The sequence below is a fragment of the Acipenser ruthenus genome, chromosome 21, assembly GCF_902713425.1.
Source record: "Acipenser ruthenus chromosome 21, fAciRut3.2 maternal haplotype, whole genome shotgun sequence".
In the NCBI taxonomy this organism is placed as follows: domain Eukaryota; kingdom Metazoa; phylum Chordata; class Actinopteri; order Acipenseriformes; family Acipenseridae; genus Acipenser; species Acipenser ruthenus.
Genome location: NC_081209.1, coordinates 1,348,834 through 1,420,285, shown reverse-complemented (window position 1 = coordinate 1,420,285; position 71,452 = coordinate 1,348,834). Strand labels below are relative to the sequence as shown.

Below are 71,452 nucleotides of genomic sequence, written 5' to 3'. Positions count from 1 at the left end.
AAATGATTATAATACAATATGAATGTGAAAATAATCAAGACAGACACAAAACAACAAATCTGGACTCGTCTTTATTTGTATGAATCTTCAGTGAGTAAATCTTTAGCCAGCTTTATTAAGCATTTTAAAAGCTGGTTGTAACTGAAGCGGCACATTCTCTTTCCTCAAGCAAAATGATGCAGCTGCTTTTAAAAGTGACATTTTGCAATATATGCCTGCAAATATAAATTGTGCTTGAATAATTGCAATTTAATTAACTGACAAATATATATATATATATATATATATATATATATATATATATATATATATATATATATATATATATATATATATATATATATTGACTGTGTGTGTGTGTGTGTTTTGGATGTTATTATTATTATTATTATTATTATTATTATTATTATTATTACAAATCAATAATTTATAGAATATCATATATGTGTTCTAATATACCTTTGTATTGGTATTATATTATATTCACACAACTTCTATACATTGTAAGACTGAAATACAGTACAGCTGATCTAAATTAAAAAGACATTTTAGTAAAATAATTTCATGATGTAGTTTGAAGTAGTTTGTAAGCGTCTAGATTTTGACAAAATCTGTACAAAAAACAAAAAAGAAACAAACAAAAAATCACTATTTGAATTTATAACCGTTTACTGTTGAGAGGTTAGTTTGACACAAAACGTTCAGCTCTGAAAGTTAACAGTTAATAGGTGATTTCCAGAAATGTGACATACCTTTCTTAGAATGACTGTGTTTCATAAGTAAATGCATTTGATATAATAGCAGCGTAAGACGTTTAGACTCATCGCTATACCTCCGGTTAATCTGGGGCTCGGCAGTTCGTGTTACCCTATGTGGTATTGACTAGATATGTTTCTATGAGCAAACAATAATAACAAGAAATGTTTAGGTTTCCTTCTTGGCTAATTGATTGATCTGTTAACCGCAGGGAGCCCCCATAGCACAGAATAAATCAATGAAAATCCAGTAGACAAAAGGCGGGCAATATGGAATTTGTGAATGGAAGACAGTGTTTGTGCATTCATTGTTAAAATAAGAGTATACTGTGACGTTCCTGGCTCTTCTACCAATCCCGGAGCGGGTAATATTTTTAAATACCCCAAAATTCAACCAATCACGTACCACGTGGCAAAGACTAGCGCAGGAAGTAGCCAATCGGGAAGAGGCATGCAAATAAGGAATTTGGTCAGGCTGGAGCTGAATGTCAACTAGTCAAAGATGGAGGCTGGAAGTGGGAGGCCATGAGGCTTGCACTGGAGGCTTGGCAAAATGTATTTATCCACCAAAAGGGGTTGAAACCCAACAACTGCTGCAAGACAAGACGGAGGGAAATGCAAGGGAGGCGGGGAAAAAAGCTGGAAATTACCTGCAGTCTGCTTTCCTTATCTTTTTACCAACTTTTTTTTTTAGCGAAGAAGGTCCCCTCCCTTGGCCAGGTACCATTCATGAAATTGGGGGTCCTGTCTCTGTTTGTGAGTAGCATCCGGGTGATTGGGAGGAAATGGCGGGAGCTCAGGGCGAAGGGGGGAGGTGTGGATAAAAAGGGGGCATTTAAACTGACGGTGGGGGTGGAGGGTTCAATTGCCAAAAGAAGAGAGCTATTTCTTTTTGGGCAGGAAAAAAATATCCCACAGCTGGTTCTAAGGAAAAGCTTACATGGTTTTATCGTTAAAGACGGAATGTCCAATCTTAATCAAAATGAAGAGAAATAACATTTGGTCTAAGTGGGGTTTTAAGGGGAAGAAAAAGAGATCAATCCGAGTAAATTTTGCGGTTAGTAGCACAGAGGTAAGAGGTGGAGGGGGTAGTGATTTATTTGGTTGTGTAGTCTGGTCTAGAATACACCATTGTAGAGGATATTATTTCACAGGTATGTGCACGGAATTTTTAAATGGGAAGAACGTTCGTAAACAAAATGATGCTGCAGTTATTCGCTGTCAATAAAATAAAATTAAAAAAAAACCTAAAAAACACAACAAACAAACAAGCAAACAGACCACAGGCAGAGCAGTTGTGTGACAAGGTAATACAATCGGTTATTGAACACACGGGGCGCATTTGGGCGTTATTTTGCGTTGTATGAAGTTTCCAGGCGAACGAAATTGGATCGGTTGTGTTTATTATTGTAGTTTATTTAATCACTGATGCTATTGCTATTTTGTATGTGTTATTTTTAAATCGATTTGAAGCGTCTCGACACATTGCACTGGTGTTGTATTAAAAACAGCTCCTGTATGCGTTCTAATTTGTCAGCTATAGTTTTGCTAAATTAATCCTTTTCGAGCTCTGTGCCCTCATTTGGTTAAGTTTTATATATTATTATTATTATTATTATTATTATTATTATTATTATTTATTTCTTAGCAGACGCACTTATCCAGGGCGACTTACAATCGTAACAATCGTGTATATATATATATATATATATATATATATATATATATATATATATATATATATATATATATATATATAGGCTGCAAACTGTTTTTCTTTTTTTTTACGGACTGAAGAAATTGAATTCATACGATACTGAAAAGTTTAATATTAAAACTTGTAAAGTTAGTTAAGTTGGAAGTGATCTATTCTCTTTGAATTATGAACCAATTGTAGAGTTTATAACAAGCACATTAGACATTATTTAAAGTTGTCATGTATAAGTATGGAAACGCAATGGGAAGCCCTTGAATTGTGATCTCTGCTGAAGTATCGTTCAGCTTGTTGGTAGATTGTTGTGCACTATTCAGATTGGTTGCCAGCTTCTGTAAAACTTGTGTTTAAATTGTAAAACTCTGCGTATCAGCACACGGGGAATGGGATTGTTCTGTGCGGCGTGGTCGTGGAACTTTGTAAAAGTTACATTGTTCCCCAGTGTTCTCTGCTGTAGAACTGTTCTTTGTATTTAAAAAAGTTCCAGCTGATAGCTGAAAATGGCAACTTGCTGTATGATTTGTAAGGAATTCGAAGCAGGCCCTGCCTAGCAGGTTTTGATGTATTGTGGTATGCGCTCTTTGCACGAATTCTGTGCTGTATTTTGCATATAGTGTGTGTTTTGTGTGTGATTACAAAGTATTTTTTTATTTTAATAATAATAATAATAATAATAATAACGAGAAGCAGAAAAGGGAGATTGTTTTAAAGGTGTTTTTTTTTTCTTCTTTGAAGTGAAAAATCCGTTTTCTTCTAAAAGTTAGTTGAACTTTATTAGGTACAGGTTGATACAAGTTTACCTCCCTTTTTAGAAACAACATACATACATGCAATAACAGTAAAATATAAGTTTTGAATAACATAGTAAAAGGTTTGTATTCAGTTTTGTAAACGAGTTAGTTCTGAGTTTCAGTTTGTTGTTTTCTGTAACACACTCTTAATTTGGGTCCTTGTCTTTGTGTGGTTTAGTCTGTGTAACACGCTGTAGTTTTTGTTTGTAGTCAAATGAAATGTGTCTGGAATCGCGTGTAAATGAAAGGATAGGTCTCAGTATAATTGGAGGAGTCACAATCACACGAATCGCAGTCCTGCGTTTTGTTTTGCTAAAGATCAGTGTTGTAGTCGTTCTGAAACATGTTGCTTTTCCCCCCAGAAATGGCGGAGGTAAAGGCTGGTCTGCAGTACACTGAAACGTGGACGTTTTTGATTGATGTCCTGCCTATGTATTATTATTATTATTATTATTATTATTAGTAGTAGTCGTAGTAGTCGTAATAGTAATAGTAGTATACAGTATTATTATATAGTATTAGTAGTAATACTTGCCACTGCTTCATGTATTATTGTATCTAAAGAGTGCAGAAAATGTAGCAGTCACTGTAGTCTTACTAATATTTCAGCTTTCTTCCTGGTTTTAAATAAATATTTCTAACCTAAATGTGTGTGTGTATATATATATATATATATATATATATATATATATATATGTATATATGTATACATAATAATCTTTAAACTCATATATATATATATATATATATATATATGAGTTTAAAGATTATTATGTATTTATGTCCAGTAGATACTGCAGTAATGTTGTTTTAATCGTGTGTGTGTGTATGCGTGTGCGTGTGTCTCATGTACAGCTGTGTTCATTCTCAGTACTTGGTGTAGCAATGCTTTTCAGAAGCAGTAGCTTCGTGTAATTCTGTTGTCCGTGGCTCTTTTTCTGTTGTACTACTGAAAACTGAGGTGAGCAGTGCAATATTAAAAGGGCATTGGCTGACAGAAAGGCGACCCCGTTTCAACAGCCCTCCCCTTTGCATTTCACAAACAATCTCAAATGATGTGTTTGCCAATGACTGTATCCACGTGTCGGAATTGCATTACATAGAAGAGGGGGTTATTTAAATAAGGGCCTTTGCAACGTGCTTATATAATCAGAAACTAATTTTAACACACTTTAAACAGGCTTGACTGTACAGCAGAGGTCAAATGTTTGTATATTTTAAAATGATTGATTTGAATATATATATATATATATATATATATATATATATATATATATATATATATATATATATATATATATATATATTCAGTGGTATTACTGAAACAAAGTGTGCGCCATCGACCTAAATTAACATGCATTTATATTCCACGCTTTAAAATAAATGAAACCTCTATTCGTCGGACACGTCATGGCGCAGGAATATATTTCCTGTCAATCTTGAGAAACACGATTTATATATGTGTGTAATTTTAATATATTAACACATTTTAAAAGATACAAACATTGTGTATATATGTGTGTGTGTGTAGAATTATAAAGGCCCTGTTTCGTTCACGTTTTTCTGTTGCAACAACAGGCTACGGCGCCAGTGCAGGCCAGGCGTCTAGAATGAAGCCTCGCGTTTCTATATATATATATATATATATATATATATATATATATATATATATATACACACACACACACACACACACACACACACACACACACACACACACACACACACACACACACACATCATACGAAAGAGCTGCTCTTTCCAAACTGCTCTCCTGGTCGGCGTTTCCTGTCGAATGTGTGGTGCAGCCATAGCCGCTCGTTTGTTCTTCAGCGTTCTCAATGGCTTTTTTGCTGTGAAAATAGAAGCAAGGCAAGTCTATCTCTCGGATTGCAAGGAACCTCTTGCAGTTTAGTGTGGTATTGATGCAGCAAACATGATGGTATTAATATCGCCATACTACCAATTCAAACAATACTTCCACTACTACGACTAATAATAATAATAATAATAATAATAATAATAATGCTAAAGGAGGTGTGTGTGGCCTTTCCGCAACATGCTGGTGTCCGGTGCTCTGACAGTGTTGCACTACTGTTCCAGATACTGAAGCAGTGCAATAGTATTGTCAAAGCATCTGCCCCAGCAAAGAACAACGTGTGCCATACACTGGAAACGAAGAAGAGGAGCAGCCACAACCACAGCTAGAAAACACACACGCGCGCGTTTGTGTTTCAGAGACAGTATATCCATTGCTGTAGCATGTTTGTGTCAAGCCCCGTGTCTCGAATGACGACATTTCTTTGTCTTATAAATGTAAACAAAAGACTGACCATGGCTGCACAAGGAATATAGATTCTTAAAGACAGACGCGATGTTGTTACTAAATGTAGAAGTTCAAGCTAAGGTCCTACAGACACCCCTCTCCTCTCCGCTCCCCGCATAAACCCAAACATAGCATTAATGAAGTAGCTGTGATTGAGCGGCATGGCGAGCATTTCCTCTGACCGCCGTTGTATATTTAGCATTTTGATTTGCTGTAAACAAATAGTAACATATCTAAACTAAATGCCTAATATGTATATGGATAGGCTGTACGCAATACAGAGACATTGACGTCACTGTTGTCTTAATTCTGCTGTTAAGATGTAGGTTGATTTTACATAGGCGTAGAACAGTGTATTTATCCATCTGTAAAGAAATACTCTTATTTACAATAGTACCGAAGTTTAAAGAGGCTTACAGTTTCGGGGTTCTCTTTCCAATGTCTTCCCTGTGCAAATTCCAAGTTTTTTTTTTTTTAAGTTATTTATATCGCAAAACATAAAGAACAGTGTGCTTCCATAGAAAGGCATGTGATGCATCAGCATGGGTTTGATAAAGGAACGTAACACGAGCGGTGTTTCTCTCGGCCGCTTTTAGCAAGATCTTAACATCAACATGCAATTTGCACAACTCCTTGTCAAAAGAATATGCGACTAGCTTATAATATTTTGTTCCAGGAAAATGCAATTCAGAAGGTCGGGAGTATGTTCGAGCTGAGTGTTACTAACAGCGAAACATTGTGCAAGTTGCATTTGAGTGTACAGGATACACGTTGCCCTATATATTTGTGGACTTTACGCGTGTGTGTTCTGATTTTTGAGACTATACGGTAAACACAATGAAGCGCATTTAGCTTGATACACCAGAGGACAATTGTAGGGGTGCTTGCAAGCATTTTGTAATTAGAAAAAAATCAACTTGATGTGGTGTCGTGTCTGTGGATTTGAGTCACGTTGTATTACTTTGGGAAGAAAAAAATCCATCCCAACACGTGTGAGTGTTTGCTGTAGATCTCCAAACCATTGCAACATACAGTCCATCAAATCACACAGGATACCGTGTACCTCATTTTTGCAGCTGTATGGGAGATGTGGGGTTGTATTTAGAAATGCGTCAGCATTTTCAATGTATATATATATCAACAGCAAATCTACTTATAGAGAGATAGATATGTATAGAAAACGTCAGTGAGGAAAAACAGCTGTCCCTTTAATTCATTCTCTGCCTTTTTAAAAATGGAAACCCGTGTGTGAGAGGGGAGGGGAGTCCATTTGTCTCGGGTCCCTGGGGGAAGGGAGCTGGGATGTTTTTGTGGAATGTAGGAGGCAGTCTCCCTGTAAGAAGGGGGAGGAGCGATCCTTGGGATAACTGTCACCCTGTGGTGGCTTTAAGTTACTGAAGCATACTTTCAACTGTTAATAATAATGCTAATATTATTATTATTAATAATAATAATAATAATAATAATAATAATAATAATAATAATAACAAAAAGGTCTAATCAGAAACGTGTGTTCTGATGCTGTTGAATAAGCACACTAGCTACTGGTTTGTGTTTCAAAGGCTGTGTTTGGTCATTCTGCACCACCCAGCCACACATAACGATTGCAAAGAGCATCCTTTTTTTATTCCAGTTCGAAGTTTGGAATCCTGCGATCAGCCTCAGACGATCTGGTTTCACGTCAGAGCACACGGCATGCCTGTTTGTTTGGGGGGGCTGCTGGTTTAAACCTCAACGCGATGCCTATCGTTTCACATGGAAACGAACGCTTTTACTTTCTAGTTGGTATTGTACACCCCCCTGTGTGTGCTTCCGCTCCATTTTCAACCAGATATAGGTCTAGCGAGATTGTGTGCGTGTGCGTGTGCGTGTGCGTGTGTGTAAAACAGAAGTGTTAAAGCGCACAATTCAAGCCCAAACCTATTGAAGTATATATAGACACATGCAATTATCGCTGTTCTGGAGAATGCATAAAACAGCTATCAAACGTTTTATTGAGAACATACGTTAATCTAATAATTAGGATAGGACACCCACTGCTCACACATCTCTCTCTGAAAACTCGTAATAATAGTAATATATTTGTGAATCGGCAACCATGCAGACAGTGAAGGGTTTTAGCTATGAATGTGCCACCATGAACACCTTTGCCACCGAGCGAGAAGCTCGCTGGCCTTGCTGTTTAAATGGTCTCATTAGTCGTGTGGAGAAGAAAGACAGAAGTCAGGACAGAGTGTTTCCTGAAAGGAGAATCTGTGTGTTTAATCCCTGGGCAGGTCAGATCTTGCCTGGCAGCAGGAATCCTCCGTTAAACGGGGAGCTTGTAAGAGCTTGCTAGATGTTCAGAGGCAAACGTTGCAGGAATGCGAAGAATTAAATAGACACAAGCCTTCCATGTTAAAACACAAGTGTAAAAGCTCCCAATTCAAGCCCAAACCTATTGAAGTATATATAGATATGAACTTCAGCAATTGCGTGAAATATAACTTGCCGAATTCCACTGCTCTTAATTCTAACTACTTCCTGTGTCTTGTATTTGATTTTACTCTTACAGGTATCCGGATTCACCTGGTTTGTAATTGCTCTTATTTGAAATCGCTCCTATCCATTTTTCGTACTCAGTACGTGCTCTTACTAGAAGTTTAAATCGCTCTTAAATGTAATTATTTTCTGTATTCTTTATTTTGCTCTTATTTGAATTTGATCTTATTTTCTACTGATATCACTGTACTTTATAACTGCTCTTATCTGGAATGTGATATTCTGCAATGTGATACTTTGTAATGTGATATTCTGCAATGTGATACTTTGTACTGTGATATTTAGTAACAACTTTAAATCTACTGAGAAATACATACATACATACATACATACATAAATAAATAAATAAATAAATAAATAAATAAATAAATAAATAATAATACACGATGGCTCAACACAGCAGGTAGCTAATGTATAGACTAATATATATATATATATATATATATATATATATATATATATATATATATATATATATATATATATTTGAAATCCATGAAAATAAAAGCACCACGTGCAGTTCTGTGATCTCGATATGAAGCCACGTGCTTGTCGGATTCTGCGGTTATTTATGGATTGGTATCCTTGCTGGGTGCGATTGTATTTTCCCTTCTTTTCCTTTGTTATTTAAAGTGTGTAACGCTAACAAAAAACAAAAACAAAACAAAACAAACAGCCCTCATCTTTGCAGTGGTGCAAATGCTTCGGGACTCTGTTGGGTTTTCTTTTCAGAAAAGTAGAACGCACAGCAAAGGTACACGCCAGAGATAAAATACAACATGCACATGTTCTTTAAAGGCTCCTGTGGGCTACAGTGTGGAGTTGTTTCTTAATTTATTTATTTATTTATTTATTTATTTAAAATCCTTGAAAAATCTTGTTAATAATGATTTTGATGCAAATGGGTGTGAGAATTTGTACCATGTTTTGAACATTTTTTTTTTAAAGGATTTTTTTTGGGGGGGGGGAGTGGGGGGGTGTTTTAACTTTGAATAATTAAAAACAGGAGAGGGCCCCACATCTGTTTTTTTCTCCAGTCTTCCAAAAGTTCAATTTAATGGGGGTCAAAGTTCACTGTTTATGCCACCGAAAACAATAGTGCCTTCTGTCTGTCTATCTGTCTATCTGTCTATCTCTATCTATCTCTCTATCTCTATCTATCTATAGATCTGTCTATTATTTTATCCATTCAGTATGACTTTGTTATCGGTTAATAATCTTAATTAAAATACAACAAGGACGTTCTTTAAAGACAAGTGAGCTGTAAAACTGAGACTTTAAATCGACTGTTTCTTTATTCAGTTGATACCGTTATTTGTCAGAATTTAATTGGAAACTATTACGATTTAAAATTGGATTCCGCAGATCCTTCTAGCGGGCAAATTAGTGTAAATGGTAGCCATTTAAGAACAACTGTGTCACATCTTGTATTTGAGAAAGAAAAAAGCTTATATGTTTTAAATTGCCACTGTATCGATTGTGATGTACGGTTAAACAGCCTATATGTTTAAAATTGCACTGTATCGATTGTGATGTAAACAGTCTATTTTGTTGCAAACTGTTGCGTCCTAAATAAATATAAATAGGTTTATGGAAACACAGTAGGCGTATAGGCTACACGGTGAGCACTTTTACAAAAGCAAACACAGATTTAAAAACAACAGCCTTCTCCAGCAAAGTAACTGTCCTTGGTTTTGAAAGGGAAACACACCAGGCATTTGGAAACAATTAAAAGCGACCTTTGCATAATTATCGCTCATTTCCAGGGCGTCGCAGTGTTTGTTGGTTTCTGTGTCTAGCGACAACATCAAAGGGCTGAAATCTCCTACACTGCCTTGTGGAAGGTGAGAATTCCTGATGGCAAGACCGTGATCAATGAGGAATGCATACATTAGCGAGGAGTCTCTGAATCAGGGGATTGTATCTCCTGTGTCACTTCCTTTAAGCCGCTGGAGCCAGGCCGGGGAAAAGGGGGGCTCCAAGTGTCAAGTCATCAATTACTTTGGGATACACAGAGCAATGAGATTCGCAGCTACAATTTAACATGGGAAGTGTCTTCAGAAACCGACCTCGGTTCATAACAATTCTGTTGGTAATGCCGGGGTTGCTGTAGGCATATATACTGTGCACCTCATCTACAGGAACATGCGCGTAAGAATGCCTGATTGTTTGAATTTGCTACCAAGTGATAGTGTTCTGCAACACGTCAGCGAAACAGGCACGTCATGTCGCTGGTAAGGCGTGCAACGTTTTGTTTGAAAGCTGCATGGATATGTCGCCCCGCAGACCGGAAAAAGACAGCATTACCTTAAAGACGAGCCCCTATCAGTATTGCTTCTGCTTGTTGTGCATATGTGGAGTAGTGCAATATTGCTTATAGGGTCTTGTCGTTAAAGGGTTTTCTTCGAGACAATGAACACAGGGATATGGATGTGTGTCGGTTTGGTATATCTAATAACGCAGCGGTTTGTTGCAGAGGAACGGCCTGGTTGTTGTTTCTGTTTAACTCTTCTGCGTCTTTGCTGCTTCCAGGTTTCAAATGCAGCCGATGGGAAGAGCAGGCCTGGGATTGAAGGATCTGCAACCAGAGGGAATCCCAGGAATCTGTTTTCATGCACAGGTGTTTGGAAGAGCATCTCCATAATGTGACACCTTCGCTTTTATTCGGTTACATGGGTAGATGTTAATGGTTGTTTGTAATCAAGCTGTATTACATGATAATTACATTTTCCACTACGTGCATGACTGTTTGTCATCTGGGGGCCTGTGCTGTGTGTGTGAAAGAGAAAAGGGTAGAAGATGTGATCATAACCCCAACAAGCCCGTTCCAGGTGAACAAATCTGGGGTTTGAACGGGGACAGGAACTGCTTTGACACACATAAGTGTAAATCAGAAATAAGTGTTAGCTTACAAATGCCTGTGTGAAATGATATAGTCAAACATGCAATCATACTGAGCTGATGCCTTTTGCGTCGTGGCGCTATGCGTCGCAATATCGTCACGATTTCGTTTTTTCACTGTGCTGTTTAATTCCCTTAACTCTTTCGTGAATGGTGGGCTCTGGTGGAGGAGGGGTTGACAGAAGCGTGACATTTCCGAGTGGGTGGTCTTTTAAGGTGGCCCTCTGATTTAGTGAATCGTGCGGACCCAGAGTTCGGAGGAAAGAACTCTTCCACTTAAGAGATCTACCATTACTGCACCAAGCAAGACAGACCGAGAACCCTATTTAAATAACAGCTAGACCAAATATCAATCTTGATAAATAGCGTCAGCAAGGTGCACAGATCATCACCACTGTAGCACATTGACAAAAAATATCACATCAGCCTATAATACCAGAATCCGATTCCACCGTGTTTGTTCGCGTGTAAGACAACACATGCGATTGCGTTATCTGGTTATGCCACAGCTCTTGATTTCTTTTAAAACTCAATTGCGTTGTGGCACCATTCACAAACCCGACTTGTTGTCTCAGGTTATTGTATCAGCGACCCTCTCCCACCCCATCCCTCGCCCCGGATAGAATGGCCTCATCCGTCTCTTAACTTGTCCGCACTACTTGTTATTTTTCTGTGGAGGACTGGATTCGCTGCCTGATACTCTTTCCCTGCTGCACTACTGTGAATCTGAGCCGAGCAGTGCAATAACGAAAGGGCGTCAGTCTGCTAACTCAATCTGCCAGTGTTCAAAGAAACAAAATACCCCTAAAACGCATTCACGTCATCGGAACCTTTCCGTGACGTCATCGGGCGTTGTTTTATGTCATTGGCTGTACAATTATTCAGCCGAACGCCGTGTGCTCAAAAGTGCGGATCCGCGAAAGAACCCCAGTCCACGGCCAAGTCCGATGGATTCGTCAAATAAGCCAGTTTCCACAATTTCATGACCAGTCCCACCCAAGTGACCACCTGCTTGACAGTGAAATTAAGGCAAATACTAAAGCGAAACGCGGTTTGTTCTGTTTTCAGTGAACTGTTTTTAAAAAATAAAATTTAAAAAATGGAACATGAGAAGAATTGGTTCGATTACCAAAATGTTATTTCAGTGCTTCTAAAATTAAAAAAGTAGAGTAAAAATCACATGTGCAGTTAAAGAAAATGGAAGCACAGAACGGTAAAGTCTGGAGTACACGGCGTTAAGAAAAGGCACCGGGGTTCAAGCAGAAACCGACGTTCTTATTGTGTGCAATTGACATGCCTCGTGTTTGTGTTGAAGCCTGACGCCTCTTTATATTAATACACTGTTTTACTGGTTGGTGTTTGTCGGGGGGGAGGGGGGAGGGGGGGGGGGGGTGGTTTAAAATTGCAATTGTATTTATATATATATATATATATATATATATATATATATATATATATATATATATATATATATATTCGACTTTGCAATCACAATAATAAAGATCTCGAATAAAATGTTTGTAAGATTTGGTTAAAAACTTCTTAGTGGTTTTTATTATTATTATTATTGTTCCATTGCTGTGTTTCTGCATATCTACACCATTGGCCCTCTTTGCAAGTACCGCTGCTTTGAAATGCAATGGCTGACCTGTGCGTGGGTGGCCGCGGATGTTGCATAAAGCCGTGTTACCATTCCCACCATAGCGATTGGTAAAGCTCCTATAGTCATTCTTTCGTGTAGACCCCTTTCTTGTGTCTCTTTTTTGGTGTGAAGGGGTCTCTGAAGTGTCAGCAATGCCAGGAATGAGCCACTTGTTTTCGGCTAGTGTCCAGTTTCCTCGAGGAGGGGTTCTGGAGGGCCGCATTGTGTGTGTGTTCTGACCCTTCATTGATCTGGTCAATGAGAGCCGTCACAGCTGCAGGAGGCGGTGGCCACTTTGAAGATTGAAGAGGTTACGACCTGGAGGCCCCCTTCACAGGCCGGGAGCTGCCGAGTCAATTCGGGAAATGGACCGCTGCCTGCCACATGCGCTCATTCACAGCCTTTGTTTATTTGAAAGAAACGCACAAGATACAAGTGGAGGGATGGTAGAGATTACTTCCACTTTGGTGAATAAGTGAATAGATGGTATAGAAACGGGATCAAAAATGACTCGCTTGTTCGGAGCTTCGGTCCTGGTATTTACTGATCTATCTCAATATTCGTTAGGAACATGTGTTTTTTTTCTTTCGTTTTTTATGTTTGGGGCAGTCGATCAAGCCACCAAACATGTAGCTTTTCAACGGCTAGTAAAGCAACATTACATCATCGCCCAAGACTGCAAAACATTCAACACTCGAGGATCGATGTTAACTTTCAGCAGCTCCCTGATAAACCCATCGTCCTCTAATGCACCATGCACTTCAACAAGCTAAACGTCTTCACACTGTGGAACCCCGGACTTCCACCGCAGCCCATCACTGATCACACCCAGACCTTATAAGGAGTTTCAAGATGTGCGCCACGGCCATGCCTCACACGTCACGTAACGGTGGAATACATCACATTCCCAGTTATTGTATTTGCCCAGACACACAGACATGCAATGAAACCACGCGTTTTAATTTGACGGTCACCGATAACGCACCTATACTGTAGACTATAGGAAGTTCATCTAGTGCAGTACACGGTGTACTACAACAGGCCGAGCTAAAGGGAAAAGGAACACTAACGTTTTAGATTTAGAAATCACTCTTTTATTTATTTTCTATAGAATATCGTTCCATCGACTGCATTTGAGTGTCTTCCCCCCCTGTGGGTAAAACCCTCACGAATCATTTATAACAAATCGCTTTATAGCAGGAGGAGAGGACCTGAGAACACTTCAAACATGCGTCATTGCGTCTTTAACCAAAACAGAACGCGATTGAATAGACTGGCATTATTTCATATCCCAACGATCCCAATAAGAAAACAAAACACAAAAACACACGAACCTTCAGGCTACAAATGTAAAGTAAAATGCATTTTAATATAAACAAATACAAATCAAAATACATGAAAACATCATTTGAAGTGCAGTTCTTAAACTTTATTATAAGAGCCGTTCATTGAAACACAGTAGTAGGATATATATATATATATATATATATATATATATATATATATATATATATATATATATATATATATATATATCTCGAGACTGAGTGATTCCACGTAGCTGCTGAACTATCTGTCAATACATAACAATAGAGAGGGTGATACTCGCATACTCTACACACAAATAAACACACCGCTAACCATTTACCGTTATCACCCAGCGTTTCCATAACTAAAATAAAAAACAGCCCTCACGTCACGGTAAACAATGTGTTTAGAAATTAAACAGAGATCTCACCCACCACATGATAAACACATGACTGATATGCTTCATGCCGCGCTGCTTAGTAAAGTCTAAAACACTCAGATCTGTTTTAAGCTGTTACATAAGATTTCTATTGAATTGTTAAACATTTGGTTGGATAGTGACCAGTAACCAGCATTGTCACTCTGAGTATACCAGCACTCTGGATGTTCACTTGTACTCTCTCAGTTTCATGCTACAACGCTGCATGTTCAGTTCCTGTGTTACAAGCAATAGGATCCCGCCTGCCACCCAAAGGAAATTGAGAGGGGGCGGTATTACTTGAAACACAAGAACCTGTATCGCGTGTTATGTGCTAGAGGTGAAAATTAGACGTAGGAATTGAAAACTCTTCAGCAAAACGAAATGGACGTGTGAGCAAGGTTGAGCGCCATGTTTAATGTATTAAATAAACGAAACGATGGCATTAATAACTGCGCATATTATTATTCACACGACACCTGTATGTTATGAAATGAAAGTTGCCATGTATACTTTAAAATCGCCCCCGGTTCATCGCATCAATGAGACGAGCAAGATTTTCATATCAGACAATGTCCAAAACCTTGATGTTTATTAAAATATAATAATAAGTAACATGCAGCGTCTTTAAAAAAAAAAAAAAAATAACATGCATCGTCTTAAAATAAAATAATAATAATTAACATGCAGCGTCTTTAAAAAATAAATAACATGCAGCGTCTTAAAAAAAAATAACATGCTGCGTCTTTAAAAAATGATATTGACAAATACAGCGTCCTTATGATTTTTGTATTATTATTATTTCAAACCGCGTTTAAATTGAAACGGTTGCATTCAAAGTACACTAAACACGAAACAGGGGTGCTTCTTCTTGAACTATAATTGATGTATTATTCTTAGACGGGAATGAATGCAGCGTCCCCTCAATGAAGGAAGAAGCCGTGCTGCAGAATGAGCTCATGTTAATAATAATAACTGTCCTGCATTTACTCACTGCTTTTAAATGAGCTGCCCGTCAAGTATGAGAAAGATATACGACTACTACATATCTACTGCTACAATAATAATAATAATAATAATAATAATAATAATAATAATAATAATAATAATAATAATAATAATACATCGCGTGTATTTTAATACATTGCGATGTGTTTGTTATTGCAAGCGTTGCTCCTGTCCTGTATCGATGGTTAATTGCACACGGTATAATCCCAGTTTGTACAATAAACAACACGCTCGTATAAAGTGCGTTGTGATTAATTTATCGATTCCCATTTTTAAAAATCCGAAAGAACATCAAGCCTTGTTTTATTGTAATTTTAAGAATGATCTCTCCAGGTCTAGCCGCATCAATTCACTGTGATATCGGGACCAAACTTCCCTGATAAAAACACACATACAGGAGATAAGAACAACACGAGCCTGGACGAGAGTGGGAGGGCTGAAAGACCATTGCGCCTCCCAGCACACCCAGCACTCCCAGCACTCCCAGTATACCAGGATTCACAAACGTGCAGAAATACATAGACCGCTTTTCGGGGTTTAAAAGATCTGTGTTAATCGAACGGGTTCCACGAGGCTGTCATTTATTTCTTGAATTTCTTACATTCGATTATCTCTTAATATAATTCCTTCAGCACTGCTGACCCATCTAAAGACACATGGTTTCAAAACAAGACCGGTGTGCCTGTACACTTTTCATGTTATCAGAAGAGATATTTAAGAATCTTAATCTGAAACTCTAGCACATCACAAAGGGGTTTCGTTCTAGAAACACGCGCGTTCCGGGCTCGTCTTGGAACCTTTTTTGTTTAGGTTCTAAGAACCACTGATATACTGAACAACAGATAGTCAATCAGACATTGTGAAAATAGAGCTCCAAACAGCACTGGGTGTATAATGGGGCGAGGGTGCCAAATTCGAGACACCTCCCTAATATTAAGAATATATTTGGTTTCACATTGGATCTGTTACATAACAATAACATCGCGAAAATAAGCTCCCAGAGAAGGCGCTGATGGATTGATATGGTTCTGTATAGAACAGACCATGAACGCTCATTTCGGCACGATTGCATGTGTTGCGATGCCACCTTGTGGACAGACAAGAGTACTGCACACAAACCTGCGGATTCCTGCGTGCACGTCCTCTTAACGCGCTCTGCTGCTCCTTGGAGTTTTTGAACTCCTCCACCTCAACCCTCAGTTGCCACCGCGCTCAATACTTTCAACACTCGCTTAGTTTTAAACCAGTTTTAAACTTCACCGCGTATCCTTTTTGACTGTTCAAAGTAGATGTATTTCTGAAAACATCCCCATCACATTTATGACAAGGCTCAGCTTCAAACAGAACTAGATTATCAAGATTAGCATAGTATCTCTATGCCCAAACAAGCACAAGGGAAAATAACACACATATAACAGAGATTGAATGCAGTTTTTATAAACAGTATTGTCATACTATATATGACCTGCAACTTCTTCCCTTTATATAAAACACATTACTTCACTAGCAGTGCTGAACAGCTTGTATATTGCATTGTTTACTGCAGGGAGAAAAAAATGAATGAGAAAAAAATCCCAGAATCAATATTGAATATACTGATTTCCATCCCATATATTATGCACTATTCGAGGAGTTACGAAATGAATGTTTTTTAAAAACGATTACAACACATTTCTGAAAGTGTTCTAGAATGGCATTGCTCCACAGCCGTCTGTTACAGAACGAGAATTGAGCTGAACGTTTCATTTTGACAGTACAGAATTGCATGTGCGGTCAGGGAGAATTCAGCGAGTTAAAAGATTAAATCAGTTTAATACTGGGACTTGGACTCTTTACAGCTAATTGATTTTACCTGTAACATCGGGTAAGAAAATAGTGAAGCATATTTGGGACTCTTGTCAGTAAACATTTCTTATTAGAAACAACTTTGATGATAAAGAAATCCATCAATTACAGTAGTTTAAACACATATGCATGTGAGAACAGATGGATATTCAGACACACTGCACTGGTCTTTGCTCGTTTACGGGTTTGCATCTCAAGTTCACAAACATCTTGTGCTTAATATGTGCCAGCCAAGGTTTTATTATTCAGATTCACAGACAAACAAGTAAACGTTTATATTACAAAAAAAAAAAAAAAAAAAGTCATAAAAGGAGTACTCGTATACCGGTAACTGTTTTAGTTAACTGAACCCCTTCATGGTGCACTTGTGCCATTACTGAGATGCTTGCTTGAGACAGGCCACCTAGTGGTCACCCAGAGCAGCTACAGATCCTGCTGTGCATCGTTTGAAAACTGCACCACTGAAGCGGAGAGGTGGACGATCCTGGAGGGATATGCCAGTCCAGGTTTTAGTTTGAACCACGTGGTAATTTAAATTGATATAGCTTTCCAGTGAAGGCAGTATCCAAAGCCACTGCTGTTTATACCTTTGCAATTAATCTCTTTACAGCAGACGACGAAAAAAAAAGCTATGGCTGCACATCAGCGTAGCCCAATAGATTCAATGTTTAAACATTTTAATATAAACGTGGTTTACCTTTTAAACAGTCATTTTTTCAATGATTTAGGATTCACATTCATCTTTATATTTAACTTCTGTATTTTCTTTCAAATTTTACATTGATTTTCACATACAGTATTCGATTAGAGAGATTTTTAATATTTTAAATTTTCTTTGAAACTTTTTCAACCTATACAGCCTTAACAATAATAAAAGAAAAAAAAAAAAATCAACGCAAAGTAAAATTCAACACAGTAACTCCCGAGCATTATAAATAACAGAAGCGTGTGCTACAGGAAGCATCACATTGATCTTTCAAAATGCAAGGGAAACACACAGGGCCCATTTTCAAAAGCCTTCATACTTGAGGACACGGTGACGAGTCCCTTCCTGGTCCGAACACACAGCAGACCAGCTCACAGTTCATCGTGTCTCAGGGGCTCAGTGCTGGGCTTGATGAACACACCCTCCATGGTCTTCCACTGACTGTTGGAATTGGGCCCCTGCATGCCATGGACCTCCTTCTGCCCTCTGATGGGGTGCCCGTACTGCTCCCCGGTGATGCTCAGGAACACGTCTGTGCCGCTGTGTTTGAAGCGCACGCCATCGTCCCGCTCCCAGTACGTCCCGCTGCACTGCACCGCCCACACGTCCAGGTCATCTCCTTCCCCGCTCTCCCCGAAGGCACTCACTTCCTGTGGGAGAAACGCATGGAAACCTCAGGGTCTGTTCAAGCCTTTACAACAGCAGCAGAGTGCAGAGCCGTCCACAATGTGCCCACGGGACAGTCTGAAAACGGGCATCCGTACCACACCTACATGTAACCCTAACACCTACATGTGATTTAACATGCAGCCCTCTTTGAATGATTTTCAACAGCAGTATGCAGTAAAAAAAAAAAAAAAAAAAAAAAAAAAAAAAATATAATAATAATAATAATAATAATAATAAAAAAGGCAGGGCCATGAAAACAGCAAATCATGGGTAACAAGACCCCCCATTTAACACCTCCTATCACTCTCTGCTGTTATATTAAGAATCCTCGCAGTGTGCCTGCCTGCTCACTCTCGTGAGGACCCTTGGAAGTGAGATGCAGGTCTCAGAGGAGCTTCCCCAGCTGAACACACATTAAACATCTTACACATGCCAGACAGGACCGTCATTCCAGTTCCTTGGCTACACTGCGTCACCATCGTGTCTCCAGTGAGCACTCAGGTAGATCCCAGTGTAAATAGATTTGCTGTGTTAAACCCCTTGCATTCAAAAACACCCATCTCTATAGCCTACGCCACTGCATGGATGTTTGCAAGGATTACCTAGCTCTTGTTTTGTCAGTGTGTGTGTGCGCGCCTTTCTCTCTGTCTGTCTGTCTGTCTGTGCCTGTGTGTGTCTGTCTGTGTGTCTTTCTCTCTGCCTGTCTGTCGGTCTGTTTGTGCCTGTGTGTCTCTCTCTGCCTGTCTGTCTGTCTGTCTGTCTGTCGGTCTGTGTGTCCCTGTGTGTCTGCGTGCGCCTTTCTCTCTGCCTGTCTGTCTGTGTGTGCCTGTGTGTGTGTGTGTCAGTCTGTGTGTCTTTCTCTCTGCCTGCCTGTCTGTCTGTCTGTCAGTCTGTGTGCTTACCTGGTTGCCTGACAGTGGTGAAACAAAGTGATGGCTGTGCAGGTTCCTCCCGGTGCTCATGTGTGTCAGTCTGATGGTCTGGCCGCATTTGATTGGCGCCCCGCGCTGGCACGCATTGTTTGGCTTCCCACGGATCCGCCAGTAGCTGTTAGCATCGTCTGCAGCCTCTACCCCGGTCACCGACTGCTGACCGCTTCCTGTGGCAAACGACAGCACTTAATAAATAGGCAGAGGAGAACTGCAGAGCAGCCAACCTATACTGCAAAGAAGGGAAGGGCTCCGTTCGAATAACAGCGCCCTGCAGTGCTGGTGAAATCAGGAGAGCTTTCCTCACACAAGCACGGAGTGCAGCTGCTTAACAAGCCTGGGATTTCAGACTCCTTCAGTGCATCTCCCTCGCTCTTCACGGCTTCCCAGTCTTGAGGCTTCAACTTACCAGTGGCAGTTTGCGCAACACGTTCACACAGGTTATTATTCAAGGCTATATTTATATACTTTACCACAACAGCAGCGGCGGCGTTCCTGTCAATAACTGCATTCCTATCAGAACCCAATACAATTCTGCTAAGCAAGCAACTCGCTGCTCTGGCGTCATTATGTGTACTAGTTATATTTATGTGTAATTCAGAAAACACACACTATGCAGCACTTAAACGATTCTAAGTATGCCACATTTACACCGACCTGAACCGTACTTCACATCGTGCGAGTGGAGTCTAACGTTGTGCCGGGTGTTCAGTAGTTTTACCACAGATCCGCAGGTCACATAATTGAACTCGTCGGAGCCCTCGCCTTGTGATAAAACACAAAGCAAAACAAATAACAGCTTCATGAAGCCGTACTCGTGTAAAACTAGGATAAAGCTCATTGCGCTAACAATGACTTTTCTCTTTATACTAAGGGAAACACGAGTCGCTTCTTCCTCTTCAAAGCCATAACCTCCAACCAATCACGTCTTGACAACTAGCGGTCCCGGAAGTGTTGGTCCACACTGTGCTTCCTGATTGGCCAAAAAGGAGTTCGGGGAAACGCGTTGTGCTGTTACTCTGATTGGTTGCCTGTTGCTCCAGGTTTCAGCAGCCATTCTCCTCCCGGCAGGTCAGCACACGCAGTTACTTCTGATTTGTCTTCGTGGTTTCCCCAGGCAGCCAATGAACTGCCGGGAATTTTAACTGGGGTATGAAGATTCTGTGCGCGTGTGTGAACAGTGCACCTGTAGCCCAGGTAAATAGGGAATTCGCGCTGATACAAGACTGCAGGTGCCATCAGCCTGATCGTGTTTTTAGATAGTGCTACACCTGGGGCAGAGAGGGACCATCCCGAACTTGAAAATGATATTGCTCGTAACAAAAACAAGTGTTATCTCTTTTACAAATAGAGCGTTATGGTCACTTTTGATATATATATTTGAAAAGGTATACGAGTAGGCTATACGGTGGCCATAATTTTGGGACACCGTTTGTTTACATCTCACCAAAGGAATTTTTATCTGCTGGACCCGAGGCTTCCTGTCACCCTGCTTCACGCGAGTCATTCTGAACCGCTCACCGCGACACGACACCTGCTGCTCCGTAGCTGAGCTACTGCATGCGTGAACACGGTTCATTCTTGGAAGTTAATACAATGATACATAATAAATAATAGCAGTTTAAAAAAAAAGTGTGTCATCTTGAAGTGATTGAGGGAGTATGTGCTGGAGCAGAGACCCCTCTCCCTCCCTCCCTCCCTCCCCATTATATTATTATTATTATTATTATTATTATTATTATTATTATTATTATTATTATTATTATTATTGCAACAAGTATATAAATGCAGTAGTTATTTCTATATATTGCGCCACTGAAAGAATGACATAAAAAATATATTTTTCTTTTTTCATCAGCTGCAATTCAAGCATCACTTGATGATGTTTAATATCACTATACACTGCTTTAAACTTCAACATACTGGACAGTACAGCAACTACACCACCAACAACAATAATAATTCTAGTTTCATAACAATTCGAACCAATGTTTTCACTCAGGAAAACCTAAAAGGCCATTTATTGTGCTGGGTTTGGTAAACAGACATGTGGGCAACTTGAGTCTTTACGGAGCACTTTTCCTGTCCTCTGTTGTGTTTGTTGCGTGCAGACGGGATCCACGGGGGGCCGCTGAGCAGGCCCGCGCTGTTTCCACAGGGAAGCTGCTTCTGCTTCTGGATCCTCCGTGCTCAGCGCGCTCCAGGTAGTCAGGCTGGCTCGGGCATGCCCACTCGGGAAGCGACGCCACGCAGCCTTGTCTGTGCGGATTGACTGGCTGCTCATTGAGGCTCAAACGCGGCTCTAGACTCTCAGTGAGGAGCGCACGTCTGCTAATTCTACTTTTGAAAGGAAGCAAACAAAAGCCAAGTTTCTGGTCAAGTTCAACTTGTTTTTTGGTTCTGCGACATAAATTCGCAAAAGCGTCGGTAATAATTCTAGTGGTCTCCGACACCCCGGGGGAGCTGGGGTGTTGTTCTTGGGTGGAAATGTCACTTTCTTTTAGTTTTCTGTTTTTCTCTTTGCTTTTGTCTTCCTTTGCCTGTAGTTCATGAGATCTCTTCTCTTGGCTGTATTCCACTTGATGCTGCTGTAAGTACACAAACACAAACACAAACATATTTTTTAATATAGTGTCAAATAGGCATGTACATGTCTTTTTGTTTGTTTGTGTGTTTCAATAACTCTGTCTTCTTAAATAGTTAAAATATAACGTTAGTTCTGAAATGAGTGAACAATAGACCCGTCAGCTTAAAGTTAATATTTATACATTGTTATATCAAAATAGAGCGAGAAAAAACTCGCATCTTACTAAATGAATTGTGTGAGTTTATTAACATCATCACTCTAAACCCAAGTGTTTAACTTTAGCACAGATTATTAAACATCCAGGTGTAACACGTTTTAAACGCGTCAATATGATGGACAGAACCAATACAATACATCAGTTACATCCATAGTTGCCGTGTGTACCATGGTCTGTTTGACATCATGATAAGAAGTGTCTGCATCTCTGTCTGTCTGTCTGTCTGCTGGTGGCTCAGTCGAATCCTGAGGTGCAGCTTTCAGGCTCTCGATTAGCTTTTGGTCCTGCGTTGGCTCAGCCTCGAGATTGTCTGTCTTTAAACGCTCACCAATAATGTCGCTGCTGAGTTTTTCTAGGATTAATACATATTTCTTTTTGTCTACTGTAGATTCCTTGTTGCCGTTTATAGACAGCTTTCTGACAGGGCACACCCCTGTGGATGACCAGTGCTCCCCAGGAGAAGAGCTGTGTGAATCTGCTTGCGCTCTGTCATTTGAAGGGGTTGGCGTGGTATTCACACGATCACCCAGCTCAAATTCGCTTCCTACAATGTCGAGGATGTTAAACTCTTCCTCTGACTTGGCGCTGTTATTCGAAGACCCGAACTTGATGTCAAACAGCAGACTCCCATCTTTCTTGGTGGTCAATACAAACTTCTGAACCAACTCCGAAACCAGGTTCAGAAGAGCGTCAAAAACGCCCACCTCTTCTAAGAATTCCCCAAGGTCGCCGTACTGAGACGAGGAAGAAGCCGGCACACAGAGAAACGGTTTGGAGTCCAGTTGGAAAGTGGATGACTCCCCTGGAAACAGACTGAATTTGGAGTTCTCCCAGCCGGAACTGTCATCACGTTTTAGATCTCCGATCATATCCTCTTTGCAATCTCTGTAACTTGCGCGGTATATAAGAGTCGAAGAAGAAACGCGACGGTCTATTCCGGACACGTTGGAGTCCATATTTTTCTCAAATGTTCCAATTTTTTTCAGGGCAAAAAAAAAAAAAGAAAGAAAAGAAAAGAAAGGAAGAAAAAGAAAAAACCTGAATCGCACGCAAAGCGAAAAATAAACGATGAATCCGCCAGCTAATGAAAAGCCGCGATATTCAGGCGCGCTTTGTGTTTTAATAGCCCTGTATTTCCCTCCATGTCATAATCGTCATAATCGAGTCATTGTGAGGTCTCTTGTTTTACATGCAGTTCAGTATTTGGCATGTGTGGTTTTTTAATTTGTTATTTTTTACAGATAGACAATAAGCCGGTATCTAAAAAGTACAATTGCAATAAAGTATTAGTGACTGTTATGTATTTATCTATCTTATAGATAAATAAGCACATTCAAAAAGAAAACAAACCACTAGGAGCGTGTCATTGTGAAGTCACTAAAGGGACGTGTAGGATCAAGCCCTCAAGCACAACATTCATTTCTGCGGATTGATCCTCTGGAAGAAATACATATTAAAAGAGTTTTCAAGTCGGTTGCAAGTTAGTAACGTTTGATAATGTTTAATAAAGACATACACCAACTATCATCCCCACCCATAACATTTAAAATATTGAAAATACTGCATTATACTGAAATAATATACTACTACTACTACTACTACTACTACTACTACTACTACTAATAATCATCATCATCATCATCTTCATCATCATCTTCATCATCATTTACAAAGTGGTATTCAATGTGCTCCAGCTCTATAGTCTTACACATTTTCTTACAAATACTTTTTATTGTGCTCTGTCTTGTAGTAAAATCTGTGTGTCTTTACGGCGCACTTTTCCTGTCCTCTTTTGTGTTTGTTGCGTGCAGACGGGATCCACGGGGGGCCGCTGAGCAGGCCCGCGCTGTTTCCACAGGGAAGCTGCTTCTGCTTCTGGATCCTCCGTGCTCAGCGCGCTCCAGGTAGTCAGGCTGGCTCGGGCATGCCCACTCGGGAAGCGACGCCACGCAGCCTTGCCTGTGCGGATTGACTGGCTGCTCATTGAGGCTCAGACGCGGCTCTAGGCTCTCATTGCGGAGCGCACGTCTGCTAATTCTACTTTTGAAAGGAAGCAAACAAAAGCCAAGTTTCTGGTCAAGTTCAACTTGTTTTTTGGTTCTGCGACATAAATTCGCAAAAGCATCGGTAATAATTCTAGTGGTCTCCGACACCCCGGGGGAGCTGGGCTCTTGTTCTTGGGTGGAAATGTCACTTTCTTTTAGTTTTCTGTTTTTCTCTTTGCTTTTGTCTTCCTTTGCCTGTAGTTCATGAGATCTCTTCTCTTGGCTGTATTCGACTTGATGCTGCTGTAAGTACACAAACACAAACACAAACATATTTTTTAAATATAGTGTCAAATAGGCATGTACATGTTTTGTTTGTTTGTGTGTTTCAATAACTCTGTCTTCTTAAATAGTTAAAATATAACGTTAGTTCTGAAATGAGTGAACAATAGACCCGTCAGCTTAAAGTTAATATTTATACATTGTTATATCAAAATAGAGCGAGAAAAAACTCGCATCTTACTAAATGAATTGTGTGAGTTTATTAACATCATCACTCTAAACCCAGGTGTTTAACTTTAGCACAGATTATTAAACATCCAGGTGTAACACGTTTTAAACGCGCCAATATGCTGGACAGAACCAATACAATACATCAGTTACATCCATAGTTGCCGTGTGTACCATGGTCTGTTTGACATCATGATCAGAAGTGTCTGCATCTCTGTCTGTCTGTCTGTCTGCTGGCGGCTCAGTCGAATCCTGAGGTGCAGCTTTCAGGCTCTCGAATAGCTCTTGGTCCTGCGTGGGCTCAGCCTCGAGATTGTCTGTCTTTAAACGCTCACCAACAATGTCGCTGCTGAGTTTTTCTAGGATTAATACATATTTATTTTTGTCTACTGTAGATTCCTTGTTCCCGTTTATAGACAGCTTTCTGACAGGGCACACCCCTGTGGATGACCAGTGCTCCCCAGGAGAAGAGCTGTGTGAATCTGTTTGCGCTCTGTCATTTGAAGGGGTTGGCGTGGTATTCACACGATCACCCAGCTCAAATTCCCTTTCTACCAGGTTCAGAATTTTGAGGACTTTCTTGGACCTGGTGCTGTTACAAGATGATCGCGGGCTACCGTCCACATTGGTGTCCGGGACAAGCTTCTGACCAAACTGCGAAACCCCATTCTGGAAAGCTTCAAAATCTAAACGTTCTTGCAGGAGTTCCCCATTTAGAGAAGATGTAGAACTTATGCTGAGACAGGATGGTGAGTCGTATTGATCAGTGGATGTTTGTGGAAGTGGGCTGTCCATGGATGAATACCCCCAGTTGGAACTGTCATCAACTTTGAGAGCTCGGATGCTGTCTCTAGAGCTTGCGGACTGCATCAGAGACGAAGAGGACAAGCAGGAGTGTAATGGAGGCATGGTGGAGTCAATATGTTGCTCAGATGCTGCCCTGTTGTCAGGGGCAAAATAAACCTGAATCAGAAACAAATAAAAAAAATAATAATAATAATATAAGGGATTAGATCGATTACACCAAGTCTCCCCAACAAAGCAGTCATATGTATTTAATTAAACAGCAAACAAGATCTTGAAAATGCAGAGTGCAATTGAAAGTGCTAGTGCCACTGTTTATTCATATGTTTACAATCATATTAAAATATCATAGTGGGCAGAAAATTGGATTTGTTTGCTCGTTTGTCTCGGTCATTTGGACATCCATAATGTCACAACGTGAAGTTAGTTCTGGCATTCGTGCACAGTAGGGTTATCATTGGACTCCATGTACACTGGGACAGTCCAGCTTTTCACGGTCACACCCCAGTGCATTCTGGTAAGTGTAGTCCTGCTGTGAAAGGTACCCGAGACAGGTAAATGGCGTCCTCTGATAACCCCAACAATAGGCCTACAATGGTAGTCAGCTGACATTTACTGCTTGTACATTGCTGTTCATTGGAACATGGAAAGAAAACGGCTTGTGTTTTTTTTGCCAAATTAATTTACAAAACACCGACATTCGTTAGGCAAAAGTGTTTGATTAAAGTCCAGCTGTCCTATCATTTGAAGGGTTTAGAATGCGACTCACATGTTCATTTCCAACCGGGACGCTGTTATGAGATGATGGCCGCTCTGCCTTGCTGAGAGGGACACGATTCTCATCAAACTCTGAAAGCACATTTTGAAGAGCCTCAAAAACGAAACATTCTTCCAGCAATTCATTAAAGTCGAGATGTTGAGATAAGGACAGCTGGCTGCCTGGGTCAGAGTTTGAGCCACGTTGATCAGTGGACGGGTCTTGTAAAAAAGCGCTATTGGATGAATTGCCCCAGCTGAAACTTTGATCAAGATTCCAAGGGGCGATCGAATCCTCTTCGCTATCTCCATATATCGAGGAAATGCGCGAGTCCTTTGAAGACACGTTGGACGCAAGATTTTTCTTATATACTGCCATATTCTGAGTGCAAAAACAAACGGGAATTAGATCCAAAGCGAGGATGCTAAATGTCCACAAGAAAGCTGCCATGCATGGTATCTGAAAAAACAAAACACCGATTGGAGAAAGCCATTCTAGCGTGTTTTGTACGTTAAGAACCTTTCGATCGTAGACATGACGCCACCGTCACAATCGAGTTCTTATGACGACAATAAGAGCATTTATGACCAGTAATAATGTATGCCGCTGCACCAGGCGGGGCCGTGCCCTCTGGACTGTGCGCGTGTGTTATCGCTCATTGGTTGTTATCTGTCTGTGTTTTGATCGGTTGTCTCCAGTACCTTATTTGAATAAACGTATGCAAATGTTTGTTATTTTTATATTTGCCTGTGGCAAACTAGGTCCTCTAGGACTGACCTGTGTTTCAGTAGCGCGGTGACCTGTTGCTGTTGCTGTGCCGCTGTGTGTCGTCGGGTCGAGGGAAAGGATGTGTAATAAAGAGACTTGTGTTCAACGGCACTACTGACCAGCGTCTTCATAGCAGTGTTATTGTGAAGACAAAAAATATGCGAAAATAAGAAGGTGTTTTAAATATCCCAAATAAACACACAAACAAACACATGCATAACACATTCTGTATAGGGTCCTGTTTGTCACATCTTAGTAAAACAGGCTTCACCAAGGGTTAGCACCAGAGGGCGCTAACCCCGGAAAAGGAACCGAATAACTGCTACAGAAACCGCACTTTAACCAAGCTATTCCGGCTGGTTCTCTGTCTGTACTGTGATCCGTGGCATTGATGATGGATCTCCGCGTGGGTTTATGATGGGTAAGCGCATACTGTTATTAGATCCACTAACTAGAACTAAGTGAGACGGAGCTATTGATTTCCTTCTTCCATTTCATCAGGTAGTTTGCATTTGAAACGGAGCCGCTGTGTGAACTGGATAGCACGGTTTATTTTCTCCATGTATCTCTGCCCCGTTGCTGTTGATTACAGGCGTGATAATCGTAGTATTTCTGTATTTATACTCGATTCTGCAGTTCAGTGCGAGGGAGTAAAGGCTTATATAAAGCACAGGGATATAACATGTCTATTCCAGGGCTGCCAATTCAGACGTGACAGCTGTGTGGTGCCACAATAAAGGGGAGGTGTCTTAAAGGTAGCGCTACATTAAAAAAAAAAAAAAAAGTCGGGGCGATTTAAAGTGACTGGAAGTACACCTACATGGATCATGTGTTTGTTTTTATGTAATAATGGGATTTTACACTCGGTACATCACTACACATTAGTACAAGTATTAAACCGTTAACAAATCAATGCTTTTAAAATGTCAAGGTTTTTTTTTTTTAGGAGAAATTCCATATTGTATTGAACTTGTTTAACAATATGACCGCATTTATGTTATTCAATTACTTTAGTAGAAATGATTTAGCTTTTTAAAAATGGAAAGAATGCCAAGCTGTCCGGTAGTATTGCAGTAGCCCATTGTACTGTATTACAGCCGCGCATACTTGAAATACGTGTATTCCATTTGCTGCAGGGAAGTTAGCCTGATTGGGTAGCCTAATCAATGACGCAGCTTTGTGATAAAGACGCTTTTTTTCCCATGGAAATTCTTGTTGTGAGAATATGTTACAAGTCGTATCTGAAGCGTTGAGTTTCCCGTCAGCACTGATGAAACGAAGAGAAGCCACTCCTCTTTTTTTTTTTTTTTTCATTGTATGCACTTTGTTATCAGAGCCCGTATTGGCTGTTCCCTCTCTGGTTAGCTCCGGTGTTGGAGAATGCCCCAGCCGCGAGTAAAGTTAGTGGTGACGGGAGATGACTTCGGGTACTGTGCGCGGAGGAATCGAGGCATAGTGGAATGCTTTCAGAAGGGGGCGATCTCCAATGTGTCTCTACTGGTTAACGGCATGGCCGCGGAGGAGGCCGCTGAAATATCTAAAAGGTATCCTTTTTATCTCTTTCTGATACTCTCTAGTTGTACCACATCTGGAAATGTGCACTTGGCTGTTATTATAAGCGTTAAATTTATCCACGGTATTTGCAAAAACGAAACATTCTTCCAGCAATTCATTAAAGTCGAGATGTTGAGATAAGGACAGCTGGCTGCCTGGGTCAGAGTTTGAGTCACGTTGATCAGTGGATGGGTCTTGTAAAAAAGCGCTATTGGATGAATTGCCCCAGCTGAAACTTTGATCAAGATTCCAAGGGGCGATCGAATCCTCTTCGCTACCGGGGCAGCAGTGTGGAGTAGTGGTTAGGGCACTGGACTCTTGACCGGAGGGTTGTGGGTTCAATCCCCAGTGGGGACACTGCTGTTGTACCCTTGAGCAAGGTACTTTACCTAGATTGCTCCAGTAAAAACCCAACTGTATAAATGGGCAATTGTATGTAAAAAAAATAATGTGATAACTGTATAATGTGAAATAATGTATAATGTGATATCTTGTAACAATTGTAAGTCGCCCTGGATAAGGGCGTCTGCTAAGAAATGAATAATAATAATAATCTCCATATATCGAGGAAATGCGCGAGTCCTTTGAAGACACGTTGGACGCAAGATTTTTATTTTATTCGAATTGGTTTTAGTTTAGCTCTGGCACACACTGCTAAAGAGTTGGCCGTACACACCAGATGGTTTTCCATTAGTGTCAGAGCCACTGATCCAGAAGGCATGTTTATGTTTCTTTAGTTTATTTAAATTGATTCTATTATAGAGTGATGCAGGTGTGAAGAGTTTTCTGGTCAACGCTTTTGGCAAAACCCCCTTTTTTAAATGTCTCTTTTGATTCCCGAGCTGTACATAGAGTTTGATTGAGTCAGTTATAACACCCCACTGCTGCAAGTAGTAACCATAGCATTTGACTCTCAGTATAGCTGGATGTAGCCTGTGGCCCTGAATCTAAAACCTGTTGGAATGTAAAGGGAATGCACTCCGGGCGCTGCTTTCTATATACATAAGGTGACCATATGGTTCCGTGTTCAGCTGGACAGTTTGGGACAGTTCAAGCTTTTCAACTCGCAACCCAATGCATTCTGGTAAACGTAGTCCTGCTTCTCTTAAAGGTAAGCATGGTACCTGAGACAGGTAAAACTTATCAGAATGCACTGGCTTGTGAGTTGAAAAGCCTGAACTGTCTCGCTGAACACAGAGCCATGTGGTCACCTTACATATAGAGTATTGTGGTACACACACACTGATAAGTGTAATAGTCCACGGCTAGTATACGTACCACTTACTGTATGTGTTTGGACACAACGCTTCACAATTCCTGTAGTTCATGGAGGTAGTTGTCTGTTGGTTTAACTGTCTTGATTAGATCTCGTGATATAGACAGTAGAGGTGAAGACTCTTGATTCACTTTGGGGTTAGTCTGTCTGTTATGAGCATAGACAGTCTTGTTCAGTATTTGTAAGTCTTGCTTATGGCCAGCAATGCCGTAATGGAAAATGTGATTCAGTTTGCTTCGACTTTGTCCTGTGTCTTTTCTCTATGGGCCTAGATTATGTTACACACCCAAGGGCGTGGTTTACTAAGTAAATGTCATGCTTGACATATACTTCATGCTGAATTGCGTCAGTCTGTCATATTCTGGTCTTTACCCTTTATAATAGATTGGCTTATAGAGTGATGCTGTTCAAGTAATAAGCAGTGGTAGCTGTGTTTATCTGGATCATAGGCAAATTATTGTTTTCAATCTGTACTGAAACCCTGTTTGCCACTGCCTCATTAGATTGTACCATTCAGGGCTGGAAATAAGACTCATGTTGCATAGCAGTTTGGTTTTACTATGAGTCTAATGAGACTGAGCTTGATCCCAGTAGACTGTGGCTAATCAAGCCTGTATTAAAACCTGGAATGGGTGAAAGTGCCATGCAACAGGAGTCTTATTTCCATGCTTGTGTAACATGTTCAGTGTTGAGGTTCCGAGCTGATCTGAGTCTTTCCCTTACAGACACAGCATTCCTATAGGCCTCCATGCAAACCTGTCAGAGGGCCTTCCAGTCTGTGACACGCTCCCAAAGGGTTCTTCCCTTGTGAACGACGATGGATATTTTCACGGGAAGATGGGATTCAGGAAGGCATTAAGGAACGGGCAGTTGAAGATGATAGAAGTGAGTTGAAGCAAAGTCAGAGGTCCTTCAGAACCGGGGTTTGGAAAGTTGCACGTGATTTCCTTGCATTCGTTCATGCACAGCTTTGAAAGAAGCCCCTGTTAAAGCAAACCGTTTGCATGCTTTACTGCAGGAACGCCTGTTCCTGTTTCACATGCTAGGTCAGGTCACCTCAGCAGTGTCTTCAGGCTCCAAGCTCCAGCTGAAATAGCCTAGGAAGTGAAATCCTATCTGAAAGTAAGCCCTGAAGATATGTGTGTGCTATAACATGTGTTTCTGTCAGAACTGCCCATAGTAAACCTAATGGAAGCACACAACATGGAAGATTGATGGAATTATTTAATTAGCTACAAGCCTTTTAAAAGCCAACAGTATCCCTGTGCTGTTTGGTGTGGGCACTGCTACACTGCACTGCTGTCGTGTGCAGTAAGTACAGGAAGCACAATGAAGGGATCAAACCGGTCACAGGCAAGGGATGCAAATGCAATGGATTCATTCGTTTTTTTTAGGATTCAAGCTTGCCTACATTATGGCAATGAGTGGTGAACGAGGTTTATGAAGCACTTGAACTGATTTGTACGATTTTGTGTTATTTTGTGCAGGTGGAGCAGGAATTGAAGGCACAGGTCCAGCTGTTCTGTGAACTGACCGGTCAGCTACCTCATCACATGGACGGTCATCAGCATGTCCACGTACTGCCAGGTAGGGAGTCCCAGGCCAACCTCGTAAGACCCTTTGGCACGACGCTATATAAATGAAATGGTGTGGTATGGCATGGGATGGTTCTGAAAACGATCAGACTTCAAATGGTCAAAGACAGACGGGGAAACATTGCATGCAGCGCTTTATTTAGTACAATTGTGTGCAAATAACTATTCAGAAAAATCCATGTGAAGAAGTCCACTGTGGGGGAATGAAGGTGCTGCAGTACAGTGTATTGTCAGGCTGGAACAGGTGTGGTTACAAGAAGTTACAAGCAGGTGGTATTTTTTATTAGGGGGCGGGGCTCGTTGGGTTGTTCCAGTTATTTGTCCAACCCTCATAGCGTAAGCATGAATCAAATCAACATGTTTAACCCCGAACGAGCTTCGATGGGCTGAATAGCCAGCTCTCAAGCGTCTGCTTCCTTCTGTCCTCGGGTTCTCAAAAGCAGCTCTGTTTGTGTTGCCGGTGCTGCAGGAGTGCGGGATGTGTTTGCGAGGGTGCTGTCGGATCATCAGATCCGATTCACACGAGTCCCTGTTGAGCCCGGGCTTCACCACTGCACCTGGCTCAGCCCCCAGCTTCGGGGGTTTTACCTGCAGGTGGAGCAGGACTCCCTCGACTCCATCCCAGTGTTTCTAAAGCACGGCATCAGGTACTGAGGACTTTTATTTATTGAATAACTTACCGTACATTGAGACTGGAAGAATGCAGATTGTTTAGTTACCCTGTGAGCCCCTAAAGCTGTTTCACAGCAGAGTTATAGCTGGGCCAACAATTACTATCTCGTGCTTTACCTCCGTAATAACTTTTATGAGTGTCTCTCATGGTAAGCGGCTGTCTCTGTAATCTTTGTATAATCATTAACATTTTATTGTGTGCCGCACATTTCTAATGGTGTTGGAGGACCCCCATTCAGCCTCACTGTGAAGCAGAACACAGGAAGCACTCCATTGCTCTGCTCTGGCATCCAGCTCCGACGTATAGAACATGCTTAGGAACATGTCATTAAACAAATACACTGAGCAGCAAAAGTGCTGTAACCCACGTCGAAAGTATCTGGAACAACACCATTTATTTACCTGCTCTTTTTCAGGTGGCCCCACGCCTATATTGGTCTCACCACAGTGGGTATGAGCATGTCTGTGGCCAGTCTAAAAACAGCCCTGCAGAATGCTGTAGGGACACCGTCACCCTCCTCCAGCAGTGAGAATGCAGAGCCGCGCTCTCGCTGTGATCTCACAGCGGTGCCTGGCAGCTCCCAGAAGGGTGACGGCACGTTGACAGTGGAGCTCATGGTGCACCCGGGCTATCCCAGCCTGCCCCAGGAAGGGGGGTGCGGCGAGGGTCCCGACGACTTCTCCCAGTCCCTGGACCGACTGCACGAGCTGCGCACGCTAACCGACCCCGAGCTGCGGCGCTTATACAAGGAAAAAAACATCCAGCTGTGTGCGTTTAGAGACCTGTAGGTGGTGCACGCTTACGTGCAAGCCGTAGAGATGTGCAGGGTGCTAAGGATGGCACTGCTGTGGAAGGGGCGGGAGTCCCAACCAAACTGAAGGAAGTGTTGTGTGCTCCAGTGAAAGACTGCATCGGGGTATTCTGAATGTCCTTCAGACGGCTGGAGGCCATGCTAAGCAGTAATACTAACTGGCAGCTGCTTAGTAAAGGACCTGTGATGGTAATCACAACGTGCTGAAGGACTGCAAACCGAAGATTGAAAATCCTTTTTTTGTGGTTGGATTGAAATAATCTTCTTATTACAAATTACAAAGCACAGAATAGAAGCAAAGGCCATGCTGTAGGTGAAAAGTAGCTGCTGCTGCCTCCTGGTGCCTCGAGCGGCTGGTTTCACACGGACCCCGATTAGCACGGATGTGAAACCAGCCCCGTGTGTCGCAGTTCAAACTCACTGCAGCGGCCGAGCTGCACACTGACAATGCGACCTGCAGCACGATGCAGCAGCTTCGTTTTCTATTGTGTTGCATGTGAAATCATTGCATGTACTCCACTTGTGTTGAAAAGCAGAAGACCTCAGTTAAAGGGGGGCAGTGATATTGTCAGCACTCCTGTTGTTGCCAGTAGAAGTCCATTGTGTCTTAGAAGGCATGCAGCCTTGGTTTCTTCAGTTGTATTTACCATCATAATCCTTGTACACATTATTAATGTGGAAGATTTTATACCTCAAGAATCATGAAACACAATCCGTTTTGATGTCGGCTGTGCTATTTCATTATTCACCCTTTTTTTCACCAGATGCAGATACACTTTTTAATAAACGTTTGAAGAAAATAACACTGCAATACTATTTGAAATACTGTTTGATATTACCTGGTCTATTTCAACAACTGCATTTCTGTATAGAGAGAGATGGAAGGAATGCTGTAGATAATAATGATGTATTATTGTGTTATTTATATAATTATGATATATTCACCGTGGACAGGAAGACTGATGACATTAGCTTTTTTGTTACGATTTCTATATGTTCTCAGAATCAGAATGTAATTTTAGTAATAAATGGATTCTATAAAAACATGTTTGCATTGCTTTTCTCATTAGGTAAATGTGTTTTGTGTTTTAATTCCCGATGGAAGGGCTCGACGAATCAATAAGATCTACAATAAAGGGAAGTTCTAAATGTGTGTTTTAGTGTCTGTGGAAATCATTCCACACAAAATAAGAGTTGTGCTCCACATACTGACTGAATATTCAATTACTGGACATCGATACTACCTAGTACCAGCCTTCCACCTGCATAGGACTTTTTCACCATGGTATTAATAATTGAACATAATAAAGACTATTTAGCAGGACAGTTACAGATGGTAAAGCAACTAAACTATTAGCTTCACATTAAAAAGGTTGTGTGGTCCAGTGGTTCAATAAAAGGGCTTGTAACCAGGAGGTCCCCAGTTCAAATCCAGCTCACCTCCATGACTCTCACTGTGTGACCCTGAGCAAGTCACTTAACCTCCTTGTGCTCCGTCTTTCAGGTGAGATGCTGGAAGTGACTCTGCAGCTGAGGCACAGTTCACACACCCTGGTCTCTGTAAGTCGCCTGGATAAAGGCGCCTGCTAAACAAACTAATAATAATAAACATGCCAATTGCTGCACAGATATCTACATTGTAACACAAGCTGCCTACTAAAAGAAGCAGCAAGATTGTACTGTATGGTTTCATTTTCTTTCCAGAAGTACTGAGTGCAGCGTTTCATTAGTGTTTATGGATAGCTCAATATGCTTCTAATAGATGTGTGAATATATATATATATATATATATATATATATATCATTGTAAGAAATAGAAGACCATGTTATAGATATGCAACACTGTTACTCAGAATGGATTTCTTATTTTGCTGTTGAAATAGCTTGTTTGTATTTCCTAATCTGTTCTCTTCCCATGAAAAGGTGTGTGAGAGGTTGAAATGAGTGAGTTTGTGAAGGAGGCTGCCACCCACACATATCCTGGTGTTCAAAGGAAATACAAGCTGGGAATCCTCCCACTGAACGAGACTAGCAAGAGCAAAACATGGTGGCACTGCCGTTTCCCCTTAGCAATCTGAACAAGCCATTCTTCTTCCTGCCTGTTTGTTTTCATCCTGAACCCTTCCCGACTCTTTTTCCTACATGGACTGGTTACTTGCCTGGTTCCCTGAGACACAGATTTATGCACTGTGTGATTAGCAAGGCAGCAATACTCAATGCTTACACATTATGAAATTAATGTATGTGGAGAAATTACAAAAAAACAAGCATTCGAATTGCTTCAATGTATGACCATGCTAGGCTTTGACAAAAATAGCCCATTATTTCTACGAAGAGTAGAATTTATTTTTCACCTGTGCATAGTAGGATGTAAAAATATCTGCAATTAAAGACATATTTGCATTTGTAGATTTATGACATACCAATAGGTTTTTATTAGGTAAGACATTTTCCAAGCAAAGTGATGGTACATCCCAGGGAAATAAAGTGATTACATTTGGTGTTCTTGTTGACCACAGATGAAAAGGCAATTTTACTCTAGGAAATCATTCCTTAGGTAAACAAACCCTTCTGTTTCCATTAATCATCGCATGTTTGTTTATATACAGTAGTATGGCTGTTGGTCCTGTAAGCACCCCAGTCGGCTTGTATTGATGTGCACATCGCTGTGTAGAAGATTCAATACCTTTTATAGAAAAACAAAGTGGTGAAGGAAATACCTTGAATGAGACAACACATACCTAAAACCATTAGCATACAGCTGAAATGAACACAGCGACTGCTAGAGTTCAGAGTAAACTGGGCATGGTTATTCTATTGTTTATTATTAAATATTGGGCCAAATTACAAAAATCCCATATGAATTGTGTATTGGTTCCTTCTCTTATTTACCTCTGTACATCATTACCTTTAGGTCACTTAAATGCTGCTGCTATTAATTGCATTGGGGGTCTGTTTTGGATCTCAATAACCACACTACAGAGCTCTGGGGTATGTGGAAGTAGACCTCATTTTTATTTTTGGCTATTTTCAGAAAATATGCTGTGTTCATAAATACAGTCAGGAAACTTAATAAAGCATCACTATCCCAAAAAAAGAAAAAAACTGCAGAAAGAAAAAGTAAACCCAAGGAAAGAGTGCATTTAACACATTAAAAGACAACTACACTATTTAGTGCTAATGTGGGATCGCAATTACTGCACAAGCACTCTGAATATTCATATACTTGTAAGAATGTTTGCTGCGTTTCAACAAACATTGTAAAAGTATGTTCTTAAAAGGGTAGCATTTTTCACATATGCAGCTGCAATGACTCCGCAAAACCTGGTATCATACAGGTCCCAAAACACTTAGCGTGTAACTATTACTACCTGTCTAACTTACATTTCCTTCTGACACACATGCAAGTTAATGTTCATTTGTATTTATTTAGTGGCATTTTATATATATATATATATATATTCTACATTGCGTTTTGCTGCTGTCTCAGGGAATGTTTTTTTTTTTCAGTTAATGCCAACTGTAAATGTATCAGTTTCTACACTGAAAAGGAAACTAGAACCTGTTTGTGTTATGTGAAAAAAGAAAACAAATCTTTAAACGTTTATGATCCAAACTTTGTAAGCAGTAATCTCGTAACAAATTCTTTAATGACAAACAAACCTTTTTTTTTTTTTTTTTTAATGTCGTAAACATTAGAATTGGTGACTAGGCTGTAATTCTGATTATTAAATGTTACAAACTGAATGCTAGGGGAATTGATAAAGCAAGTTCCACAGAATGCAAAAGTAACATGAAACAGTTGTCATCCACCTTCAGGACTGCTGCTTTACCAAGACATTCTCATGGGGAGGGGAGGAGTGGGGAAGAAAGCAGAATTCAGGGGACAGCATAGAAAAGAAAGTTTAACAGAACCACCACAACATTTTTTTTCTTCTTTCCTGAAGGGCTTAAGATCTGGCTTTGAAAACATTAATCAAATATATTCGCAACATATGTATAGCCTACTGAAGCAGTGATTTTAAACAAACAAAGCACAACTAAAACATTTTGTGTGTATTTTTAATCCCATCTTTACAGGTTATTTTCTAAACCATCTTTTTTTTTTTTGCATTTTATTTTTTAATCATTTTTTTTGGATTTAAGAAAACAGTAGAAAGTTAGTAACAGACACAAGCAACACCATGGGGTGGCACGTCTGTGATCCACATTGAGTCCTGCTTCGAGGTGCTTCTGAAACGCACTGCTCTGGGTCTGCTAGAATGAGTTTTGTGGGATTCACAACAGCCAAGTCTTAGTCCACTGGTCGCTTTTCACCATATTTCTTTGTAAACTCTTCTGCATTCTTAAAGAATTTTTTACGGTCCTTTGAGTATTCTTCAGCCAAGTCAGCCCTCAGTGGGTGCTCAGGTTGTGGGTCATTCACCAATGCTATGAGGGACTGGATAACTTAAAAACAAAAAGGCACACAATTACTACAGGTTCTCAAACTTGACACAATAAACCACTTCCAGAACACTCACAAACTGAAGTTCATAACTTGATATTGTCTATTCCCCTCTGCAATGAAGGAAGGTCAAATTTTTATTCTTAACTGGAATTGTCAATATGCATGAATCTGCGGAAAGTTGACACCTGTCTACAATGACCACCTAGACGACTTTAATAAAAAACGAAACAAAATCACTTTCACAAGGAACCTTTGTCAGGAATTCCCTAGGAAAAATGTTTCGTATGTCTATATATCCATCTACCCAGCCCCTACATTACTCTTAAATAAATACAATTTCAGGTATAGTATTTGCACTTACCCTGGTCGGTTTTGGTAGCTGGTTTCCAGTTTTCTGCGCTAATGACTGGCAGACACACCTGCCCTTTCTCATCAATGTTGGGATGGTAGATCTTTGTTTTAAAGGTGATCTTGGGTGGTTTGAAAGGATACTCTGCTGGAAAGTTGATTTCAATCCGGAAGGCTCCTTTGTCATATGGTGGGTTATCCTTTAAGAAAACATACAACAGGTTAAAAAGATGAAGGTTAAAGAAATACATTATGATGGCGTTGAATCAAAACTGAAATCTGAACCAACAACAATCAAACGTGGCAGTCATTTTGCTGCACCAAAATGTTTGTGGGTATGCATTTAACACTCAGGCGTGGTATATGTAGCCATACTAAAAGAAACATATCCCATTCGTTGACAAATGTTTCAACTAGAAATGAAACACTTTACTAGCTTTTTATGTACGGCATCCATCAGTTAAAGTATGTTCCTAAAATGCCTATGAAATTCCTGTATACAACTACTGTAAAGCACTGCTTTAGAAATCGGTCAACTCAACTGAAACAATGACAGTAAACCAGCTGTCAATCTATCCAGAACTGAGGTTTTGTTGGCTAAAGCTGGACCCTGATCAGCACCTGCCATTTATCTTGCATGCCCCTGACCATGTACAAAATATGCCTCAATGGCTAAATGGAGTGCAGCGCCACCTTGGAAACAGTGGACAAGTAAACTCCTTTACAGTATATAGGCCTATGCCATATAAACCAGAACTAAGTCAATCTGGCTCAAGTGCAGCATGTCATTTCAATCAAAGAGCATGTTGGTATGGGAATGAAATACCTGGTTTATAAACACACAAAATTGCCTACATTTAAATCTGTGTGTCTGAAAGAGCATGACAGTCATTTTACCATAATGTCCGATACAGTACAATTTGTAAGTTTTATGAAAACCATATAGTTTTATTTCCTACTTTGATTGGATACTTACAGGAACAATGAGCCCTTGCCAGTTCAAAATATTTGAATCGTCAACTATGATGTGACGGAAATTTCTCATTCCAGATTTGCGGATTTCATCAAGTTCCTGTAAAAAAAAAAAATTTACATTAAGGATATTTTTAAAAAAACAAAACATTTTTTTCACCACTGTCTATAATAATGTCATTTTAAGAACGACATGGGTTTCAGGCTAAGCCTTGGTGGAATGAGCACTTTTGACACAATATACTTTGTTCTGGTTACTGTCCTGTCATTTTCCTTACACAACATGTTGTCATGCTATGCACATTCTAGACATTCTTTTCATTTAAAATGTAACTTGAATTTGCATTACATACTGAAAACAAAAGTTACAATTCTACTGTATCAATTTAAGCATGAAACTATTAACTGGACTAACACTAAATCAGAAGTGACCAGTTTAACAAAACACAATTTAGTAGGCTGCTAGCTTCCAGAATGTAATTCTATCTGTTTCATAAGTTTAACAGAAATCAGCTCAGCTAGATGTCTCTTTTTTTCTTCTGTATCATCAAAACAGATTACAGACTGCTACAATAGCAGATACGGCATTTAATAACTGCAAAATGATGCTTTTGTGGATGGCACTGACATGGTGACATGGCTTGTTCCGATGTGCTATAGCATAGGCGCACATATAATCCCCCACTTGTTTTGGGTAAAATATCAGATCATTTAAAAACAAATAAAATAATCGATGCTCTTTGTTCAATATTCAAAAGGTCTTGGATCTCCGATGTTTGGAATCTGATGGCACAGCTCAACAGTCGTTTTAAGGTTTAATACAGTATGGTCTGATTGGGATGTAACATGAAATCAAGCTGATCACTTTTTACATTATACATCAAATGCGAATTATTAATGTGTTTAACCCGTGTCTAAATCAGCCCAGTCAAGGAATCTCAATGCAACTCAGGTGTGGCAGCACTGCTGCATGTGTGTTTTATTATGATGATCATTAGTTTCGGTTTTTATTTTGCTTCTTGCATTGGCCTGTAGTGTAGTGGGCCTTTCCAAGAAATTTTACGTTGAACTACGAAACTAAAGCTAATTTCTGACAATTTGAGGACAACTCCCTGGGCCACTAGTGAAACTGAAAATAACGTCACAAAATGACAGTTGAATCCGATTTTACATCTGTATGTTCCTAAAAAAAACAAAGTCGAATAGATTATTCATCACACTAATTTCGAAAGAAATATAACAAACAGACCATACTGAAATGTTCATACTGCAACGGCAGATAATAAAAACACCGATACATTCGATGTATTTAGATAAAAAATAATAATTGAAGTCAAAATGACAAATTATGTAAAACAATGACGTAGATATCCGTTCGCGGATTTATTACACAATTACAAACCACACAACAAATATTCAACCGGCAAATTGCCTTTTCTATGTGTTGTTTTACACTACAGAGCCGGGTTGCGGTGGATATAATAATCTCACAGTCAATTCAGAAAATAAAAGACTGTGCACTTCCTGTGTGTCAGTCAAGTAACCCAACCGTCCTTTCAAATTACCAGAGCGGAATCAGATTTTAAAACAAACATTCCCCGGCTAACGCCACCGCAACAGCATTATACACGAACAGTATACAAAATGTCTATTCTGAACGCGAGTTAAAGAGTGAAAATGTCGTGTGTAAAAGGGAACACCCGGTTACGACACTGTTCTGGCCTGCATGCCGGTGGTTGTTTTTCTGCCTCGGACAGGATCATTATATTACATTCGCCTTGTCACCATTTTCTAAACGGGGAACCGACGATATCTAAACTGTGTCCAACGACTAACACGCCTCTCTTGCGACTCTTTGTTTAAGTTCGAGACCGAACCGTTATTTTTAAATATATATATATATAATTCAAATAGTAACAATAAAACAAATGCACCGGGAGATTTACCTTCCCCAACCTCCTGCTCGCCGCCATCTTGGATCTAGTGAATTCTCCCAGAACACACGGCGGCGGCAGGGCGGCTAAAGCCACGGCCCTTCCTGCTCGGGTTATTAAACACATGCCACCCGCTAACAGCGCCCATGCCAAAAACGAACTGCGTTTTAATTTGAAACAACAAGGACAGCCACGCTGTTACAGTGCACCGTTTAATAATCTCAAAACAATGCTACAATTTGACCAGCAGGCTTCTACCTTAAAGGAGGGGGGGGGGGGGTATCCCAGGTAAACTTCATTAGAAGGTTCCAGAAGTCGATTGCTAATGAACTGAATTGATTAGTTTTACTTTCTATATCATGATTTACTTATATTTAAGATGCATGTGTTTTTTTCTTTCTAAATGTAAAGTACCCAGTTGTCAGTGTATTGATTTCCATATGCAAGTGACCCGTGTGATTCTGCTGCGCAAGTGTAGCACAATGTACTGTATAGTGTGTTCTGTGGTGCATATAGAATACGCTAGAGGGCAGCAGTGTGGAGTAGTGGTCAGGGCTCTGGACTCTTGACCGGAGGGTCGTGGGTTCAATCCCTGGTGTTGTATCCTTGAGCAAGGTACTTTACCTAGATTGCTCCAGTAAAAAAAAAAACCAACTGTATAAATGGGTAATTGTATGTACAAATAATGTGGTATCTTGTAACAATTGTAAGTCGCCCTGGATAAGGGCGTCAGCTAAGAAATAAATAATAATAATAATAATAGTATTCTATATAACTAAAGCCATTCTCAAAAATAGTATTTTGTGGTATGTATCATCATCATCATCATCATCATCATTATTATTATTATTATTATTATTATTATTATTATTATTATTATTATTATTATTTATTAGCAGGCGCCCTTATCCAGGGCGACTTACAGTTGTTACAAAATATCACAGTACAGATAAGAGCAGTTATGAAATACACTAAAGTCAGTAGTAAATATGAGCTGAATCAAAGAAGAGAAAATTAATACAGTAAATAATTACGTTTGAGAGGGATTTCGACTAAGACCACCTAACCTTATAGTAAAAATATTTGCTTATAAGAGTAAACTCCATTAAGAGCAAGTAGTGGGTAGGATAAATGGATACCGATTTATCTGCATGGTGCTACAGCAGCCTTATAAACAACAGGGTCTAGTTAGTGTGGACTTCACAGTGTAGCGTAACATTAGATACAGCGCTTAGCCCTTACCACCAATCAGGAATTAGATGTTGGAGCAGAGGGGAGGGACTTACGTGAGGAGCAATGTAACTGGAGGAGAGAATGGAAAGGGGGAGGTGCTGGAGGAGGAGCGAAAAAAAAGGAGAAGGCAAGAGAATAGAAGAGAGACGGGGGCGCGAGGGTGAGGTAAAAAAATAACAGAAAGAAAGAAACGGAATAAATAGGTTTTTTTTTTACATCTTCAGCTAAAGAAATACATCTATCAGTTGATTGTTAAATAATTTAGCAATGCTATGTGTTTTTAGAATAGAGAGAGCTAACCGCGCTTTTTAAAAGTTAGTGTTGTTCGTGTGTTTTAGAGTGTCTAGTAAGGAAAACCGTTGGCCGGTACCTAACAGATGAACCCTGAGTATTTTGATATTTATACAACAGAAATACCCCTAAAGTACTATATTATTCTACAGAGCCTGTCACAAATCCCATAGAACTTGTACTATATTAGTCTAGAAAATGTTCATATGGTTTTGTACATGAATTCATGGTACTGGTTTTGGAGGTTTGTTTAATAGCCCCATTTGTTTTTCATAGATAAATTTGTGATATATGTTGCCTTTCAAATTTAAAGCTGCAGCGTTACTTCCAAACATCTTCAAAGATTGACTTAAGAGGTACCAAGTTTGTAAAATGTGTAGAAGTTTTTTCTTAAACCCTCTGTTCTATAGCAGGGGACATCTTGGCCCACTGTTGGAATGTCCATAATTAATTTATTGAACCAATTAAACAGCTGACCAGGTCCTTAATCATTTAATTATACTTATTAAACAGCCACCATTGATTTAGACCCAAGAGCGAACCAATACTTTAAACTGCATTTTATTACCTGACTTTAGTTTCCTAACCCTATGGAGATACTTCAGATACAGAACTCAAGATAAACTGCTCTATCCTGGTGCCTTTGCTGTAGATCACATGGTCTGATTGCAGACAGACAATTGGACTGCTCATTTACATATGTAAGTACAAATATTAATCTAAATATGACATAATATATGAAAATACAGACCCAGCCTTAAAATGCCCAAAGATAGCCTACTTATAGGCCAATGTAAAACAATGAACATATAATCAAAAGCAACAATTGTTTCGCGTTATGGTAATCAAATGATAGCAATGTATTAATGCACACAGAGACATGTTGATCTGGTTTAAAAACATCTAACTTATTACTTCAAAACATGTTTTCAGATTTTTTTTTTTGTCAAAATATGTTGATAGATGGGGTGACTAACGAAGCAAACTTTATCAGAGTCTTAAACGCTGACATTGAAAGACCCCCTGGTTATAAGCCTAGCACAATGTATTATCCCAAAGGAGACGTTGTAATGAAAAGTAAGGAAAAGTATTCTGTACTTTTAGATGAAATTAATACACAAGAGCCAATGACTGCAATGTAGCGTTTAATCTGTGCTAGCATCACTATGTTTTCTAACGAGACTACCAATGGATAGTCATGGCTCTTGCTTGTCTGTCCGTTTCCTGTATGTGATTCATATATTTTCATCATCTTTTATACTACCATCACAGTTAAATCCACAGTATGCATACACATGTGACGGTGTTGTTATTTTCAATGCCAGGTTATCCCAGTGAGATCCAGAGCTCGTTCCCAAAGGGGGCCTCATGGGACAGCAGGCTCATAACAAATCACACAAAGGAAGTATTTCTGTGAAAGCCATGACCATTATTAAAGAAGGGTTTTAAGAATGTCAAACAAACACTTGTAAAGCAGACTGTACCTGTTATATTCTGACTGAGACTCCTTAGGGTAAGTTAAATCATAGCTGTAGACACATCAGAGCTATACTTCATAATGGCTGTGGCCCTGCCTTCATTTTGATGTAGCCAAGCCTATCGGAACAGCAACTCTGCCCTAGTTGCCTGTGTTCTATGCTTCCATTTGTTTGAGAGGTTGTTGCATTGCACTGGACATTTGACAGGGATTCCTGTGGTTCAACCCCACACAAGAATGTCAGGACTTCAGCACATCATATTATTCTGAAGCATGGGCAGCTTCTGCCTGTAAGCTGGAGTACCATATATCAGCCTGGCCATCACATTTCCCTCCCCTTATTATGGCACCTTTTCCCGTTCCCATTCATTTTTATTTATTTATTTATTTATTTATTTAAAATTTAGTGCTTGCCAATTATTTTTATTATTTTCTCCCAATTTGGAATGGCCAATTATTTTTTAGGCTCAGCTCACCGCTACCACCCCTGCGCTGGCTCGGGAGGGCGAAGACGAACACACAGGTCCTCCGAAGCGTGTGCCGTCAGCCGACCACTTTTTTTCCACACTGTGGACTCACCATGCAGCCACCCAAGAGCTACAGCGTCGGAGGACAACGCAGCTCTCGGGCAGCTTACAGGCAAGCCCACAGGCGCCCGGCCAGACTACAGGGGTCGCTGGTGTGCGGTGAGCCGAGGACACCCTGGCTGACCTTTTTTGGAAGGGGGGAGTGATACCTGATTTTAATAAAAAAAAATATATATATATATGTTTGCAAATACATTTTATTGTTTTCATTGTTCCTAAAGTATATTCCGAATCAATATAAACAAGAACATGCGTGTACAATCTATTGCTTGAGATGTATGCAGTGTACTGAAAAAATGCAGCATACAATTATTATCAGCAGCAGCAGCAGCAGTAGTAAAAAAAGACATGGACAATTCAGTCTTCAGATTTTTCAAGTACTGGTAAGTGTATTTATCTCCACATTAATGCTTACATGTAGTCGACACAGTATTTACACTTTCCGGTATACATTCTCCAGAGTCTGGTTCAATTTTTCTGAAAGAATAAAGACAAGAACCACGGTTAATTTACAACTCCACAAAATGATCACGTATATTTCCCATTTTCTTCATTCTTAAAATGAAATAGCTAGGTGAAAATAATGCTTGTATAACTATATGTGTATTTATCAAACCCCTGATAAATTCATTTTTGTTGTACATCAATGCAAACTTCTTATATAATAACTGCGGTAAACGTAACATTAGGGCCGTATTCACAAAACATTTTTAAGCGAAAATCCAAAGTAGAAATGTTACAGAGGTATTTTTTTGACGCTTTGTAAGATCAATTATTTTATTTTATTTTTAGAAATAGAAAACGCATGCGTCCTTTCGGGTGTTCATCCCGTTCGGTAACAGCTTGCACAGTTCTGACCCTCCGGTTTGGAACGCGCTCGAGCAGTTCTCATTGCTGAAGATTTCTCGCTCTGAACGGTTCAATTGCTTTACAGTGTTCAGAACATCAGTACGTTACCTTTTTTTCTGTGTCCCGTGTTGACACTATCACCGCGTTGTATTTTTAAACATATTTGTATCATGAAAAAATAAATAAAAAGCTGCGATTGGGACAACACTGCAGCACACATAAAGTGACGTGTTTCTTGTAAACACTACAGGTAGATTGGAACAGTTATCTAAAGTAATAGAATGAGGGTTTCGCTCAGGCCGATTTGTTTTGTCTTAAAAAGTAAGCATGCCAGTGTGTTTGTTTACGTAAGCTAAATATTTCTAGAACGGCTAGTTTCACAGACCCAGATTGTACCCGATCTGGAAGTCCTTTGAATGAGACGTTATCGACTGCCTTTCCTCAGGTAACATTCGTTAGTCCGGGATTAGTTATATTTAGGGTCTGTGAAACCAGTCATAAAACACACACTACCATTTTAAAATATTTTGCTTTTAAACATTATTATTATTATTATTTAGCAGACGCCTTTTATCCAAGACGACTTACAGAGACTAGGATGTGTGAACTATGCATCAGCTGCAGAGTCACTTACAATTACGTCTCATCCGAAAGATGGAGCACAAGGAGGTTAAGTGACTTGCTCAGGGTCACACAATGAGTCAGTGGCTGAGGTAGGATTTGAAGCGGGGACCTCCTGGTTACAAGCCCTTCTTCTTTAACCACTGGACCACACAGCCTCCTATATTATTATTATTATTATTATTATTACTATTAATAATAATGTATTTATTTATTTTGTTTAATATGAGGAATGACGTGTGTTCATGGTACATGGCTTTAAAGGATTTAAATAGCCAGTGTAAGTTCCCAGGAGCGTTAGTGCACATCATCCCTATCCGATTTCTCAGTGCGGAACGATTTAATTTGTATATTTCTACTGCTAAACACATAACACTGTAAGTACCTCTCATGTCCCTCAAACAATCGGTGCAGCAGGGTTAGAAATGTGCTTGGGCAAAAGACACAGTGAAGGAATGACATTCAGACATTAAGAACAGCCTTCGCGTTTGTAATTATCTGTTTGGTATAAACATGGATTATATGATAAAGCGTGCAATGTAACGTTAACACAGTGCCAGGTGCCCATAGCCGGCTTCTTTAAATAGGAAACTTACCTTTTCTTGAATTTTCTACAGTGTTTGAAAACTGTTGTTAGAACAGCTCCTTTTAAAGCAGGGCTGCAGACTATGTACAGTATCGGCGTTGCAATTGGGTTCCCCCTTATTAAAATAGAAAGCGGGTTTACTGCCGCGTTCCTCGCAGTGAAACAGACGGTAGTGAAACTGCAAAGACAGGTATTGATCAGCCCCGGGGTCCACAGGATCAGGAAACACGCTGCCACAATTATGATCAGTTGAACGGACGCTTTTCTGCTTTCAGCTTCAGGATTTTGAGGATCACGGTCAAGTTGGTATTTTGCAATCAGATACAGTTTAATGTTCAGTCCGATCATTATAAAGATGCAGCTGATGTTAACAGTAAATGTCAGCCCGGCGTTAACTTTTGCTGCTAGAGCTGAGGTAAGGAGGTTTAAAACAATAACCAATGCGTAGTTGTGAACCCAGATATAAACACAAACCGCAATAGTTACCGGTAGTGTTATTAGACGGTGGTACATGAAGGGAGATCTGACAGCAAAGAACCTGTCCACTTGAGCCGCAAGGATTGTTAAAAAATTAACCCCAAGAAGCGTCGGCGCAATAAAATAGGTTCCATTTTTCATTGGATAGCCCTCCCGTACGTCGAAAATGCCTGAGTAGTACCAAGTCAGTCCTGACAAGAAGTCGCTTATGCTTGTGCTCAGCATGTAGATGAATCTGTTCTCGATTCTTAGCGCTTTGGTTGCTGCAATGGCGATGACTACACACCCGGCTGCTACCACGGGAATGGTTGCTAGTAGAATATGGAGAATGAACAAAGCAACATTCCCGACACTGTCCAACGTTAAAGCTAATGGTACGAGCATTGTGGAGTCAGCGTTTCAGTTCACCACATTCTTCTGAAACCTCGGGTATTTATATCTTGCGAAAAGCAAAGAAAGGCAAGAATGGAAAGACCTACGATTTCTTGTGCTTATAAAAAATGGAATTATCCAGGGACATTGGGAGTTTGCAATCTGCAAACGCTCCCCGGCGATTCATTAAACACCAGTGTTCACTTCACTTCAGTGTCAGACTCCGTTTATATTTAGTCTAGCAGTACTGGCATTCGTTTGAAAGCAGTTGAACTCATTACCCTTATTCTCTAGTGGTGTACCAGCTCCATGTGGTAAAACGCATTTTAACAGGACCACACTGTAAACGAAATATCAGATGAGCTCATATATTAATATATAAATAAAGAAGAATGATTGCATTCTCAAACAATTCAAATCACTTAAACTAAGTGATCAGTAAGCTAAAACTTAAAAACAAATAAGCTAAGTGCTCCGTGTCTGTCTGAGTAGGTTGAAATTTGAATGTGCCGCCCCTGCTAGCTCTGCGACGCTCAGCCAATAGGCAGGGACGGGACGTTGAAAAGAATTGTGGGAAATGTGGGATCAGGCATAGAAGCGAAGGTATATTTCAAGGTCTTAAAACGACATTTTCCACAATTCTTTTCAACGTCCCGCCCCTGCCTATTGGCTGAGCGTCGCTAGCAGGCACATTCAAATTTCAACCTACTCAGACAGACATGGAGCACTTAGCTTATTTGTTTTTAAGTTACTAACTGTCTCTGTTGAACCGAATACTGTTTTGTTTTTAGCCGTATTTTTATTTTCATCGGCAGACGCGCTCTGGATGCAAGCACAGTGCTGATATGTCATTTCCTAAAATTATATTAAGCGAGGTTTTGGGTAAATATAGAAAGAAAAAAGGGAGTGTATATTTGAGCACTAGTACAACAAGACCATGTACGGAATTAAAATGAATGGACTATAGAATAGTCTTTTTTTGTAACAATTTAATTAGTTTAAAAGCAAACAAGATTATCCATAAACTAATGTTAACAGAAAATAAATATAAAAACAGAATTTCGACAAAAGCTGCCGGGAGGCACTGTCGTTGATGATTGCTTGTTTCTACGCGCTTTGAAAAGGGAGTCTCGTCTTCCAGAATATCACTTACAATGTGCACCATCAAAAATAAAAATAAAGTTTCTAAAGAAAATGATTTCAGCAAGCTAGAACACCACACGAACACTTGTCATGTGACACTTTCTATATTGGCTTGCTAGCTTGCAATTGGCTGCTGGTCCGCGGCGGTGCGCCACTGAGCGCTGGTTTAACATGTTACAGGTGTTATACACCAGCGCCAGTAGGCACTGAGCGCTTTTCACCTCCAGCGACAGTGTGTCACTGACGCTGGCATGCGTATCGGGTGTTGTTGCAGTGCTGTCTGTGAATAGCAACCAGAATAAAAGGAAAGCGGGACTTTACGCACCTTAAGTTAGAAGAAGAAAGCCGTTTATAAAGGCGTCACTGATTCAGATAGGGTTGTTTTTATAATCACAGTTTTCCATGTTTCTTCATAAACTTTATTTAGTTTTTGGAGCAGATTCAAATAAAGACAGCATGCATCAGATCTAAAACTAAAAAAATAAAGATCCAGAACACTGGGGTACAGCCAAATGTGCGGAGGAATAACGTGGGGATATTTGACTTTATAGGATGCCATCTTTATAACTATTGGTAAAGCCCAAGGGTATCAAATTGGGTTCTTACCTTCTTTTACATTTGTGGCATAGTTTCCACCAGACACTTCTAAGAACAGCTTCCTTAAGAGCAGAACCTCCCATTATGTACTGATGTGCTCAGATTTGTTGGTACCCCTCCACAAAAAACGAAGAATGCACAATTTTCTCTGAAATAACTTGAAACTGACAAAAGTAATTGGCATCCACCTTTGTTTATTCCATATTTAATAGAAATCAGACTTTGCTTTTGATTTTTTATTCAACATAATATTGTAAATAATAAAACAAATGAAAATGGCATGGACAAAAATGATGGGACCGCTAACCTAATATTTTGTTGCACAACCTTTAGAGGCAATCACTGCAATCAAACGTTTTCTGTAGCTCTCAATGAGACTTCTGCACCTGTTAACAAGTAGTTTGGCCCACTCTTCCTGAGCAAACTGCTCCAGCTGTCTCAGGTTTGATGGGTGCCTTCTCCAGACTGCAAGTTTCAGCTCTTTCCATAGATGTTCGATAGGATTCAGATCAGGATTCATAGAAGGCCACTTCTGAATAGTCCAATATTTTGTTCTTATCCATTCTTGGGTGCTTTTAGCTGTGTGTTTTGGGTCATTATCCTGTTGGAGGACCCATGACCTGCGACTGAGACAGAGCTTTCTGACACTGGGCAGTACGTTTCGCTCCAGAATGCCTTCATAGTCTTGTGATTTCATTGTGCCCTGCACAGATTCAAGGCACCCTGTGCCAGGCGCAGCAAAGCAGCCCCAAAACATAACCGAGCCTCCTCCATGTTTCACTGTAGGTATGGTGTTCTTTTCTTTGAAAGCTTCATTTTTTCGTCTGTGAACATAGAGCTGATGTGACTTGCCAAAAAGCTCCAGTTTTGACTCATCTGTCCAAAGGACATTCTCCCAGAAGGATTGTGGCTTGTCAATATGCATTTTAGCAAATTCTAGTCTTGCTTTTTTATGTTTTTCTTTCAAAAGTGGAGTCCTCCTGGGTCTTCTTCCATGGAGCCCACTTTCACTCAAAAAGCGACGGATGGTGCGATCAGAAACTGACATACCTTCACCTTGGAGTTCAGCTTGTATCTCTTTGGCAGTTATCCTTGGTTCTTTTTCTACCATTCGCACTATCCTTCTGTTCAATCTGGGGTCGATTTTCCTCTTGCGGCTGCGCCCAGGGAGGTTGGCTACAGTTCCATGGACCTTAAACTTCTTAATAATATTTGCAACTGTTGTCACAGGAACATCAAGCTGCTTGGAGATGGTCTTGTAGCCTTTACCTTTACCATGCTTGTCTATTATTTTCTTTCTGATCTCCTCAGACAACTCTCTCCTTTGCTTTCTCTGGTCCATGTTCAGTGTGGTGCACACAATGATACCAAACAGCACAGTGACTACTTTTCTCCATTTAAATAGGCTGAATGACTGATTACAAGATTTGAGACATGTGTGATACTAATTAAAGAAACTAACTAGTTTGAAATATCACTATAATCCAATTATTTATTATCTTTTCTAAGGGGTACCAACAAATGTGTCCAGGCCATTTTAGAATATCTTTGTAGAATAAGCAATAATTCATCTCTTTTCACAGCTTCTTTGCTTTATTCTATGACATACCAAAGGCATGCAAGTATACATGATAAAATAGCTTTTAATTTCATCACTTTTCAGGAGGAATGAAGTATTATTTCAATGAGCTGTAAGGGTACCAACAAATTTGAGCACGTCTGTACAAGACTGGCGTGCTAATGGGTTTTGCTCGGGACAGTGCAACGAAAGGGAATTGGTTCAGAATTATGTCTTCTTTGCATTTTAATTAAATGGGAGGTGATTCATTAACTTTTCATTTTGAAAAAGCAACATTCAGAATGTTTTTTTTTTGGGCATAAATTAAGAGTTCTTTAAATGTGGACCGCCTTCAAAGCAACCTCATTTGAATTAAAGCCGCCCGCTTTGATAAAACAGAATGAAACAGCAGGCTTTGCATGAAGCACGGAAATGATAAATGATCCACAAGTTGTAGACTCAGAGGTCGGTACTTTAATAGAGCAGAGATTCCACAATGTACAAAGTTATATTATTTTCACAGAACATCTGAACATAAGGTAGGGTGTACCATGAGGTGTGAAAAGAGAGATAGACCCATTTCAAAACTCATGATATTTGAATATAATGTATTTAAAGAAAAATATAACACGCTCCCCGCCGTACTCCTATCAAAGTCGTGTGCAACCCCGAAACTATATATTCTCCAGGAACAAATAACGATTGGCCGCAACATGTGTTACCCATTTACCTCAGCCAGCACCTTTCTTATTCCAAGAAGGATTTCCACAGTTAAATGAAAACATGCGCACTTAACATTGTTCACAAAAAGAAGAGAATTGAGGAATGTACAATTGTGATTTCAATTTAGGTTTTCTTTAAAGTAAGAATTAAGATAAGATAGGGTTTGGCGTACAATTGTGATTTCAATTTAGGGGTTCTGTGATGCTCCTGGAAGCCTGACTGTTCCTCAGCATTTGGCTCTGGACAAATAGACAACGCGCTTAAAGACACAACAAGGTATATTGAAATCGGTGTTATTAGATTATTTTAAATTCTTAAAACATGTGATTATACTGCGAGGAAACAGCATCAATAATGTGTCAACGTGACCTATATATTTCTCTTCCACTTTGCCCTGCACGCCAGGCAGTAAAGTTGTAGTTGGCTTGTCGACAGATATGCATTTTCAGTTGCTGCATCACATTACATGGATCATATCAGCTTTTCAGCAAATATAGTATCCTACATACCTGTATCATCATTTCCAGTAAGTTAATGACAATACAACGCTACTTAATTCAATGCATAGATCTTAACCAGGGTGGTCCGTGTACATTCCGGCCAATCGATTTTGCATTCAGAATCGGAAATCGGAAAACTATAAAACGACTCGTTTTTTCTATTTCGGTTTTTCAAAAAAACAAAAATCGACCCGTTTTTCATTTTCCAATTTCTGAGTTTAAAATACAAAAATTGATTCAGGCTTGTTTTCCCATTTTTCATATTGGTTTTTGCAACAAAATATTCGAAATTGAATAATCTGTAATACAACAATAAATAATAGACTGTAGGGACGAAAAATGAAATCAATCTCCAAGAGTCGGTGATAAAGAAGGTAGTCTTAAGCAGGTATCCGGAGAGACAGCACTTCACAGGCAATCTGTTAATGCTTCTCTAACAGTTACACCCTTAAACAATGATAGATATACGTGTCGGAAGAGGGACAGACCTATTCAACCAAGCGTGCCAGCCCGCTTTAGTGATCCGGCTATGGCAAGCTCTGTAACATGCTAACATTTCCTGTCTCCCTGCGGTTTGCAGCTCTTACAAAAGACGGAACACAAACGGGGAGATCGGCCTTTCCACGTCTGGCTAGATCCGTTCCCTTGGTTTGATTTGCTAAGGCATTCTCTGGATCAGTTCTGTAACATAAAGAAAAAAACACCGCAATTTAAGCTCACAACAAACGCATTTACGAGCATGTATGTTTTCAGAATTGTAAATAACAAGTCTGGCTTTCTGATTGTAAAACTCTACAGACGTGTTAAGTATATATAGGAGCCTAATGTTGATCTTTTGCAGTTTTATTTCCGTCAAATAGTAGCAAGCAAGGAATTCCGTTCAGTCCTGAAACTGTAAAATCAAGTGGTGTACTCGTACTCTCTTTTTTGAGTTCATCTGTTACCGTACAATGTATTGTTCATAATTTAGTAATTCCTTATGATCGATTATTCTTTCCGTCTGTATCAGGTATTTGTTGTAAATCTCGTAGGAATTAAGAGTACAGCTATTTCCCTGGTAATTACCACTGCACTTTGAAAAGAATGCCTAACGAAACCACTAAATCAAGAGATGTGAATTGAGTGAAATAACAGCTGAAGTAATATTGCACAAAAACTAACAATTTAGGCAGTGAAAGCACTTTTGGTGGCGGACTCTGTGCTATACGCATGAAACTCATCTTTCAGATAGGATAGTAGTCCGTCTGGGCTGATGTCGCTTGGCACATTCTGATTTGACATTATGTTACAACTTGCTTATTTAGAACTGTCCCCAGTCTCCAGAGCGAACAGTGTAAACTATTGCAAAATGTTTCCCGTCTTTTACAATGTATTTAAAGACTTCAATCTCATGACTATTTGACAGTGTAATCTTATCCACGTTTTCCTACGAAGTTATCGTTTTCATTTCAATAGAATTTGTTGGCTCTTTTCAAAATACCATATTCTACAAAATGTGAATATGTCTGGATAGGTCTTTTGCAACCGCCTCTTACCAAAAATAAATAAATAAATGCTTCAGCCTTTTCCTGTGTTCTCACCTTCTTTTACATTTCCGGAACACACGACAGACTCTTCTCAGAACAGCCTCCTTAAGAGCAGAACTTCCCATTATGTACAAGGCTGGCGTGCTAATGGCGTTTCCTCGGGACAGTACAAGGAAAGGGTCAGTCCCACTATTTATAGATATGTATGCATACGGTGACATAATGTTACACAGTATGGTATTGACGAACACTGGAGTCCAAAGAGCAAGAAAGCAAAATGCCACGACAATAATGAGTCTCAGCGAGGCTTTCTTGTTGTCGGTTTCCGGACCTGGCGGATCTCGTGAAAGTTGATATTTAGCGATAAGATAGAGTTTAAGGTTCAATCCAAGCATTGCAAACGTTATTATTATCTGAAAAGCTAGTGCACCATATGCATTTTGCTGCATAGCTGCCTCCCAGGTAACGACGTTCTTAACCAAGACTGTTAGATAAACGTAAACCCAACAACAAATGCAAATTCCAATAATTACTGACCTGGTGATGTAGCGACTATAAACATAAGGGTGACCTATGGCTAAATATCGATCAATCTGTGCGAACAGAACAGTAAGCACGTTCACTCCCACGAATGAAGTTAATATGCCCAATGTTGAATTCCTTTGTGGATAATATTCCTGCACATCAAAAAGTCCAGTGTAATACCAAGCAAAACCCGATATCACGTCGCTGATGCTTGTGTTCAGCATGAAAATGAACCTGTTTTCCGTGCGAAGAGACTTTGTGCAAAGTATAGCTATAACTACCGACCCAGCGACTATAACAATCGTGGTAGCTATTAGTATGTTCAAAATGAAAATGGCAAAATCGCCAGGGCTATCAAAAGCCACTGCAAGGGGGACAGTCATATCTCCTTGTGTCTGGATGATGATAAAGTGAGGTTCTGGTAAGTAGCGAATTGCTATTTATAGTGCTGAGGTAATCTGAGGTGGTGAAGTAATGGATCTCTCCCCAGAGTTCAGTTAAATCCCTGGAACGCAATTAAGAAATGTTTTGAGATACTGAAAGCACACAAACTGAGTGAACATTATGTCTTTCGATTGGAGTATGAGAATGAGTGCAGCCTGCAGGAATGGAAATACGACTGCATAGCAGTGTGATCCATTCCTGATTTTACTATGAGTTTAACAAGACACACCTGAGTTAGTGTTACATATACACGGTAGCTAATCAAGCTGGTATTAAAACCTGGAATGGGTGAAACTGTTACTCTACGGGAGTCTTATATCTATCATGCGGTGTGTGTGTGTGTGTGTGTGTGTGTGCGTGTGTGCGTGCGTGCGTGTGTGCGTGTGTGTGTGTGTGGGTGTGGGTGTGTGGCAGTCTAATAGTGGGTACACACAAGCACCCCTATTGCGTGTCTGTGGACTGTGAATTCACACTGAACTCAAATTCAATAAACTGCATAACAGCCAAATATGCATTTATACCACACACACAAATAGTTTTACTATAGTGGTAAAAGATGCATTTAAAAAGAGGTAGCTTACTGCAGACCGTGCCCCATATGTCAGTTTGTAAGGTATCTGGAGGTTATTTTCAAAGAAAACACAAGGTAGCGACTACCTCCCATTTACACAACCAAGAACAGGAAAGTTCACCGAAGAACAGCGTTTTGGACAGCGGTTTGATTTGATAAGGCGCTCTGCAGACTCTGGGTCTGTTCATGATGCTAAACAAACGAGTAAGAATTTTAGGGTCATTGTGAAAAAATGGGGAGGGGGTAGCTGTGACACTTTCGGGGGGATTTCACTATGTAACACAATTTTTGTTCCTGGGTAGTAAGTGTTATTTCCTAATTGCTTATGCCTCAAAAGTATAGAAAATGGCTATTATTCCCCACAAACTTTGCTTTTGTGACCAGGACAGTGATATTTTGAAATTTACCTATTTCCAATGAGAAAATGGGCGAATTTGTATCTTTTCGTTCAGAAAAAAACAACATATGAATCCAAATTAACATGTATTTATACTAAAGTAATACAAAAATGACTACAAAAGATTTAGAAGTGAGTAGTTTTTCGAGATTTACGATTATACTGTAAATCACTTTCACGAATCAGCCCCCAAATGTAGTCTCCCATCATGTTCTCGTTATACTGTCCTTGGTAGCGGCGTTCAAAGTCCAGTATATCCTGGTGGAAGCGCTCGCCTTGCTCCTCCGAGTACGCTCCCATGTTCTCCTTGAATTTATCAAGATGAGCATCAAGGATATGGACTTTGAGGGACATCCTACAGCCCATTGTGCCATAGTTCTTCACCAGAGTCTCAACCAGCTCCACATAGTTTTCGGCCTTGTGACTGCCCAGGAAGCCCCGAACCACTGCGACAAAGCTGTTCCAAGCCGCTTTCTCCTTACTACTGAGCTTTTTGGGGAATTCACTGCACTCCAGGATCTTCTTTATCTGTGGTCCGACGAAGACACCGGCTTTGACCTTTGCCTCAGACAGCTTAGGGAAGAAGTCTTGAAGGTACTTGAAGGCTGCCGACTCCTTATCTAGAGCTCTGACAAATTGTTTCATAAGGCCCAATTTGGTGTCCAGTGGTGGCATCAGCACCTTCCGGGGGTCCACCAGTGGCTACCACTTGACGTTGTTCCTCCCCACAGAGAACTCGGTCCGCTGTGGCCAGTCCCGCCTGTGGTAGTGCACCTTGGTGTCCCTGGTGTCCCTGCTGTCCCAAAGGCAAAGATAGCAGGGAAACTTGGTAAAACCGCCTTGGAGACCCATCAGGAATGCCACCATTTTGAAGTCTCCTATGACCTTGATGCCATCTCAGAAAAATGCAGATATGTATCAACTTAGGCAGCTGGAACTAAACTGAACTAGTGGGCTTAAGGCCCCTGTATTTATACTACTATTTATATTACTGGAAAGTTCTAGAAAGTTCTAGAAGTTACTCCAAGTTTACTGAGCACTGAATCTATCTGGAATGTTCTGGAAAATAGGTAAATTTCAAAATATCACTGTCCTGGTCACAAAAGCAAAGTTTGTGGGGAATAATAGCCATTTTCTATACTTTTGAGGCATAAGCAATTAGGAAATAACACTTACTACCCAGGAACAAAAAAAAAAAAAAAAGAATTTGTTACACGGTGTTTTCAAAGCATTCAATTAAGAGAAAAACACATGTTGAAAGTTCAACATCTAGAAATAGATACATCACTTTGTACCGTGAAACTATGGACTCGCGACAGGAAAGTTAGATATGACATCTAAGAAAAATGTCGAGTATTAGATTAAAGCATGACAATGCGCTGCAGGTGTGTGGTTTGCCTTTAGGTACTCCGGGGGTAAATTCCCAAAGCCTTTTCCAGGGGAGCAATCGTTAACTCGCCCCACATATAGTTATAAAAGGTACTGAATGCATACCAATAATTTATTGGAATGAGTTCATGTAGCTAAAAAATAAAGTAATATACATTTCTAGAAATATTACATTTCTACATTCTCTACTGTTGCATAATAATACATGGCAAATGCAAAGACCAGAGCATACTGTAAATCTTTTTAAAAGTAACTGATGTTACATTCTCGTTGCTTTGTGGTTTCTTTTTGAACATTCTTTGAAGATAAATAATAACATGCTGGTGTCACACTGCGTGTCTATGACACTCAGGGTCCCCTTAAATAAAAATAGTCGTCGACTACGCCACCTGGTTTTAAGCGCCAGGACTAGAATTAATTTCAATTCAGTTCATAAATGCAGCTAAGGGAAACACAGTACTTCACAATAAAAACACAGGCTCATTAGTAATAGATGGGATTTGGACTAGAGGCAACACCAAGGAGAGACAAACAAAACTAGGTACAGTTAAAACAAGGTTTATTTATAAAATATTTATTTTAAAAAAAGTTTAGTAGGAATTTGACAATGGAAAAAAAATGACAAAAAATAATAATAACCCAAACACCCACTGAATGACTAGGGTGCGAGAGTATCAAAATAAAACAGAAAATCACTCACTGAATGACTAGGGTGCGAGAGTATCAAAATAAAACAGAAAATCACTCACTGAATGACTAGGGTGCGAGAGTATCAAAATAAAACAGAAAATCACTCACTGAATGGCTAGGGTGTAAAGTAGAATAATAATAATAATAATAAAACAACACAAATTGCACTGCAGTACTGCCAGCACCAACGACCCCTTCTGGGGCAGGAAGAAACGAGCGTCAATTATAGAAGCCTGGTCGCACCGCAGGTACAGGGCGGGAATTCTAAAGAACAGAAAGAAAGAAAAGAACAAAGAAAACAGCAGCAAAAATCCGAGATGATTGAGCCTTGTCCTGCTCAGAATAACAGACTGAAACCTCTAAAAACACTCGAAATAACTGGGTTGTTCGCGCAACATTTAATTGCACCACACCCGAGGCTAGGTTCTAAAAATAGATTTAGTGGAAGTAGAAACAGAACGTCTCTCTTACAGGTCAGTTTCACCTCAGAAAAAAAATCGGTTTGCACTTCGCTTTGTACAAATTCACTTGATCCGGTAACACAAAAAAAAAAACACAAAAAAAACATGTATATGAGCCAGAGCAGCTTCTACTCCCATTGTCCATAATGTAATACAATGTGATTTTTCACCAAGAGTCTAGTCTAGCACAGCGCTGATACAGGTTCCCTTCACCTCTGACACGGGTTTGATTGTGCAGCTAATAAATGTTTCACCATTGAACATCAATACACTCGCAAAAGTCACCACTTTAATTGATGTGTTTAAGTCTGTCCCATTATCAGATGTTCCTCGCTTTGTCAATATCCAGTACTGCAGCTGAGAGAAGCTTCTCAGCATTGCGAAGACTAAAGAACTTCCTAAGATCAAGAACCAAGAATGTTTGAACAAGGCGATGCTGTAGCACTGATCAAGAGAACATGACTAACATTGCTAAGGAGTTTAATTCAGTTCATTACAGACGCAGTCAGTATTGTGGTACATTTAAGCGAGTCTGTCAGATACTTCATTTAAGCAATAGACCCGAAAGAAGAGCACTTTACTTCAGCTACCTCCTACATAACGAATATGGTTTGTTTTTATCTACCTCTTAAAACAATGTAAAACAATACCTGTACCTGGAACTTTTAATGTTTCATTAGGAGTTGAGTGCACGTTCGTGTATTTCAAATATACATTACTTTAATTAGTTCCATTCCTAATCTAAAATGTCAGTTGTGTGTGTGTGTGTGTATATATGTATATATAGTTTATTTATTTGGATGGCTCAGGACATCTTTCTCATCTCTTAATCTACCTCAAAGTTATTTTCGTTCAAAACACTAGGTGGCATCTTTGCCACATGTTTTTTTCTTGATGGCGCTTTTTGTACATCCCACCTATTTTGTTATAATGAATCCCATGTCTAGAGCACGTTGCTGCAGTGCTGCCTGCGCATGGCAACCAGAATAAAAGGAAAGCAGGACTTTACGCACCTTAAGTTAGAAAAAGAAAGCCGTTTATAAAGGCGTCACTGATTCAGATAGGGTTGTTTTTATAATCACAGTTTTGCATGTTTCTTCATAAACTCTATTTAGTTTTTGTAGCAGATTCAAATAAAGACAGCATGCATCAGATCTAAAACTAAAAAAATAAAGATCCAGAACACTGGGGTACAGCCAAATGTGCGGAGGAATAACGTGGGGATATTTGATTTTATAGGATGACATCTTTATAACTATTGGTAAAGCCCAATGGTGTCAAATTGGGTTCTTACCTTCTTTTACATTTGTGGCAGAGTTTCCACCAGACACTTTAAGAACAGCTTCCTTAAGAGCAGAACCCCCCATTATGTACAAGGCTGGCGTGCTAATGGGTTTTGCTCGGGACAGTGCAACGAAAGGGAATTGGTTCAGAATTATGTCTTCTTTGCATTTTAATTAAATGGGAGGTGATTCATTAACTTTTCATTTTGAAAAAGCAACATTCAGAATGTTTTTTTTTTTGGGGCATAAATTAAGAGTTCTTTAAATGTGGACCGCCTTCAAAGCAACCTAATTTGAATTAAAGCCGCCCGCTTTGATAAAACAGAATGAAACAGCAGGCTTTGCATGAAGCACGCAAATGATAAATGATCCACAAGTTGTAGACTCAGAGTTCGGTACTTTAATAGAGCAGAGATTCCACAATGTACAAAGTTATATTATTTTCACAGAACATCTGAACATAAGGTAAAGTAGGGTGTACCATGAGGGGTGAAAAGAGAGATAGACCCATTTCAAAACTCATGATATTTGAATATAATGTATTTAAATATAAATATAACACGCTCCCCGCTGTACTCCTATCAAAGTCGTGTGCAACCCCGAAACTATATATTCTCCAGGAGTAAATAACGATTGCCCGCAACATGTGTTACCCATTTACCTCAGCCAGCACCTTTCTTATTCCAAGAAGGATTTCCACAGATAAATGAAAACATGCGCACTTAACATTGTTCACGAAAAGAAGAGAATTGAGGAATGTGCACAAAGCAAAAACTGAATTGTATTTATTAAAAAAATGTCAAACAAAGGGAATATCATTTGATTCCTCGTGTGTGGCACATGTACTGCTGACAGCACTATACAATCACATGTCTACATATTAAAAATATTCTAATGAAAACGATTTAAACACATCTTAGTGTTTATTATACGTTTTATATACTAGCCTACCGGCTTCACTCTTTCAGAGAATCTTATTTTGTATTGTCCACCTTGTGTACTGAATAGAAGTCCTGATATTGACTTTAAAGTAAGAATTAAGATAAGATAAGGCTTGGGGTACAATTGTGATTTCAGTTTAGGGGTTCTGTGATGCTCCTGGAAGCGTGACTCTTCCTCAGCATTTGGCTCTGGACAAATAGACAACGCGCTTAAAGACACAACAAGGTATATTGAAATCGGTGTTATTAGATTAATTTTAATTCTTAAAACATGTGATTATACTGCGAGGAAACAGCATCAATAATGTGTGAACGTGCCCTATATATTTCTCTTCCACTTTGCCCTGCACGCCAGGCAGTAATGTTGTAGTTGGCTTGTCAACAGATATGCATTTTCAGTTGCTGCATCAAATTACATGGCTCATATCAGCTTTTCACAAATATATTACAATAGTATCCTACATACCTGTATCAACATTTCCAGTAAGTTAATAACAATACAATGGTACTTAATTCAATGCATAGATCTTAACCAGGATTCTACGAGGCAAGTAAAATATGCAGGTACACAGAAAAGCCAACGCATTTCTATAGGACACAAACGGGGAAATCAGTATTTCCACGTCTGGCTAGATCCGTTCCCTTGGTTTGATTTGATAAGGCATTCTCTGGATCAGTTCTGTAACATAAAGAAAAAACAGCTCAATTTAAGGACTTAACCATATTCTAAAAAGCAGGAATATATCGGGATAGTGCTTTGGCAACCGCCTCTTACCAAAATAAATACGTAAATGGTTCAGCCTTTTCCTAAGTTCTCACCTTCTTTTGCATTTCCGGAACACACGACAGACTCTTCTCAGAACAGCCTCCTTAAGGGCAGAACTTCCCATTATGTACAAGGCTGGCGTGCTAATGGGGTTCACTTCGGACAGTACAACGAAAGGGTCAGTCCCACTATTTATAGATATGTATGCATACGGTGACATCATGTTACGCAGTATAGTATTGACAAACACTGGAGTCCAAAGAGCAAGAAAGCAAAATGCCACGACAATAATGAGTCTCAGCGAGGCTTTCTTGTTGTCGGTTTCTGGACCTGGCGGATCTCGTGAAAGTTGATATTTAGCGATAAGATAGAGTTTAAGGTTCAATCCAAGCATTGTAAACGTTATTATTATCTGAAAAGCTAGTGCACCATATGCATTTTGTTGTGTAGCTGCCTCCAAAGTAACGACGTTGTTAATCAGGACTACTAAGTAAACGTAAACCCAACAATAAATGCAAATTCCAATAATTACTGACCTGGTGATGTAGCGACTGTAAATATAAGGGTGACCTATGGCTAAATATCGATCAATCTGTGCGAACAGAACAGTAAACACGTTCACTCCCACACATGAGTTTAATATGCCCAATGTTGAATTCCTTCGTGGATAATATTCCTGCACATCAAAAAGTCCACTGTAATACCAAGCAAAACCCGATATCACGTCGCTGATGCTTGTGTTCAGCATGAAAATGAACCTGTTTTCCGTGCGAAGAGACTTTGTGCAAAGTATAGCTATAACTACCGACCCAGCGACTATAACAATCGTGGTAGCTATTAGTATGTTCAAAATGAAAATGGCAAAATCGCCTGGGCTATCAAAAGCCACTGCAAGGGGGACAGTCATATCTCCTTGTGTCTGGATGATGATAAAGTGAGGTTCTGGTAAGTAGCGTATTGCTATTTATAGTGTTGAGGTAATTTGAGGGTGGTGAAGTAATGGATCTCGCAATAGAGTTCAGTTAAATCCCTGGAACGCAATTAAGAAATGTTTTTGATACTGCAGATCGTGCCCCATATTTCAGTTTGTTAGGTATCTGGAGGTTATTTTCAAAGAAAACGCAAGGTGGCGACTACCTCCCATTTACACAACCAAGAACAGGAAAGTTCACCGAAGAACAGCGTTTTGGACAGAGGTTTCATTTGATAAGGCGCTCTGCAGACTCTGGGTCTGTTTATAAAGCTAAACAAACGAGTAAGCATTTTAGGGTCATTGTGAAAAAATGGGGAGGGGGTAGCTGTGACACTTTCGGGAGGATTTTCAAAGCATTCAATTAAGAAAAAAACACATGTTGAAAGTTCAAAAACTAGAAATAAATCCATCACTTTGTACCGTGAAAGGTTGTATCTTTTACCTTTAAAGCTTTGATACCAGCACTGTGCTTGGCATGGGTGACACGTGACAGAATGGTAAGCAGTGCTTTTTGAACTTTGTCTGCCTCGCATATGTTGTTACATTTAAAAGAAGAAACTAAGCACTGCAAAAATCTCTCATTTTTAGCACGCCCTCTAAAGTAACGACAAGGGTAGTGTAAGAAATAAGGAAAGTCATCTCGTGAACCTTGACAAGCTGCAGCACTGTGTAATGCGAAAGGATCATTTACAATAGTTTGTACTATAACATTAATACAGCGTTTGCTGAAATATTCATCACAATGATATCCAACAGGATTAAAACCAGTCCTAAGAGATCTGACAGCAGCATAGTTTGACATGCCATTGGAACTCGGACGAGCAATCGTTAGCTCGCCCCACATATAGTTATAAAAGGTACTGAATGCATACCAATAATTTATTGGAATGAGTTCATGGAGCTAAAAAATAAAGTTATATACATTTCTAGAAATATTACATTTCTACATTATCTACTGTTGCATAATAATACATGGCAAATGCAAAGATCAGGGCATACTGTAAATATTTTTAAAAGTAGCTTATGTTACATTCTCGTTGCTTTGTGGTTTATTTTTTAACTTTCTTTGAAAATAAATAATTAAATAATAACTTGCTGGTGTCACACTGCGTGTCTATGACACTCAGGGTCCCCTTAAATAAAAATAGTCGTCGACTACGCCACCTGGTTTTAAGCGCCAGGACTAGAATTAATTTCACTTCAGTTCCTAAATGCAGCTAAGAGAAACACAGTACCTCACAACAAAAAAACAGGCTCTTTAGTAATAGATGGGATTTGGACTAGAGGCAACACCAAGGAGAGACAAACAAAACTAGGTACAGTTAAAACAAGGTTGCTTTATAAAATATTTATTTTTTTAAAAGTTTAGTAGGAATTTGATAATGGAAAAAAATAACAAAAAATAATAATAACCCAAACACCCACTGAATGGCTAGGGTGTGAAAGTATCAAAATAAAATAGAAAAACATGTATATGGGCCAGAGCAGCTTCTATCTCCCATTGTCCATAATGTAATACAATGTGATATATCACCAAGAGTCTTGTTCTCTTTAAGTCATGCATCTGTGATCATATTGTGCACATCAGCACAGCGCTGATACAGGTTCCCTTCACCTCTGATACGGATTTGAGTGTGCAGCTAATAAATGTTTCACCATTGAATATCAATACACTCGCAAAAGTCACCATTTTGATTGATGTGTTTAAGTCTGTCCCATTATCAGATGTTCCTCGCTTTGCAAATATCCAGTACTGCAGCTGAGAGAAGCTTCTCAGCATTGCGAAGACTAAAGAACTTCCTAAGATCAAGAACCAAGAATGTTTGAACAAGGCGATGCTGTAGCACTGATCAAGAGAACATGACTAACATTGCTAAGGAGTTTAATTCAGTTCATTACAGACGCAGTCAGTATTGTGGTACATTTAAGCGAGTCTGTCAGATACTTCATTTAAGCAATAGACCCAAAAGAAGAGCACTTTACTTCAGCTACCTCCTACATAACGAATATGGTTTGTTTTTATCTACCTCTTAAAACAATGTAAAACAATACCTGTACTTGGAACTTTTAATGTTTCATTAGGAGTTGAGTACACGTTCGTGCATTTGTGTAAATGTAAGTTACCATTAGGTGCTAAAATGTATTAGCGAAAGTATTAGCGTTTCGCCTCCTATGATATAAACACCTGTTTGTTTGTAAACCTGCTTAAAAGTGTATGTTTCATTTTTAGATATTTGAGTTTGGACAAATACACATTACCTTAATTAGATCCATTCGTAATCTAAAATGTCAGTTGTGTGTATATATATAGCAATGTCGTTTATGGAATAGCCTGTGAAAAATGTGATGAAACCAAATATGTTGGAGAGACTGGAACTACTTTATATAAAAGAATTCAGAACCACCTTTCATTAATTAGAAATAAAAAAAATGAATGAACCGATAGTACAGCACTTCACCAGTCAGGGACATGACATAAATGATGTAAAGTTTGTAGTATTAGAACAGCTCAAATTAGACAATGCGACATATAGAAGAATAAAAGAAAGTAAATGGATAAATAGACTGAACACGATTATGCCAGCGGGACTCAACAGAAAAGAATGAACTAATTAACTTCAATAAATATATAACATTTAAATAAATAAACAAAATTCATTCAAAAGTAGTGCATGCTGATGCGCTGGGGAGGCCAAATCTAGACTGATCCTCAGAGCCAGCATTGCATGATATAATAAAAATATAAGTTTATATAAAGTAGTGTTAATTAGAATTAATACAGATTCAAAGATAGAAGTAAAAATGATGTCACAATATATAGAACACCATTACATCATGTAAGAATAAATCATGGATTTGAATGTAAACAATAACAAATAGTTGTCATGCCGTCAAAAACCTATAAATACCTCCAATGTTTTGATTCAAACACAGGCTCCCTTGAGAAAGATATGTACAACATATCGAAACGTTGGGCAGCTGGCTCTTTGAGCTAAAATATATATATATAGTTTTGTTTATGTATTTGGATGGCTCAGGACATCTTTCTCATCTCTTAATCTACCTCGAAGTTATTTTCGTTCAAAACACTAGGTGGCATCTTTGCCACATGTTTTTTTTCTTGATGGCGCTTTTTGTACATCCCACCTATTTTGTTATAATGAATCCCATGTCTAGAGCACGTTGCTGCAGTACTGCCTGCGCATAGCAACCAGAATAAAAGAAAAGCGGGACTTTACGCACCTTAAGTTAGAAAAAGAAAGCCGTTTATAAAGGCGTCACTGATTCAGATAGGGTTGTTTTTATAATCACAGTTTTCCATGTTTCTTCATAAACTTTATTTAGTTTTCGGAGCAGATTCAAATAAAGACAGCATGCATCAGATCTAAAACTAAAAAAATAAAGATCCAGAACACTGGGGTACAGCCAAATGTGCGGAGGAATAACGTGGGGATATTTGACTTTATAGGATGACATCTTTATAACTATTGGTAAAGCCCAAGGGTATCAAATTGGGTTCTTACCTTCTTTTACATTTGTGGCAGAGTTTCCACCAGACACTTCTAAGAACAGCTTCCTTAAGAGCAGAACCTCCCATTTTGTACAAGGCTGGCGTGCTAATGGGTTTTGCTCGGGACAGTGCAACGAAAGGGAATTGGTTCAGAATTATGTCTTCTTTGCATTTTAATTAAATGGGAGGTGATTCATTAAAGTTTCGTTTTGAAAAAGCAACATTCAGAAAGTTTTGTGTTTTTTTGGGCATAAATTAAGAGTTCTTTAAATGTGGACCGCCTTCAAAGCAACCTAATTTGAATTAAAGCCGTCTGCTTTGATAACAGAATGAAACAGCAGGCTTTGCATGAAGCACGCAAATGATAAATGATCCACAAGTTGTAGATTCAGAGGTCGGTACTTTAATAGAGCAGAGATTCCACAATGTACAAAGTTATATTATTTTCACAGAACATCTGAACATAAGGTAAAGTAGGGTGTACCATGAGGGGTGAAAAGAGAGATAGACCCATTTCAAAACTGATATTTGAATATAATGTATTTAAAGAAAAATATAACACGCTCCCCGCCGTACTCCTATCAAAGTCGTGTGCAACCCCGAAACTATATATTCTCCAGGAGTAAATAACGATTGCCCGCAACATGTGTTACCCATTTACCTCAGCCAGCACCTTTCTTATTCCAAGAAGGATTTCCACAGATAAATGAAAACATGCGCACTTAACATTGTTCACGAAAAGAAGAGAATTGAGGAATGTGCACAAAGCAAAAACTGAAATGTATTTATTTAAAAGAAAATGTCAAACAAAGGGAATATCATTTGATTCCTCGTGTGTGGCACATGTACTGCTGACAGCACTATACAATCACATGTCTACATATTAAAAATATTCTAATGAAACCGATTTAAACACATCTTAGTGTTTATTATACGTTTTATATACTAGCCTACCGGCTTCACTCTTTCAGAGAATCTTATTTTGTATTGTCCACCTTGTGTACTGAATAGAAGTCCTGATATTGACTTTAAAGTAAGAATTAAGATAAGATAAGGCTTGGGGTACAATTGTGATTTCAGTTTAGGGGTTCTGTGATGCTCCTGGAAGCCTGACTGTTCCTCAGCATTTGGCTCTGGACAAATAGACAACGCGCTGAAAGACACAACAAGGTATATTGAAATCGGTGTTATTAGATTATTTTAAATTCTTAAAACATGTGATTATACTGCGAGGAAACAGCATCAATAATGTGTCAACGTGCCCTATATATTTCTCTTCCACTTTGCCCTGCACGCCAGGCAGTAATGTTGTAGTTGGCTTGTCAACAGATATGCATTTTCAGTTGCTGCATGACATTACATGGCTCATATCAGCTTTTCAATATATAGTAGAAAGTCATCTCGTGAACCTTGACAAGCTGCAGCACTGTGTAATGCGAAAGGATCATTTACAAAAGTTTGTACTATAACATTAAAACAGCGTTTGCTGAAATATTCATCACAATGATATCCAACAGGATTAAAACCAGTCCTAAGAGATCTGACAGCAGCATAGTTTGACCTGCCATTGGAACACGGACTTTATTTTGAAAATAATTATTTTTTAATGTTACCATAATGTACTTTCTAAACTGTCAAATACTATGGACTCGCGACAGGAAAGTTAGATATGACATCTAAGAAAAATGTCGAGTATTAGATTAAAGCATGACAATGCGCTGCAGGTGTGTGGTTTGCCTTTAGGTACTCCTGGGGTAAATTCCCAAAGCCTTTTCCAAGGGAGCAATCGTTAACTCGCCCCACATATAGTTATAAAAGGTATTGAATGCATACCAATAATTTATTGGAATGAGTTATTGGAACAAAAAAAAAGTAATATACATTTCTTGAAATACACACGCACGCACACGCACACGCACGCACACGCACACGCACACGCACACGCACACGCACGCGCGCGCACACACACACACACACACACACACACAACAAATAACTTTATTAATCAAATATCTGTTTACTTGTCACAGTTACTTATAGTTTAACTGGACAGTGTCAGGTATTTGAATGAAGCAATAGTACTGATAGGCTGTGTCGGGCTGACTCGGCAGTTGCAGAGACTGGGCTGGTCGGTTCGCTGGTTTTAATGGATAATAAAATACGTTTGGACCATCTGTGTCTTTATTTAGTATGTGCTGTGCAATAAGTGTGACCCGAGCTTTCATTATGCCAAGTTAAAATGAAAAACCCGGTACTTGCGCGGATTTATTTTAAATTTGATTCACAGTTGATGTGGCGAACTGGCAGCGGGCATCTGATAGAAGCACGCTAGAGCTGATTGGTTGATGGTACTGCATCGTAATATATATTATATGTTATTCACCCACCACCCAGTGTTTGAATAGAAACAGTGACTTGTGAATCGGGTTTGTGGAATCACAGGTTGTCTGATGAGCTGTCCATGGTGCTGAAATGCAGGATCTTGGCATTCCAGTGTTCAATCTTGCATGCACAATTCCGTACCACAAGAAGCTGACTGAGCCCTCCAGGTCTTTGCTTCACCAATACTCTATTATTGAACCAATGAAGTTCCCTCCATGTCTTAAGCATTATTTACCCATACCAACACAACCTGGAGGATTCCGGACCTCAAGGATCAGATTTGGGCAGCCATGTGGTAATGGTGTCTTGTGTATGATTTCCCTTTTAATATGATCCCTTCTTCAGGTCAGAAGTGGAAACCGAACTTCTCGCTTACAGGTCAGTGTAACCTCAGAAAAAAATTCGGTTTGCACTTCGCTTTGTACAAATTCACTTGATCCGGTACATAAAAAACAAAAAACAAAAAAAAAAACATGTATATGGGCCAGAGCAGCTTCTACTCCCATTGTCCATAATGTAATACAATGTGATATATCACCAAGAGTCGTGTTCTCTTGAAGTCATGCTGCTGTGCTCATATTTAGGGCTCTGGACTTTTGACCGGAGGGTCCTGGGTTCAATCCCAGGTGGGGGACACTGCTGCTGTACTCTTGAGCAAGGTACTTTACCTAGATTGCTCCAGTAAAAACCCAACTGTATAAATGGGGAATTGTATGTAAAAAATAATGTGATAGCTTGGAACAATTTTAACTCGCCCTGGATAAGGGCGTCTGCTAAGAAATAAATAAATAAATAAATAAATAAATAAATAAATAAATAAATAAATAATAATAATAATAATAATAATAATAATAATAATAATAATAATAATAATAATGCAGACCCACGTAATCCAGTCCAAGGAATTGTTCATTTTATTTTACAATACACATATAGTTTATGTTGTGCCCTAGAAAATACTAAGTATTACAATGTTTAGGGTTAAAAACTTGAAGTGAATGTCCTTTAAATAGTTAAAATAGCTCAAACTTCCATGCACTGTTTATCATGCTAGTTTGGTTGCATTTGCTATACTAGAGTTAGACATAAAAAGATACACTGTAATGGAGCACTGTGCCTTTAAGAAATGAATCATTTTGATATAAAGCAGGTGAAAGGTCGGACATGAGAACTGGAGTAAAAGAAAGTGCACGTGAGTGTTAACAGAGACCGCAAAAGAAAGATAAAGAAAAGAAAATACATCTAAAATGCAAAAGCTGCACCATCACTGAAAGGGACACTGCTGCAAAGTTACCTCGAACCGAGGCAAAATACAATTGCAACAAAGAGAAAAAAACGGACCTGAGTGTTTGTTTTTCAGGGTGCAATATTTAGACACGCGTTATAAGTTTAAATCCCTAAATATGTGTAAAATCTGATCTATAAGACATGTGTTTTACAGTATGCAGAATACCCAGTACATTGATACACCATCCAATACAAACATGTAAGCAAAATACAAAACCATATATTGTTCATTTGATACGCATCGTGTTTACAGATTCATAACCTGCTTTCTGTGCCTGCTCTACAGACACACTTCCGATCTAATCCGGGTTCGTGTAACGCAAACTGTTACTGTGAAAGCACGCCGCGACGCGAGGCTCTTCCGTGTATGACTGCAGTGCTATTTCCCGCGGCATCGGGCTTGGTCCTTGGCGTTGTAGGGGAAGGCTTGACCTGGCAGATCGTGCCAGCTCCGTTATCTCCACGAAGTAATGAAATCCCGTGTACGTGTGATGTTTTAGCATCCACGTTGAAACCGAGCAACCTGTTCAGGTTATAATCTCAATGCTGTCACCAATACAACTATGTTGCTTATAAATTCCAGTGTGACGTGTTGCATGATACCACCCACCCTGTTCGTCATCATTGCATGCAGCAGTGACGCCGTTCCAATGCAGACTCAACAGAAGGCGCGCGCTTTAATTGCTGCTCAGCGGATCTTTGCTAATCCCCGTCAACCCCAATTCCCTACAGACACGCCCCTTTTATTTACTAGTAATAGCTTTACAAGTCCATTGCAGTAGCATTTCGTACGGGCTACTTGATGTGATGGACACGGTGCTACCTGTTTCTTGCTTGAGTTTAGCTACGTCTATTATCCTTATAAATGTGACTGGCTTTGTCGTTATTCTGAGGAACCTGCTGTACTGTCGAAATCGAAATATATTCGTGTACATGATAAGCAGCTGTGTATGCGGCGCCTGCACGGTCGCGTCGTGGTATTGCTTCCTCTGTATTGAACTACGCGGTATTGATTTAGCTACAAACACAAAACGAAACATATTCAATGCCTTTACAAGGATATCTTGCTTAACAATTGTAGCGGCTCAGGCAGACCGCTGCCATTTTGGAAGCGAACCTCTGAGATACCGCCAAAGAATAACGCCGTTAAAAACAATGTTTATTGTGGTGTGCCTCTGGACAATGCCGTTAGCAGTGTTTGCAGTTCAGACCACAGTAACTCACGGTACCCTCTTGAAAATAGAATGCATAGCTGCTCCGGTCTGCAGTGTGATTACCTTCTTAATTATGATAGTGTTGAACATCAAGCTGCTAATGATTGTTAATACAAAGGCCAAGAGAAGGGTAAGCACAAATCAAAACTCCCTGATACTAATAGCGATAGTTTCAGCCTGGGTTGTTCTCATTTGGTCCCCTCAGCTTTTCTGCACAGTTGTCCTGTGTTTCAAAGAAGCACCGTTTCAGTTGATGAGACCCGAAACGGTGCCGCTGTCCGCATTTCTGCTGCCAGTGTTGAGCGCTGGGATTACGCCAGTGCTGTACGTTAGATGGTGCTCACAGCTTGCAAAAGCCAGCTCTGTGAAAACCATGCACCAGCTTCACAGGCGAGAAAGGTAAGTGCCGTATAGAGTGGCTCCAAAGCTGCTAAATTTACCGGTACATCTGGGGGTAGCTGTATTTTTTTTAGAGCCATCAGCATGATACAGTGCATCTCTGATTAATCTGTGTTACACTTCACACACATTGCGTGTTTTTGTTTTTTTGTTTTTTTACACACAGTTGAACGCACTAATCGTTTGTCTATGACTTGAAACCCTACAAACCCACTTTGTAATATACGTAATGTTAACAATACTGTATTTTAGTACCATATTTCCACATGTCGTTTTGCATTTTTTAAATCACTAAAATTATTATTAACATTACTAAATACCAAAATAAAAGTGTATGTCATGTTGACATCTTCGTGTTTATTACGGCAACAACGCAGCGGATGCGTCTCATCTAACTCTTTACGCCTTGTTGTACGCTTTCTTTTTCGTTGAGTTTGCTATCATTTGATAGATACAGAATCGTTATTTAGAGAGAAGTTTGAATCGCTTACTGTAAGGACCGCCGTCTTTCTTGGTCCCATTGGAAATTCGATGTAAGTCTTAAGCACGGCTCTGTCGATTAAATAAACACATTGATTCATACTGACAAGCTGTAACAGGTTTTTTTGTTTTTTTACAGTATCAATCCTGAAACTGGAGAACGTTTGACGAAGTTAAGACTGGACCACACCTTTGATATTTGATGATAATCTAAACACTGCCTGTGTGTTGCTTATTTGTATTATGTGTGTGTGTGTATATATATATTCTTTTAAGGAGCAACTCTGTCATCTATTTTACATTTGTGTGTACAATGTAAACCAAATGCTGAAGAATTAAACATACATCTCATATAAAGTATATGTGTGTGTGCGTGTGTGTGTGTGTGCGTGTGCGTGTGTGCGT

General features: G+C 39.6%; 6 protein-coding genes across 12 annotated transcripts; 1 reads left to right on the top strand and 5 right to left on the bottom strand.

Moving 5' to 3' along the window:
* Positions 1–17,909: 17,909 nt before the first annotated feature.
* LOC117427916 (stromal cell-derived factor 2-like) lies at positions 17,910–20,483 on the bottom strand. The gene is made up of 3 exons (XM_058994193.1): positions 20,211–20,483; positions 19,527–19,723; positions 17,910–18,605 (listed from the first exon to the last, which is right to left on the bottom strand). The coding sequence occupies exons 1-3, from the start codon at positions 20,392–20,394 to the stop codon at positions 18,327–18,329; spliced, it is 660 nt and encodes a 219-aa protein (XP_058850176.1). The 5' UTR covers positions 20,395–20,483; the 3' UTR covers positions 17,910–18,326.
* A 3,408-nt stretch (positions 20,484–23,891) lies between these two features.
* LOC131699008 (uncharacterized) lies at positions 23,892–27,000 on the bottom strand. The gene is made up of 3 exons (XM_058994192.1): positions 26,426–27,000; positions 25,027–25,815; positions 23,892–24,645 (listed from the first exon to the last, which is right to left on the bottom strand). Exons 1-3 carry the CDS (start codon positions 26,861–26,863, stop codon positions 24,124–24,126), a joined length of 1,749 nt encoding a protein of 582 aa, XP_058850175.1. The 5' UTR covers positions 26,864–27,000; the 3' UTR covers positions 23,892–24,123.
* Positions 27,001–27,317: 317 nt separating this feature from the next.
* Positions 27,318–35,942, top strand: LOC117428441 (carbohydrate deacetylase-like). 7 transcript variants are annotated; one of them, XM_058994188.1, is made up of 6 exons: positions 27,318–27,602; positions 28,516–28,725; positions 30,737–30,896; positions 31,499–31,598; positions 32,076–32,253; positions 32,695–34,528. In XM_058994188.1, the coding sequence occupies exons 2-6, from the start codon at positions 28,562–28,564 to the stop codon at positions 33,065–33,067; spliced, it is 975 nt and encodes a 324-aa protein (XP_058850171.1). In that variant the 5' UTR covers positions 27,318–27,602; positions 28,516–28,561; the 3' UTR covers positions 33,068–34,528. The 7 variants fall into 7 exon arrangements, with proteins under 7 accessions (XP_058850171.1, XP_033903338.2, XP_058850173.1 ...); XM_034047447.3 differs by having other exon boundaries at positions 27,319–27,602; positions 28,547–28,725; XM_058994190.1 differs by lacking the exons at positions 32,076–32,253; positions 32,695–34,528 and adding exons at positions 34,595–34,650; positions 35,014–35,942 and having other exon boundaries at positions 27,447–27,602; positions 28,547–28,725.
* A 140-nt stretch (positions 35,943–36,082) lies between these two features.
* LOC117428442 (ubiquitin-conjugating enzyme E2 L3) lies at positions 36,083–40,955 on the bottom strand. Its single transcript, XM_034047454.3, has 4 exons — positions 40,807–40,955; positions 38,865–38,960; positions 37,902–38,088; positions 36,083–37,539 (listed from the first exon to the last, which is right to left on the bottom strand). The coding sequence occupies exons 1-4, from the start codon at positions 40,918–40,920 to the stop codon at positions 37,385–37,387; spliced, it is 552 nt and encodes a 183-aa protein (XP_033903345.1). The 5' UTR covers positions 40,921–40,955; the 3' UTR covers positions 36,083–37,384.
* Positions 40,956–52,284: 11,329 nt separating this feature from the next.
* On the bottom strand, positions 52,285–54,242 carry LOC131699037 (glucose-dependent insulinotropic receptor-like). The gene is made up of 2 exons (XM_058994451.1): positions 53,389–54,242; positions 52,285–52,489 (listed from the first exon to the last, which is right to left on the bottom strand). The coding sequence occupies exons 1-2, from the start codon at positions 54,240–54,242 to the stop codon at positions 52,336–52,338; spliced, it is 1,008 nt and encodes a 335-aa protein (XP_058850434.1). The 3' UTR covers positions 52,285–52,335.
* A 6,608-nt stretch (positions 54,243–60,850) lies between these two features.
* On the bottom strand, positions 60,851–61,708 carry LOC117428260 (G-protein coupled receptor 183-like). The gene has a single exon (XM_034047142.3). It carries the CDS (start codon positions 61,706–61,708, stop codon positions 60,851–60,853), a length of 858 nt encoding a protein of 285 aa, XP_033903033.3.
* Between the last annotated feature and the right edge of the window lie 9,744 nt (positions 61,709–71,452).

Bases quoted from the DNA above. Each gene is read 5' to 3' on its own strand.
- LOC117428260 (XM_034047142.3), bottom strand. From the start codon at position 61,708: ATGACTGTCCCCCTTGCAGTGGCTTTTGATAGCCCAGGCGATTTTGCC.
- LOC117427916 (XM_058994193.1), bottom strand. From the start codon at position 20,394: ATGAGCTTTATCCTAGTTTTACACGAGTACGGCTTCATGAAGCTGTTA. The intron at 19,724-20,210 runs GTCGGTGTAAAT...CGTTTGCCACAG, and splicing joins CGATGTGAAGTACGGTTCAG to GAAGCGGTCAGCAGTCGGTG. The intron at 18,606-19,526 runs GTAAGCACACAG...TTTCTCCCACAG, and splicing joins CACCACTGTCAGGCAACCAG to GAAGTGAGTGCCTTCGGGGA.
- LOC131699037 (XM_058994451.1), bottom strand. From the start codon at position 54,242: ATGACTGTCCCCCTTGCAGTGGCTTTTGATAGCCCTGGCGATTTTGCC. The intron at 52,490-53,388 runs GTGAGAACACAG...TTTATGTTACAG, and splicing joins TTCCGGAAATGTAAAAGAAG to AACTGATCCAGAGAATGCCT.
- LOC117428442 (XM_034047454.3), bottom strand. From the start codon at position 40,920: ATGTGTTTAATAACCCGAGCAGGAAGGGCCGTGGCTTTAGCCGCCCTG. The intron at 38,961-40,806 runs GTAAATCTCCCG...TTTTTTTTACAG, and splicing joins CGAGCAGGAGGTTGGGGAAG to GAACTTGATGAAATCCGCAA. The intron at 38,089-38,864 runs GTAAGTATCCAA...GTTTTCTTAAAG, and splicing joins GGCAAGGGCTCATTGTTCCT to GATAACCCACCATATGACAA.
- LOC117428441 (XM_058994188.1), top strand. From the start codon at position 28,562: ATGCCCCAGCCGCGAGTAAAGTTAGTGGTGACGGGAGATGACTTCGGG. The intron at 28,726-30,736 runs GTATCCTTTTTA...TTTCCCTTACAG, and splicing joins GCCGCTGAAATATCTAAAAG to ACACAGCATTCCTATAGGCC. The intron at 32,254-32,694 runs GTACTGAGGACT...GCTCTTTTTCAG, and splicing joins TTTCTAAAGCACGGCATCAG to GTGGCCCCACGCCTATATTG.
- LOC131699008 (XM_058994192.1), bottom strand. From the start codon at position 26,863: ATGGCAGCTTTCTTGTGGACATTTAGCATCCTCGCTTTGGATCTAATT. The intron at 25,816-26,425 runs GTGAGTCGCATT...TTTCTGATTCAG, and splicing joins TCCCGGTTGGAAATGAACAT to GTTTATTTTGCCCCTGACAA. The intron at 24,646-25,026 runs GTACACACGGCA...GTGTACTTACAG, and splicing joins ATGATGTCAAACAGACCATG to CAGCATCAAGTCGAATACAG.